Consider the following 72,089-nt stretch of genomic DNA (forward strand, 5'->3'; position numbering starts at 1 on the left):
TTAATTCTCTAAAGCCCTTTTATTCCAGAGAATTAAAGGTTTGTCAGTTTACAGCCCAGGGAGGAGACGACGCTGAGTGGCCTGAAGGTGTTTACTACGAAGGGAAATGTGCTGGTGGTGTGGAAGAGGTGAACCTCTCCATGACCCTTGGGCGTATGCAGCGACAGCAGATCCAGGAGCTGTGCACTAGCTACGCGCCAATGTTCTCAGCCACCCCAGGACTGACTGAACGGGCATACCACTCCATTGACACAGGTAATGCTCACCCAATTAGGGTCCAACCTTACCGGGTGTCTCCTCAAGCTAAAACTGCTATAGAACGGGAGATCCAGGATATGTTACAGATGGGTGTAATCTGCCCCTCTGAAAGTGCATGGGCATCTCCAGTGGTTCTAGTTCCCAAACCAGATGGGGAAATACGTTTTTGCGTGGACTACCGTAAGCTAAATGCTGTAACTCGCCCAGACAACTATCCCATGCCACGCACAGATGAACTATTAGAGAAACTGGGACGGGCCCAGTTCATCTCTACCTTGGACTTAACCAAGGGGTACTGGCAGGTACCGCTAGATGAATCTGCCAAGGAAAGGTCAGCCTTCATCACACATCTCGGGCTGTATGAATTTAATGTACTCCCTTTCGGGCTGCGAAATGCACCCGCCACTTTCCAAAGACTTGTAGATGGTCTCCTAGTGGGATTAGGAGAATATGCAGTCGCCTACCTTGACGATGTGGCCATATTTTCGGATTCCTGGGCAGACCACCTGGAACATCTACAAAAAGTCCTTGAGCGCATAAGGGAGGCAGGACTAACTGTTAAGGCTAAGAAGTGTCAAATAGGCCTAAACAGAGTGACTTACCTTGGACACCAGGTGGGTCAAGGAACTATCAGCCCCCTACAGGCCAAAGTGGATGCTATCCAAAAGTGGCCTGTCCCAAAGTCAAAGAAACAGGTTCAATCCTTCTTAGGCTTGGCCGGTTATTACAGACGATTTGTACCGCACTATAGCCAAATCGCTGCCCCACTGACAGACCTAACCAAAAAGAAACAGCCAAATGCTGTTCAGTGGACCGGAAAGTGTCAGAAGGCCTTTAACAAGCTTAAAGCGACACTCATGTCTGACTCTGTACTAAGGGCCCCAGACTTTGACAAACCGTTCCTAGTAACCACAGATGCATCCGAGCGTGGTGTGGGAGCAGTTTTAATGCAGAAAGGACCTGATCAAGAATTCCACCCTGTAGTGTTTCTCAGCAAAAAACTGTCTGAGAGGGAAAGCAACTGGTCAGTCACTGAAAAAGAATGTTATGCCATTGTCTACGCTCTGGAAAAGCTACGCCCATATGTTTGGGGACGGCGTTTCCACCTGCAAACCGACCATGCTGCACTAAAGTGGCTTCACACCGTCAAAGAAACTAACAAAAAACTTCTTCGGTGGAGTTTAGCTCTCCAAGATTTTGATTTCGACATCCAACACATCTCAGGAGCTTCTAACAAAGTGGCTGATGCACTCTCCCGTGAAAGTTTCCCAGAATCAACTGGTTAAAATCGTCCTTGAGATGTGGAAAATATTGTTAGTCTTTATGTACTTGGTAGTATATTTAGAGATGCATGTGTCTTATTAACTCTGTTTTCCTAGAGCTCCAGGAAGAAATCCCAGCCAGTGTTTCACCCTAGCTGAGATTTGGGGGGCGTGTCATAAATATAAAGGAAAGGGTAAACCCCTTTGAAATCCCTCCTGGCCAGGGGAAAGCTCCTCTCACCTGTAAAGGGTTAAGAAGCTAAAGGTAACCTCGCTGGCACCTGACCAAAATGACCAATGAGGAGACAAGATACTTTCAAAAGCTGGGAGGAGGGAGAGAAACAAAGGGTCTGTGTCTGTCTGTAGTCGTCTTGGCCAGGGACAGAAGAGGAATGGAGCCTTAGAACTTTTAGTAAGTAATCTAGCTAGGTATGTGTTAGATTATGATTTCTTTAAATGGCTGAGAAAAGAATTGTGCTGAATAGAATAACTATTTCTGTCTGTGTATCTTTTTTGTAACTTAAGGTTTTGCCTAGAGGGGTTCTCTATGTTTTTGAATCTAATTACCCTGTAAGATATCTACCATCCTGATTTTACAGGGGGGATTTCTTTATTTCTATTTACTTCTATTTTTTATTAAAAGTCTTCTTGTAAAACACTGAATGCTTTTTCATTGTTCTCAGATCCAAGGGTTTGGGTCTGTGGTCACCTATGCAAATTGGTGAGGCTTTTTATCCAACATTTCCCAGGAAAGGGGGGGTGCAAGTGTTGGGAGGATTGTTCATTGTTCTTAAGATCCAAGGGTCTGGGTCTGTAGTCACCTAGGCAAATTGGTGAGGCTTTTTACCAAACCTTGTCCAGGAAGTGGGGTGCAAGGTTTTGGGAAGTATTTTGGGGGGAAGGACGCGTCCAAACAGCTCTTCCCCAGTAACCAGTATTAGTTTGGTGGTGGTAGCGGCCAGTCCAAGGATAACGGGTGTAATATTTTGTACCTTGGGGAAGTTTTGACCTAAGCTGGTAAAGATAAGCTTAGGAGGTTTTTCATGCAGGTCCCCACATCTGTACCCTAGAGTTCAGAGTGGGGGAGGAACCTTGACATGCCCCTACTCTACTTGCGCTGCATTGATGACATCTTCATCACCTGGACCCATGGAAAAGAAGCCCTTAAGGAATTCCACCATGATTTCAACAATTTCCATCCCAACATCAAGCTCAGCCTGGAGCAGTCCACACAAGAGATCCACTCCCTGCACAGTATGGTACTAATAAGCGATGGTCACATAAACACCGCCCTATACCAGAAACCTACTGACTGCTATTCCTACCTACATGCCTCCAGCTTTCATCCAGACCACACCACATGATCCATTGTCTACAGCCAAGCTGTACAATACAGCCACATTTGCTCCAACCCCTCAGACAGAGACAAAAACTTACAAGATCTCTATCAAGCATTCTTACAACTACAATATCCATCTGCTGAAGTGAAGAAACAGATTAACAGAGCCAGAAGAGTACCCAGAAGTCACCTACTACAGGACAGGCCCAACAAAGAAAATAACAGAACGCCACTAGCCATCACCTTCAGCCCCCAACTAAAACCTCTCCAGTGCACCATCAAGGATCTACAACCTATCCTGGAGGATGACCCATCACTCTCACAGATCTTGGGAGACAGGCCAGTCCTTGCCTACAGACAGCCCCTCAACCTGAAGCAAATACTCACCAGCAACCACACACCACACAACAGAACCACTAACCCAGGAACCTATCCTTGCAACAAAGCCCGTTGCCAACTGTGTCCACATATCTATTCAGGGGATACCGTCATAGGGCCTAATCACATCAGCCACACTATCAGAGGCTCACTCACCTGCACATCTACCAATGTGATATATGCCATCATGTGCCAGCAATGCCCCTCTGCCATGTACATTGGTCAAACTGGACAGTCTCTACGTAAAAGAATAAATGGACACAAATCAGACATCAAGAATTATAACATTCAAAAACCAGTTGGAGAACACTTCAATCTCTTTGGTCACTCCCTTACAGACCTAAAAGTTGCAATTCTTCAACAAAAAAACTTTAAAAACAGACTCCAACAAGAGACTGCTGAATTGGAATTAATTTGCAAACTGGATACAATTAATTTAGGCTTGAGTAGAGACTGGGAGTGGATTGGTCATTACACAAAGTAAAACTATTTCCCCATGTTTATTCCCCCCCTCCAACCCCCACTGTTCCTCAGACGTTCTTGTCAACTGCTGGAAATGGCCTACCTTGATTATCACTACCAAAGGTTCCCTCCCCCCCGGTTGGTAATAGCTCACCTTAAGTGATCACTCTCTTGTTACAGTGTGTATGGTAACACCCATTGTTTCATGTCCTCTATGTATATAAATCTCCCCACTGTATTTTCCACTGAATGCATCCGATGAAGTGAGCTGTAGCTCACGAAAGCTTATGCTCAAATAAATTGGTTAGTCTCTAAGGTGCCACAAGTACTCCTTTTCTTTTTGCGAATACAGACTAACACAGCTGCTACTCTGACACCTGTCATTATGTAGTTAAATGAGTACCCCTATCTGTGTGCTTGTACTTAAAGTTGCTGAGCTGCAGACATTCCCTCAACACTGAGCCACAGCATTCCCAGGGCCAGCCTGATAGCTTGAACTTGGAGGGTGGAATTGCACCAGGAATGTCAGCTGGCAAGTGACCAGGATTTAGTCCTAGAAAGGACTAAATCCAGCCCATGGGTTGGATCATCAGTTTCCCTGATATGAACCAGGTACTCACAGGCTGATCCATTGCAGGCACCAATGCTTTTCAACCTGCATACAAATGAGTTTCTTCTTACTTAGACCTACAAGCTTACATGCATCCAAGCATGATCATTCCCAGAACCTGAAGACACTATGAACACTGACTTGAGTAAGATAGCCAAACACTGAAGTCAGTAAAAAGAAAAGGAGTACTTGTGAATCCGATGAAGTGAGCTGTAGCTCACGAAAGCTTATGCTCAAATAAATTGGTTAGTCTCTACGGTGCCACAAGTACTCCTTTTCTTTTTGCGAATACAGACTAACACGGCTGTTACTCTGATACCTGAAGTTAGTGGCATTTACCACCAAGTGTGACCAAGACAGTTTTGAGTGTGTTTCATCTTTCCAATGGCAGAGCAGCCCAAGAACAGAATCTCTTGCAGTGGACATTACTTGAAACAAATCCCACCTAGTCTACCTCAGAATAACCCCAGATAGCGCTCTTGCGGCTCAACCACCTGAGGAAAGCTGCAGCTAAGGTGAGGCTGCGTAACAACTTTCTAAGCAATTGTCTGGCACTTCATAGGGAGCAATGCTCCAACTCTCCAATCATCCAGTTTAGCCCCGTTGCTCTGACACGGAATACTGTGCTCCAGTCTGGCTCTGTTTGTCTCACTTCACTTGCCCTGCCCAGGTTTCTGTGACATTGATGTGGAGTGAAGAATGGTCTGCAGCTGATGTCAGAAACCAGTCTCCTTTAACGGACTTGACCATGCACGTACCCAGCTTTGATTTACCCTGCTGCTCATGGTCACTTCTGAACTGATTTTGAATGGACCAGGGTCAATCAGCAGCCAACCTTCACACCTGGAGCCAATGAGAGGATCCCAGGTACTGCTGCGACCAAAGACAGACAATGTCTCACATCACTGATGGCTGCCCTCTGACCAGATTTGATGATGGTCTGAGAGCTCTAGTTTGCTGATGAAACTGCCACAAATTGGCTTGGCATCTGATAACTTAAAGGAGACTTAAGGCATCATAATTTTAGGGCATGGGATGTGCGTTATCATGAGATTTCACTAGATATCAACGCAAGCCTAGTCACAATTACAATCACAGTCCAAATTGTGTGTTTTACAGCTACGATCCACCAGGCGGCATAAGGAAGTGAAAAACTGCACCCGAGCCTGAGTTCACTTCAATGTTTAATACATTTTTATTTTTGAATCACAGAAAAAAAAAATCAAGCACAAAAGTCAGTTACAAAGGACAACCAAAGTGTCTAACAGTGTGATTAGTTATGAACAGAACAAGATAAGCTACTAAGTGTTACATATAAAATCAATAATGGTACAAGGGATTAATTGGGAGGATTTTCTGCTTTAATTAGTATTGCGAAATATGATAGGAAGTCAAACAGAAAAATTTGGTTATTTGTCACATATTGGTAAGATATCCTAGGAGAAGAGCCCCATACAGGTATGTGGTGGGGGAGAAGAGGGTAAAGCAGACACAGCACTGCTGCAATACCAAACCAGCTCCCCAGTATAAAAAAAATTGAGTTTTGCTATTGGCCTGTTATCTGTCCAGCAGTGATCAGTAAAAAAGCAGGAGGAGCTCAGTTGTGTCCAATGCCCATTAATATCCAAGAAAAGCAAGACATTATGCTTTTCTGAACGAATCAAAGTCAACATGATGGGTCCTAGTGTTTCTCACAAGAGCTGGAGTGCAATCCTAGCCCCACTAAAGTCAAGGGATATCCCTAGACTCTAGAGAAATCTCCCCATAGGATTAATACCGATTGCACATCCAAGCAATCCTCTTTAGACATTAGATAATAATGTTGTAGCTGAGAGGTACCACCGGTAGTCACATATTTGGGTTTCACTGATTGCAAGTTGTGGACACATGCTGCAGTGCTCCGATATGAGTGCCCATCCCCTACCTCCGATCTTGGTTAGCAATGGGAAAGCAGACTGAACAAGCTAGGATTGGAGCAGGTTTCTGTCAGACAATTACTATAACTTGCCCAATTAGGGTCAGAAATGTACAGTGTTTTGTACACACAGACAGGTGCCAGACAGCCTCTGCCCTGAAGGGCTTATAGTTTAGAAGTAAAGACAGAACAAAACATGTAGAGTGGGGTGTGCCCATGAGAATATGAACAGAACACTTTACAGAAGATGGATAAATTGGAAGCACAGTATGTTAACGGGCAGGTTGTTTCAATTATGTAGGCCAGTGAGAAAGACTATATGGAGACACAAGTTAATGGAAGAGATACTGTACCCCAACAAAAGTAATAAATAAGGGTCCATTCCTATAAGCTGAATGCCTCCTGTGAGGAGGTGAATACTCAACTCCTGCCAAAGCCAGTGGACCCATATTTTGCAAGCTCAGGCCCCACACTCCTCCCCCTTTTATGATATTTAACATGTATACAGCTCAATTTCATCAGAAAAGGGTTTTAGGTGGAGTTATTTCAGATGCTGATTCTACTCAAGACTCAGCACAGAACATAGTTCCTCTATTACTCACAATTCCATTGACTTCAGTACTTGAAATGAGGGCCACATTTTCACATGACTTTAAAACTTATTTGTTCTACAAGTAACTGAACAGTAACAAAAAAGTGTACGTAGATCAAACATGCAAGAGGTCAACTGAACTCACAGCATACATGTCAATGTACCTAAATATACATTTACTTTGTCAATCTGTTGCATTTCATTAACAGGACTAGTGATGACAATAAGCAAAAGTAATTCTAATGACATGGTTCCAGACATAAAGGTTAAATAAATGAAAGTTGATCAGATTTGAGGCTGGAAGGGAGCCATCATGCAAACAGACAAATTTTACTTTATGAATGTAATGGGGTTAAAGTACCCCCAATACCCATAACATCTCCTCTGAGATTAGCAACCAGCCACAAGATACAAAATTTCTCTTGAAAATAAAGTCCTCAGAAATACTGTATAGACACTTAACTTAGTTGTAGCCTGTCTACTCACAGCAGGAATTAGAAATTACACCCTATGGGTTAATTCACCCCACAGTAACTCCAGTGGTGTTGCACTAGAAATGAATTGAGCCTTATAGCTTTAAATGCAAAGGGATCAAACTCCACCTCGAACACAGGAACTAGCAGGCCATGAACATGAGTGGCAGGGAAATCCAAAGATCAGTGGTGAACTGTGACAAGTTACATAGATAAGGAACACTGGACCTGGCTTTCCATTCATTACAGAGACCTGGAAGTAGGTGAACAATTTTTCAATGGGAATGTTAAGAGGCACATGTGCAGGCCTTCTGGGAGAAGTCATGCACAAAAAGTTGAGCAAAAGGTAGGAGGAACTTCTCCCAATATTTCCATTTAATTGGTTGGACCAGTTAAGTGAGTTAGTCATCCTTAGAAAGAAAAATATATCAGACCAGATTTCACCATCACTCTAAGGCCTGGTCTACACTACAGAGTTAGGACTATGTAAGGCAACTTATGCTGACCTAATTATGTAGGTGTCTACACTATAATGCCTACACTCCCACCACTGTAACTCACCTGCTCCACCAACTGAATAAATCCACATCAGCAAGAGGCATAGTGCTTAGGTCAACATAGTTAGGATGACTCAGTGTCAATGTAAACACTACATTGCTTATGTCAGTTTTAGTGGCCTCCAGGAAGCGTCCAACAATGCTCCACCATGACCAGTCTGGTCACCTTTTTGAACTCTGCTGTCCAGTGGCCAGGTACACAGCTGTACACCCCTCCTCTTTTAAAGCCCTGGGAATTTCTGAAATTCTATTTTGTTTGCTCAGCATGGAGAACTAACATAGCAACTGCCCAACTGACCCTGCCAGCTCCATGCAACAAACATGCTCCTGCCTGGAGTACACCAGGTGCTCTCCTGGATCTGTGGGGAAAGGAGGCTGTGCAGTCAGTCATACTTCAATATCTATGGCCAAATTGCTCAAGGCATGGTGGAAAAGGGCTACAACATGGACATCCAGCAGTGCCGCGTGAAAAATCGAGGAGCTGAGGCAGGCATACCAGAAGGCAAGGGAGGCAAACAGTCACTCTGGTGCAGAGCCACAAACATGCTGCTTCTACAAGGAGCTGCATGGCATCCTCGGCAGTGACCTCACCTCCACTGCCAAGCATCCCATGGATACGTCAAGGGTAGGGTTGCCAATTTTGGTTGGATGTTTTCCTGGAGGTTTCATTGTCATGCCATCATCGTCAATTAAAGATTAATCTTTAATTCCTGGAGACTCCAGGACAATCCTCGAGGGTTGGCAACCCTAATCAGGGGAGATGGAGTCACAGGGCACTGCACTGAACCTGGAGGATCTGGTGCAGAATGAGGCGGTGTATATGGAATAGGTGACTGGGGGATCCAGTGGTGTGGTGAGCCAGGACCTGTTTTTGACTCCTTAGCAGTCAAGCCACTCCCAGTAGTTCAGCATCAGCCTCTAATAAGTACTCAGTTTGTTTCAATATAGCAGGGACACATTTTTTTAAAAGGTCAGGCTAGAAAAGGTAGTGAAATAACCTATAGAGGGCACAGTTGCCATCTGCTTCTCATTCCCCTGTTCAGCTAGGCAGAGTGGGCCTGGCAGAACACTTTGTTTAGATGAGCTGGGATGTCCTGTGACTCCTCCATAGAGATCTCTAAGAAACGTTCCTGGAGGTAGTCTGCAATCATCTGCCAGAGGTTTCTGGAGAGGGTTGCCTTACTTCTTCCCCTGTGGTAGGACACTTTCCCATGCCAGTCAGCAATTATTTCCGCAGGCACCATTGCGGCACACAGGCTAGCAGCATATGGAGCAAGTCTGTAGCCGGACGTGTGCAGGAGCTGTTCCCTTTCAGCCTCAGTTATCCTCATGAGTGAGATATCAGCAAAAACCACCACCACCTGTGGAGAATGGTGCCAGTATCCAGTTCCACTGCCCTATCTGCTTGTACTGATGCCAGAGTGCTACCCCCCACTTTATTGTCCCGAATCGTCTCTTCCTGCCGGGCAGACTCACCATGGCTGGGACTGCCACCGTGCTGTATGAATCCCAAGGGGAAGAAAGAATGTTGTGCTTGTAACTTGTGCGGATCAAGGGGAGTGAATGCACTCTCAAAAGTACCTCTGTCCATTGTTTCTTTAGCAGCTGCAAAAGTGACCTTGAGGATCTCTCCATCCACACCGGCGGAGCGTCTCAGCCAGATAAAGAGGAGAAAGAGGAGGACAAGGGAAGACATGTTCCAGGATGTCCTGCTAGCCTCTGGCACTTTGGATTGTGAGCAGAGGGCTTGGAGGGTCATGATCAATGAGAAAATGCAGAAGGATAGTGAGGACAGGAAAAAAGGGCAGCAAGAGGTTATAGTGCTGCTTAGGGAGCAAACAGACATGCTGCAGTCCCTGACTGAACATCAGACTGAACACATGTGCTCACCTCCCCCTGCAGCCCACAGAGAACTGCATTTCAGGACCTCCCAAACTCTCCCCACACACATTCCGCATATCTTCTGGGCCTGCAGCAGTATCCCAGCCACTCCACCTTGCGAGAGAGTATACACAATCACAGATACACATATGCCCAGCTCTAAGAAACTACATTGGTGTATGCATTTGATTGGTTAAGATATAGCTAAGCAGAACTCAACTTTTACTATATAGTCTGCAGTCAATCAGGAAATAAAGAGGGGTAATGGGAACCATGTTTTGCTAAGTGGGGGAAATGGGAACAGGAACATAGGTAAGGCTCTGTGGTAAAGCTCTTCTCAGAGCTGGGAAGGGGGACACTAAGGAAGGAAACTGGAATCATGCTTGCTGGAAGCTCACCCCAATAAACATTGAATTGTTTGCACCTTTGGACTTCGGGTATTGTTGCTCTCTGTTCATGTGAGAAGGAACAGGGAAGTAAGCGGGTGAAGGAATAAGCCCCCTGTTCCTTCCCCTTTAAAGATAAACTTCATACAGTCAGGTAAAAGTATTTCAGCTTTGAATAGTAATATTTGCATGGGTGTGGAATAAAAATCTATTTTTGAAATATGAATCAATCTTTATTCATCTCCAACATATGGTGGCCGCGCCCAACATTCAAAGATACTATAAACAGCAACAGTTGCATTTACATTGTTATATTAGTGCACAAACGCTCATTACGAGGTTCATAGCACAGTGCAAAAAACTATGCCTGGCACAGCACCCTACAGCAACACACATTTCTGTGGCTCATTGTTAAAATGCTCTTTCAAAGTCTCCATGAGCTGAATAGGTCCTTGCTGAGCCCTTCTTATAACCCATATCTGGCTGCTCAAAATCAGACAGACGATCCACCTCCATGCTCCACTCCTGCAGAAACTTCTCCCACTTGGCTTCACACTCACAGATATTATCAAGCAGACAGCAGGAAACTATGACCATGGGGATAATTTTCTTCACTGAGATCTAATCTCTTGAGTAGACAGTGCCAGATGTCCAAGACACATTCAACTGTGATTCTGCATCTGCTGAGCCTGTTAAGTGCTCCTTGATGCTGTTGAGATGGCCTTAGTACAGCTTCATGAGCCACAGAAGTAAGGAGTAGTCTGGGCCTCCCAGGATCACTATTGGCATTTCAAACATTCCCAATGGTAATCCTTTGATCTGGAAAGAAAGTCCCTGCTTGCAGCTTTCTGTACAGATTTGTGTTCCTAAAGATGTGTGCATCATGCATCTTCCCTGACCAGTCCACATTGATGTCAGTGAAGTGACTCCAGTGATCCACCAGCACTTGCAACACCACAGAAAAGTAACCATTTCTGTTAATGTACTCTGTGGCAAGGTGATCTAATGCCAAGATACAGATATGTGTCCCATCTATCACCTACCTCAGTTTGGGAACCCCACTGCTGCAAAACCATCCACTATTTCCCGCACGTTGACCAGAATCAGAGTCCTGCATAAGAGGATGCAATTAATGGCCCTGCACACTTGCATCACAACAGTGGATTTACCAACTCCAAATTGATTCCCGACTGATCGGTAGCAATCTGGTGTTGCCAGCTTCCACAAAGCAATCACTACTCTTTTCTCCACTGTGAGTGCAGCTCTCGTTTTGGTGTCACTGTGCCAGAGGGCTGGGGCGAGTTCCACACACAAGAATGTGGCCTTGCACATCCGAAAGTTATGCAGCCACTGCTCATCATCCTATACCTGCATAATGATGTGATCTCACCACTCAGTGCTTGTATCTCAGACCCAGAACCAGCCATCCATCACGTGCAGCTCCTCTATGAATGCCAACAGCAATCTTGAATTGTTTCTTTCCATGGCGCACAGCAAGACAATCACCAAGGCATTATCAGCAGACTTGCAGCTCATGAAATATTACAGGATCAGGCGCATTGTGTTTGTTGCAGTACTGAAGAGCAGTGTTGGCTCCATGCTTCTCACAGAGATGGTGGGCCTGCAGCCTAGTGGGGCTTTTGAAAAGTGGTGCAAAATGTAACAGACTGTCCATGTAATGATGGGATGGAGAAAATTGTATTATGGAATCCTGAACACATGTTCCCAGCCACCCCTGTGACATTGCAAACCCTTCCCAAAACACACCATGCTTGTTGGTGATAAGTTTCAGAGTAGCAGCCGTGTTAGTCTCTATACACAAAAAGAACAGTACTTGTGGCACCTTAGAGACTAACAAATTTATTAGAGCATAAACTTTCGTGGGCTATAGACCACTTCATCAGATGCATAGAATGGAACAGCGCATCATCAAAGATTTACAATCTTTCCTGAAAAATGATCCCTCACTCTCACAGATCTTGGGAGACAGACCAGTCCTCGCTTACAGACAGCCCCCAACCTGAAGCAAATACTCACCAGCAGCCACACACCACACAAGAAAAACACTAACCCAAGAACCCAGTGCCAACTCTGTCCACATATTTATTCAAGTGACATCATCATAGGACCTAATCACATTAGCCACGCCATCAGGTGCAGGTGAACGAGCCCATCTACCAATGTGATATATGCCATCATGTGCCAGCAATGCCCCTCTGCCACGTACATTGGCCAAACCGGACAGTCTCTATACAAAAGAATAAATGGATACAAATCTGACATCAGGAATCATAACATTCAAAAACCGGTAGGAGAACACTTCAACCTCTCTGGCCACTCAGTAAAAGATTTAAGGGTGGCAATTTTGCAACAGAAAAGCTTCAAAACAGACTCCAGTGAGAAACTGCTGAGCTTGAATTAATATGCAAACTAGATACCATTAACTTGGGCTTGAACAGAGACTGGGAGTGGCTGTGTCATTCCACATATTGAATCTATTTTCTTAAGTTAAGTATCCTCACACCTTCTTGTCAACTGTCTAAATGGGCCATCTTGATTATCACTACAAACGTTTTTTTCTCCTGTTGATAATAGTTCATCTTAACTAATTAGCCTCTCACAGTTTGTATGGTAACTTCCAACTTTATATATATCTTACTATATGTTCCATTCTATGCATCCGATGAAGTGGACTGTAGTGCACGAAAGCTTATGCTCTAATAAATGTGTTAGTCGCTAAGGTGCCACAAGTACTCCTTTTCTTTTTTAGATGGTGGTATGGTGCACAGTAGGATTGCTACCCATGGTGCCCTGCTCTCTGCATTGATGCAAACGCTGCTACGGTGGACACACAGTGGCAACACAAGCAGCGTGGTGTGGACATGCAACAGCAGTTTAATTACTGTTGTGGCTGCACAACAGTGTAACTTAAGTCAGCTTGATTTTGTAAGGTAGACAAGGCCTCAGTGTCTGTGCTTCTCCTGAAGTCAATGGAATTGTGTCCATTTGTACCAGTGAAGATTTAATCCATAGTATCACAAGATTGCCCCCCTATAAATACTTCTTAGTAATACAGCCTATTATTTCAGGTGTTCTAAATCTGGGATGAGAAGGACCTTTATGTATATTTCCACAGATATTTATGGATAACATTGATCACTGACATCTCTTGCCTACAATTTTACTTCAACTGTGTGAAAAGTGTGTATACAAAGCTGTATATATTTCTTGGATAAACTGATGCAGTGGACCAAGTTCTGTCCACTTACATTTAACATCTGAGACATCAGCTCTTCACCTCAGAAGCAGGACATCCACCCATTCTGAGGTTGTGTACCGTTTCTTTCCACTGATAGCAAGAAGGAGGGGACAGGAAAGTCCTAAGCAGGAGCTCAGTGCAGAATAGAAGAGCGAGACACAGTAACTGAAGATAACAGCATTCCTTAGTCTATTAATGTTCCTCATTCAGAGTTAGGTCTTATGTAGACAAGGTGAAAAGCGGTGTTGGAGTGTGTTATTGCATTCTAACTAGCATGTTTGCTGTGTGCACACTAGAGACCAAACCAGGAATCTATGGACCTGGTGCTTTAAGAGGGACAGTTTCACAAAGTTGAACAGTTATGAGTCAAAGCAATTGGGAAAATAATCTAGAGGGGAATTTAGTAGGTAGTGAAGTGGGTGAGTTAAAGCCTAAAGTATACGTTGCTTTGTCTACACTAGACTTTAGAACACCACACCTTTTATCCTACACTAGACAAAATGTTAGAAGAAAGTGACTGTCAGGCGTGGGGGTGCTCTAATTAATATTTTATCTCATCTGTCATTGCCATGGTGTTTCTGCATATACCGTATAATGGAATGCTATTTCTCCATCGGCATCTGACTGGGTAGCAGAGCCTGCCCACCTAGAATGGGTGACTAAGGAATGAATGAGGCCCTAATAGCTTACCCGTAGGGTATGTTTACAATGAAATCAGGGGTGTAATTGCACCACAAGTAGGTGTAGCTGTGCTAGCTTTAATCTAGCTAGAATGCACCCTGGGTAATTTACTCAGGCAGCTAGCCTGCACTGAAGCCTATGCTGCCACAGCTTCACTGCTACTAGTACCCATGCTAAATAGATCAAGCCTAACTCAGGTATCTCTATGCATGCTATAATCACACACCCCAGCTAAAGAGTAGACATATCCTAAGTACTGTTAGCAGTGCTAGCTAGATTACAGCGATCACAGTTTGCTTACCTGTGCTACAATTGCACCTAGCGTAGACATACCTTGTGAAGGTGTCTACACTGCTGTGCTCAGAGGTGCACCCCAAAGCATGGGCTGCACCCCAAAGAATGGGCTACACTCTGGCATGTTTATGCAGCAGCTGGGAGACATTACTGCCAGTGCAGATAGACATACATGCCCTAGCTCCCCTCAAGATGGCACCTAAAAATAGCTGGGTGGCCACAGCTGCACACAGGCAGTTAGCCTAAGCTGCCGTGAGATGGTACCAGAGGGGGAGTCGGGCAGGACTGTACTCTGGCAGTCTGCTTGAATTAGCATGCTAAAAATAGCAGTGTGGCCACAGCAGCATGGCCCGTGGCTCAGGCTCACTGCCAGAATACAATCCCACCCAACCCCCTTGGGTACATAGTCGCAGCAACTGGGGCTAATTGCGGCACATGACCACATTGCTATTTTTAGGCGCTAGCTCAAACACAGCTAGCACATGTATTTCTAGCCATGTTGGGAATTACATCTCCCAGCTGCTGAGTAGAATGGCCACATTAGCCTCTGCTGAAGCCCAACCAGAGTATGAGCCCACAGGGGACTCTAGTTGCTAGTCCATGCTTCTATATCTACACAACTATTGTTACTCATGCTTGCTAGATTGTACCTGGACTAGCTGTACCTACCTATGCTACAGTGTCACCTTCCATTGCAGTGTAGTCGTACCCTGAGGGTCTCACAGATGCTCAGGAACTGGGTGAGACTTTTGGGGCTACCAAAGGTGTCGGGGTGAATTGCTACTACCTGCTCACACCAAGAGAAAGGCCCATCGGCCCCACCCAGAAAAAGCTCCCTAGCTGCTGGCAACACAACCCCCCACTCTAGGCTCCCCAAGCCCCACTCATTCCCTCTGTAGGCTACCAATTTACTTAGCCTACTCTGTCACTCATGTGCCCAAGCTGCTATCTTCTGCATACCTACCATACGCGCCAATCTGCTGTCTCCACAGAAGCAGTGCAGCCCCAGTTCCATCTCAGGTTTCAGAGTTGTAGCTTTGTTAGTCTGTATCAGCAAAAATAATGAGGAGTCCTCGTGGCACCTTCAAGGCTAACAAATTTATTTGGGCATAAGCTTTCATGGGCTAAACCCACTTCATCAGATACATGGAGTGAAAAATACAGTAAGAATATATATTATAGCACATGAAAAGATGGGAGTTGCCTTACCAAGTGGGGGGTCAGTGCTAACGAGCCAATTCAATTAAGGTGGAAGTGCCCTGTTCTCAACAGCGGACAAGAAGGGGTGAATAACAAAGGAGGGGAAAAAAGAAAAGGAGTACTTATGGCACCTTAGAGACTAACAAATTTTTTGTTAGTCTCTAAGGTGCTACAAGTACTCCTTTTCTTTTTGTGAATACAGACTAACACAGCTGCTACTCTGAAACCTGTCATTATGCAAGGGAGGGGAAATTACTTCCGTAGTGTTAACTCAGTTTAACACTACTTAGCACAAGGCATTCAGACATATCCATAGTAAAACCAAATTAAAGTTTAGCAGAGCTTGAGATAGAAATTCAAAATAAAGACAAGTAAAATAATTTGGAAATATAAGTTTCCAGGTAAAATAAAGCTGTAGCCTATACTCTCTTAAGCAGGAGAGTGATTTGTCAATAAGTATCTCACCTAAATCAGTTCTAAACAGCACTTGTCCACTTGAGGAAGCTGGGATCCACCATTCATGAGACAATCCTCACCAGAAGAGTCACTCTTCTGTTACGGATGGCCACCTCAACCTTTTACAGAGAGGGACTATTGTCCTTCAGCCAGGCTTAGGGGGGTTCTTTTGTCTTTATAAATGCCGAAGCCTGCATCTGGCCCAGACTGTCAACAAACTGGCTCAATCAACAGATGTCTGTTCTCACATTGATTGGGTCAGCCCTCAGGTGACAGATTTCACTTCCAGCAGAATATCCTACATAACTTAAATTGCTTCCCATACAACTATGCTTCTCATACACCATGATGATGAGCTAGTTCTTATCTTTTGGCAGAGACCCCATATGACACCTGCCCTTCAGTGAAATATTAAGATGGTCAGACACAGGGGTGATATACCTGTCTGTGTCACACTGAGCTTTTGCTAGGAGACTAAGTTAGTTGAGTTCCGTTCCAGCAATTTAGAGGAAAGACTGTCTAACGTAGCTTGCTGTGAAGCACAAGGTTAGATGAGATTTTGTGTGTGTACACAGTCTGTTTTAAAGCTCTCTAATGCTTTGTTCTAACTGCTAACTACAACCTTTAAGAAGGCTGGTTGTGAGTCTCACTGGGCACCAGTTCCTAAAGCAAAGGAACAGGTGCCTGAAATCTTATTGTCCCTGCAGAATGACAGGCAGTTGGTGTAGCGGGGCAGCATACCAGCACCTGATCCAGGAGTGGAAGAGACCCAGGGTGAAATCTTACAATAAGGGCAAAAGGCCTGGCACCTGAGCTGAGTGCCTAGAAAAGGAACAGAGGTGCAGCTAGCCCCACAACTGATTGGGACTTCGTAATTCTTTACCGTTGTTACATAATCATCCCCACTACCTCAGTGAGTAGGTGCCTTTCCCAATCTGCTCTAAAACAAAGCCCAGAGAGCCAAAAACTCACCACCACCCCCTATCCTTGCTGGGGTTTAGTTTTATTAACTAAGAAATCCACGCTGCGCAGTCATATGAAACTTGCTCTAGGCTTGGTTGATCTTAGGGTTAATTACTTTAGGATAGTTCAGTCCACTGCTTTAATCGTTTCCATAGATAGCCACTCCCACACCTCTGGGTGGGGCAATAAGCCACCTCCAGTGGTGAGTCAGTAACACACTTGCTTCATGATCACCTTCTGCTTACTGAGAACCCCACCTTGTTAGCATAGTCAGAGATACTAGTGTAACCCTTCTGCCCGTCAGAGTTGGCAGCAACAAGGGCCGGGTTCAATATCTAGGGGTTCCATTCCAATAACACAATGCAAACCGGCTCGAGCCCCCACCCAGTGATCTGGGACAAATATATACCACCCCCGCTGGGCGCCTCCAAGAGGCAATACTTCCCCTCTCGCAAGCACATAGTCTGAGTGTAGCAAAAGTCTTTTAATAACAGAGAGAAACAATGTGGCATTATGTTTGGGAAACACCACCAACAGGATTCATAACACAACCCATGAGCAAAAAAACCCACCCCAGGCAAATTGGGGCATGCCCTTTTCCCTTTGGTTCTTGAGTCCAGCAACCCCAAATCACCCAAAGTCCCAAAAGTCCAATGCCCCAAAAGTCTCTGTCCCTGGTCAGGGCAGCCCCAGAGTTCGAAAGTTTATCTGCGGAGCTTTACCTCCCAACCTGGGTGGAAATGGGACGGGGGTAAGAGGCACCTTACGTGATCTGAAGCTGACCGCCCCATAGCGGCGCTCCACTCCGCCAGCCGCCCCACAAACTCCTTCGCTCAGCTGCGCTGCGCTGCGCTCCGCCCCGCTCCGCCAGCCGCCCCACGAACTCCTTCACTCAGCTCCACGGCCCACAAGCAGCTCCTGCCATCCACACACTGCGCCGCGTCGAACTGCTTCACCAGCCGTCCCACAAACTGCTCCACAATATATCTTCAGGCTCCCCCACTACTTAACACAACACTCAGTGATTTCAGCTCTTAGGTGAATTCAGCTTATAATAGGGGAGCCCCAGTGCTGGTGCACTGTCAGCCCAAAGTGAGCTCAGCAGCCTATAACTAGACTTCTAATGAAATCAAAATTAACTCTGATATTCCACAGTGGAGAGAGGAGGAAGTGCAATTAGCATGTAAGGCCCTCACCAAGGGGCCCATGCCACCAAGTATTAATACTTGTCCCCAGCCTCTCTCCATTCACACAGTTTTGGAACCCATGACCCTTGCCTAGTGAGTGCTACTTAGTTGATGGTGAATCCCTCCAGCATAACAAAAAACCATGTACCGTTCCAAGCACAGTTCCCATAATCAGGGTAATAACAATTTATTCTTCCTGCCCCAATAACAGAGACACTGGGGATCCCACAGCAGCCAAAGTGACCATTTGGGCAGCTATGGTCTCATTCTAGGCGTGGTGGGTGTGCCTATGCAAATGAGATCGGCCCCTGAAGTTCTTTTCCACAACTTGCCACACCTCACCACCAGATGTCAGGGTGGAGCTCATCCTGACACTGCTTACATCCTCCCCCAAGCTGAGACTTTGTCGTCCCGACAAATCACACTCCCTTTATACCAACTCATTGGTTTCCTCCAAAGGGCCTGAGGAAGCCCACTTTAGCTTCCACAAGCCAGTGTGCTAAATGTATTGGCTCCTCACTAGTCACCCCAGGTGCATCATAAGTTAACCGTTTCACTGGTCTTATCACCCTGTCTCGTCTATTGAGAATCTCTGTTGCCGAGGTAGGGGGAACATCCTCTTGAGTGACGGATGGAGAGGCTTCCCTGGAGGGTCCCTCGGCTACTGGCGTAGGCCCCTGCACTCCTAGTTCTAATGCTGGAGGGTCCAAGGTGCCCAGGACATCCTCTACCTGTCTGTCCCCATTGTCCAATAACCTGTGTGTGTCATCACAGGGGGGTCTCATCAGCAGCACCGGGGTATCAGAAAGGGGCCTAAATAGTTCCGCCATTGGGTTTAGGGCGGAAGAGGGAAAACTCTCGTTTGGTTCAGCTGATCGAGACTGAAATCTTGTCTCCATCCCAGGATACACCAGGGTTGTGTCTTCCTCCTCAGACTCACTCTCAGATGTGCAGAATAGGGGTAAGTTAGCTGCAGGGGGCCCACTGTCTGTGTTGGATGGCGGCTTTGGTCTAGCACCTCTGTTCTGCCCGGTGGCCCTGCCGTGGCCCATCTCACAAGGGGTGCTTACCAATTCCCCCACAGGGAGCAAAAGGTTTCTATGCACCGTCTTTATTTGCCCTGGACCGTCTTCAGGTTTGATCTTGTAGACCGGCAGATCTCCCAGCTTTTCCATCACCAGGTAAGGTATTGCCTTCCATCTGTCAGCTATCTTGTGTTTGCCAGCAATACCCAAATTTCGCAGCAGGACTCTGTCCCCCGGCTGGAGCTCCTGCGAACGCACTCTAGCATCATATCGATGTTTGTTGCGGTCTGCGTTCTTCCAAGCCGCTGCGGTAGCTAAGCGATAAGCATCCCGCAGCTTTTCTCTTAGTCGGGATACATATTGCTGATGAGTTTCATAGCTATCTCCATCCTCTGATACACCAAAGCACAAGTCTATGGGTAATCTTGATTCTCGCCCAAACATCAAGAGATATGGGGTGACTCCCGTAGCATCGTTCTTTGTGGCATTGTAGGCATGCACCAGAAATGCGACATGCTGGCTCCAGGTTGCCTTCTGCTCTGGTCGCAAAGTTCCCAACATATCTAATAGGGTTCGATTGAACCTCTCTGGCTGAGGATCACCTTGGGGGTGATAAGGCGTTGTCCTAGACTTTTTAATTCCTGCTATCTTCAGCACCTCCTTCAGAAGATGACTCTCAAAATCCCGCCCCTGATCAGAGTGTATCCGAGCCGGGAATCCATAGACTGAGAAATATTTGTCCCACAATACTCGAGCAACGGTGGTGGCCCTCTGATCACGTGTGGGATATGCTTGTGCATACCGTGTAAAATGGTCAGTCACTACTAGAATGTTTCCAACATTCCTCTTGTCTACCTCTACAGACAAGAAATCAATGCACACCAACTCCAAAGGTTTGTTGCTGGTGATGTTCTTGAGATATGCAGCCCTCGTGGGCAGAGTTTTCCTTTGAACACATCGAGCGCAAGTCTCACATTTCCTGCGAACATCTTCAGCCATTCGGGGCCAATAGAACCTACTACGAATAAGTTCCAGGGTCCTCTCCATCCCTAAATGCCCAAAGTCATCATGCAGGGCCCTCATGGCCAGGGCTCTGTACTTTTTTGGCAGTACTAGTTGTGCTCGTTGTTTTTGTAAAGGGTCAGTGGTCATTCGGTGTAGCACTCCCTGAATCAGTTTTAGTTTGGTCCATTCTCTCAATAGTAGTTTACCCTCCGGGTTAGGTGGGACAACCGCAGCTAGGCTTCGCCCCTCCCTTTTGGCAAGTAGTGTATCACGAATGTCAATATCTTGCCGCTGGGCTTCTTGCCAGTCAGCCGCATTGAGCATGGGCAAAGGAGATTGGTCTAATGCAATATAGTTCACCGAAGCAGAAGGCATGCATTCAGGGGGCAGGCCCAAAGCTTCTGCAACACATCCCTGAAAGCCCTCACGGGCCTCTGGCTCTCGGCGACTCACACTGCAAATAGCTCTCACTCCATCTGTGGGTATCACAGCAACTTCTGGAGCCTGCGGACGCCTGGACAATGCATCTGCATCTACATTGCTTCTCCCTAATCGGTACTGAATGCTGAACTCATAGCTAGCCAAGGCGGCCACCCATCTCTGCCCTGTAGCATCCAGCTTAGCACTTGTTAACACATAAGTCAGTGGATTGTTGTCTGTCCACACCTGGAACTGAGCACCATACAAGTAGTCTCGAAATTTCTCAGTGATGGCCCATTTCAAGGCCAAAAATTCCAGCTTGTGTGTGGGATAGCGAGTTTCACTATCAGACAATCCTCGGCTGGCAAAGGCTACAGGTTTACATTTGCCTTCCACTTCCTGGTACAGGACTGCTCCCAGACCCTCCAAACTGGCATCAGTATGCAGGATAAATGGTTTGCTTGGGTCAGCAAAAACTAGGACTGGAGCATGAGTTAGGCAAGTAATGATTTCTCGAAAAGCCCTTTCACATCTCTCATCCCACCGTGGCCCAAATGGTGCAAAGGGGCCATTGTGCCTCTGCACAGGAGGCTTTGGGAACCTCCCCTTATTCTTGGACTTAGATTTGTTCTTGCTGGACTGATGTCCCCTGGTAAGATCATTCAGAGGCTTTACAATCATAGCATAGTTTTTCACAAATCTGCGGTAGTAGCCACTAAATCCAAGGAAGGTCTTGAGTTCTCTGTAGTTACTTGGACGTGGCCATGTAGTGAGTGCTTCTATTTTATCAGTACTCACACCTTCTTGGGACACAATGTGACCCACATACTTCACTGAGGTTCTGCAGAACTGGCATTTGTCAATTGAAAGCTTCAGACCATAATCCTCTAACCTATCAAGCACTTTAAGAAGTCTTTCTTCATGCTCCTCTAAGGTTCTTCCAAACACAATCAGGTCATCCAAATAAACTAACACTTGCAGTAAATTCATGTCTCCCACAACTTTCTCCATGAGACGTTGAAAGGTGGCAGGTGCTCCAGAAATCCCTTGGGGCATGCGTTCGAACTGATAAAACCCTAATGGGCAGATGAAGGCTGTCTTCTCCTTATCTTCTTCTCCCAGAGGGATCTGGTAGTATCCACTTCGAAGATCCAACACAGAGAACCACTGGCTTCCCAGCAAACAGTCTAAGGCGTCTTGCACTCGAGGCATAGTGTACTGGTCGACCACAGTACGGCTGTTTAGGGTGCGGTAGTCAATACACATCCGGATTTTCCCATTCTTTTTGCGGACTACCACAATGGGTGAGGCGTATGGGCTGTGGGACTCTGTAATTATGCCATTCGCAGCCAGCTCCTGAAGATGATGTCGCACATCTTCCATCTCAGAGAGAGCAATCTTCCTAGATCTCTCCCTGAAAGGTCGAGAGTCATGTAGTCTGATATTGTGCTCTACTCCTTTTGCACATCCCACATCCCACTCATGCAGTGAGAACACCTTGGATCTTTCACAAAGTTTCTTCCTCAGGCGATCTTTCCAGTCCTCGGACACTGGTGAATCTCCAAAGTCAAACTTTGCTGGGTCTATTGTCGGAACTTGAGTTTCACACTGGGGTTTTACAATCGACTCAGGCTCAAAGAGGTCTGCTATCTTTTGTCCTTGCTTCACAAAAATATCACGACTCGTTTCATTAGCAATCAGTATAGTCACCCTTTCCTGGGCTTCAGCACGTAGGGTTATGACTCCACTGGGGACCAGCACTCCTTCAGGGAGCTCTCCTCCCATCGGCTGCTCTATCATTGCTAACGTCCCTTTACTGCCTTTCAGACAGGTACTCATGACAAGCACTTCTTGCTCCGTCCTTGCAGGCACTACTAAGGGGGTTGTGCCCACGTACTTCAGTGCCCCAAGCGGTAGCTCAGATGTGTCCCTTTTAGCGCTCTCAATTTTCCTATAGGCTTCAGCACAAAGCGTATGGATCATCAGGGTATTCAGGTATTGGTCCCCAGCCCGCCTTCTGCAGTAATCCACGAGTACCTTGAAGAGACTGGAGTTGGTCCCTATCAGCACAGACACATCAGAAGTCCCTTTAGGGTCAGGGCATATTAAGGCAGCTGTGTCTACCTCTTCTCTTACCCCAGCAACCTCCTCTGGGAATTCCAGGTGCACTATGACATACCCTTGATAGGGGTATTCATCCATGCTGAGGCCACACAGGCCAAGGCCAGTCAGTGGCTGTATAGGCAGGTGCCTAAGCATCTGTTGGTAGAATGACTGAAATATAATAGTCACTTGAGATCCAGTGTCAAGCACTGCTTTACACTCCACCCCTTCGATCCTCACCATGACCTCTGCTCGAGGCCCTATCAGTCCTGCAGGGATCCCAGCTGGACAGTCTTTTCTGAGGGAATCTTCAAATCCTGCAGACCTGGGGGGTCCCCGTCCCCAGACCCTCTGGCAGCTACCGGATCTCTCCCAACTGATCCTCAGCTTTCCATACACTAAGGAGGGGTTTTCTTCATTACGGCACTTGGCAGCACTGTGTCCATCCTGACCACATCGGTAGCAGAAGAATTGACCTTTCCCCCTTCGCCTGGGGGGGGGATGGTGGCTCTAAGTGCGGGCTTCTCAATCGCCACAGTTTGAGGCTTCTTATTCCTGGAAGTCTTAACTCGGTCAACGGTACTTTGCAGCTCAGCTATCCGTTCCGTCAGGACCTGCATTTGTTGGGCAAGTTCCTCTCTGGTGCTCACCATCAGTACACTGGCCGTTTGCAGTGGTGTTGTGCTGGCTGGCTCCGATGTTTGGGCTTCTCAAAACTCACTGGCAGCCTGCCTTTCTTCCTCCTCTCGGACCTCTTTTATCAGCTGGGAGTAACTTGGGGGATGTTCCCGTTGTTCTCTTAGCTGGAGATGAAGTAGAATCGGGTTCTGATACTGAGTTCCTCTTACAATTTGAGCCAGTCTGGTCTGATCCATCTGCTCAGCAGTCACTGCTCCCCTCATGACAGCTCTCTGAAGCAGTCTCTCCAGTCTCTGTATGTAGGCTGAAGCCTTCTCGCCCTTTTGTTGTCGGGAATTAAGGAACTTACAGTAGCTGTCTTCAGGGCCCTCTACGCTCCCAAAGGTGTGTTCAAGGGCCTCTAGGGAGTCCTTCACACTGACCCCAGGGTCAATGAGCTTCAGGGTGCGAATCACATCTAATGCTGGGCCGCCAAGGCTCTCTATAAGGCATCTTCGCTTTTCTGCATCTGGTACGGCCCACTCTTGCAGCATTTCAGTGGTATGCTCTAACCAGGGTTCAAACTCCTCCTCCCCAGCAAATAATCTTAACTTACGACAAGAGTCTGACTCAGCATGGGGCAGCACAACCTTTTCCAATATTTGCCCCAGAGCTTTTGTCCAATCATCAGCCGAGGCTGCAGCCTCTGAGCTAGAAGCTGCTGAGCCAGGGCCCAACAAACCTGACATATTAGCCATTATACAAACAGTAATTTCCTCAAAATATAAGCACAAACAAAAAAAAATATAAATTGTTTCCCAATGTAGTGGATCACTCAACAGGTGCTTGCGAGGGGTACTGACCCAGGCGATCCCGGACGAGCCCCCAAAAATGTAACCCTTCTGCCCGTCAGAGTTGGCAGCAACAAGGGCCGGGTTCAATATCTAGGGGTTCCATTCCAATAACACAATGCAAACCGGCTCGAGCCCCCACCCAGTGACCTGGGACAAATATATACCACCCCCGCTGGGCGCCTCCAAGAGGCAATACTTCCCCTCTCGCAAGCACATAGTCTGAGTGTAGCAAAAGTCTTTTAATAAAAGAGAGAAACAATGTGGCATTATGTTTGGGAAACACCACCAACAGGATTCATAACACAACCCATGAGCAAAAAAACCCACCCCAGGCAAATTGGGGCATGCCCTTTTCCCTTTGGTTCTTGAGTCCAGCAACCCCAAATCACCCAAAGTCCCAAAAGTCCAATGCCCCAAAAGTCTCTGTCCCTGGTCAGGGCAGCCCCAGAGTTCGAAAGTTTATCTGCGGAGCTTTACCTCCCAACCTGGGTGGAAATGGGACGGGGGTAAGAGGCACCTTACGTGATCTGAAGCTGACCGCCCCATAGCTCCATAGCGGCGCTCCACTCCGCCAGCCGCCCCACAAACTCCTTCGCTCAGCTGCGCTCCGCTAGCCGCCCCACGAACTCCTTCACTCAGCTCCAAGGCCCACAAGCAGCTCCTGTCATCCACACACTGCGCCACGTCGAACTGCTCCACAATATATCTTCAGGCTCCCCCACTACTTAACACAACACTCAGTGATTTCAGCTCTTAGGTGAATTCAGCTTATAATAGGGGAGCCCCAGTGCTGGTGCACTGTCAGCCCAAAGTGAGCTCAGCAGCCTATAACTAGACTTCTAATGAAATCAAAATTAACTCTGATATTCCACAGTGGAGAGAGGAGGAAGTGCAATTAGCATGTAAGGCCCTCACCAAGGGGCCCATACCACCAAGTATTAATACTTGTCCCCAGCCTCTCTCCATTCACACAGTTTTGGAACCCATGACCCTTGCCTAGCGAGTGCTACCTAGTTGATGGTGAATCCCTCCATCATAACAAAAGGCCACGTACAGTTCCAAGCACAGTTCCCATAATCAGGGTAATAACAATTTATTCTTCCTGCCCCAATAACAGAGACACTGGGGATCCCACAGCAGCCAAAGTGACCATTTGGGCAGCTATGGTCTCATTCTAGGCGTGGTGGGTGTGCCTATGCAAATGAGATCGGCCCCTGAAGTTCTTTTCCACAACTTGCCACACCTCACCACCAGATGTCAGGGTGGAGCTCATCCTGACACTGCTTACACTAGCATAATAGGACTTTGGGGCTCCAAGTTCATGAACTGCAGTGCAAAGGTGGGCTCCTATAGAGCCCTAATTAAGTGAAACCGAACAGCAGCAGAACCTGAAGAGAGTGGTTGAAATTTCCAGTTATGATGTTCAGTGCCTAGACACTAAGTAATGAGTACACCCGTGATAATTACATAATGTTTGGAGTGTTGCCATGGTATAGTGTTTTGGTGTTGCCACTTTTGACGAAAGTAATCAGTCAAAACCAAGCATGTTAGACTGGAGATGCCTTTTGCTGATGACATACCTTATGTTCTGCCGTCAGGGATGTTGTTGCATCCAGGCCCCAGTTCTACTTAAACACTTGTTAAGTATGAGAAGTACGCCACAAGGCTCCCCTACAACTGCTGAGCCTGTCACACTTGAGGAGCCCCATTAAAACTAGCAGCTACAAGAACATACACTGAAATGTTCATAAGCTTTCAGCTCAGAAAGGACCATTATGATCATCTAGCATGACCCCCTGCATAATGCCAGCCATAGAACTATCCCCAGTAGTTTCTACATCAAGCCCAATATTTGCATGGCTTAGGGTTGCCAACTTTCTAATCACACAGAACCGAACACCCTTCTCCAAGACCCTGACCCTGCCCTACCCCCGTCGCTCGTTCTCCCCCATCCTCACTCATTCGTTCATTTTCACTGGGCTGGGGCAAGGTGTTGGGGTACGGCAGGGGGTGAGGGCTCCAGGGTAGGCCAGAAATGAGGGGTTCAGGGTGCAGGGGGTTGGGGTACAAGAGAGGGTACAGGTTCTGGGCTGGGGGTGCAGGTTCCAGGGTGGGGCCAGGGATGAGCGGTTTGGGGTGCAGGAGGGGGCTCTAGGCTGGGCGGTGGAGCCAAGGGGTTCGGACTGTGGGAAGGGGCTCCAGACTGGGGCAGGAGGTTGCGGTGTGGGAGGGGGTATGGGCTCTGGGCTGAGAGTGCAGGTTCCAAGGTGTAGCCAGAAATGAGGGGTTCAGGGTGTGGGAGGGGGCTCTGGCTCGGGCACAGGGTTGGGGTGTGGGGTGCAGGCTCTGGGAGGGAGTTTGGGTGTGGGAAGGGACTGGGGCAGGGGTGCAGGCTCTGGGATGGAGTTTGGGTGCAGGAGGGAAGTCAAGGCTGGGGCAGGGGATTGGGGTGTGGGAGGAGGTGCAGGGAGCAGGCTCCAGGCAGGGCTTATCTCAGGCAGCTCCCGGAAGTAGCAACATGTTCTTTGGCTCTGGGCGGAGGCAGGCCAGGCAGCTCTGCACTGCGTGCACTGTCTCCACCCGCATGCACCTCCCCGGTAGCTCCCACTGGCCGTGGTTCCCAGCCTCCACATTTATTTGACAAATAAAACTTGCAGAATTTTAAAATATCACGTGCATAATTTTTAATTGTTTTGGCACGGGATGCCCTCAGGAGTGTTTATCTGTGTTTGTACAGTGGTAGCACAGTGGAGCCCTAATCCATACTGGAGTCTGAGCACTATAATTTATGGCACCTTAGAAACCAACCAATTTATCTGAGCATAAGCTTTCGTGAGCTGTTGAGTATAAGCTGTTTCGTGAGAGTTAGCTGTAGCTCAGGAAAGCTTATGCTCAGATAAATTGGTTAGTCTCTAAGGTGCCACAAGTCCTCCTTTTCTTTTTGCGAATACAGACTAACAGGGCTGTTACTCTGAAACTATAATTTATGGCTCTTCTGCTTTGTCAGAGTCTCCGGGCAACTCTGGTTTCATTCGCAATTGACTGACTGGTTTGGGAGGGGCTATTAGCGAGACAGGCACTAGGTGAAAGGGGTAGCTTAATCCTTGAGTCCCAATGTCTTTGCGCCTGTCTCAGTTTACCGGCAGCGCACAATAGACCACGGCACCAGTGCCTTTCAAACCAGCACTAGTGGAGCTGCGGAGATTTCCCTCAAATCCTTAATGTAGATGCAGCCAGGATGTCCTGATGGGGAAATGAAGTGGCCTCTATTTAAAGCGCTGCTAAGGGTGGTTTGAGCTCAACAATCTGCACGTGGACAGCTGACAAAGGGGACGGAGGATATGGTAGCGCAGCAGGAGCGGGAACAGGGACTCGCGTTAGGAGGGTTCCCATGCTCAGCAATTCCCTTCCCTGTGTCCCGTTCTCACCGCGGATTATGGGGGGGGGGTTAGTCGGTGGTTGAAAGTTTAGGGCCGGGGAGCCGACCCCCGACTCCGTCCCCACGTGACTCGGCAGAGGGCTCTCCCCTCACTCCCTCAAACACCCGACGGGAGGCCAGGCCCCGACGCCCCCATTTTCTCAATGAACGCCCAGAGGGGCGGGATTGTCAGGCCCACTCCCCGCACGCCCAGGCGGGGCGCTCTGCGGCCCTGCCCGCCCGTCAGCGGGGGGATTTCTCCCCACGCCCACGGTGAGCCAATGGGGGAATGGGCAGAGGCAGATGGCCCCGGCTCCTCCCGGGGGCGGAAGGCTGCCGCATCCGGGCACCGCGGGAGGTTCTGCGGCGCCGCCCCCTGTTCCTGTGGAGGCCCCACTCCCTTCCCTGCGTTATGTAAGAGGGCGGCGCCGCCATTGGCCGGCGGGATCGGGGCGGCCGGGACCTGCCGGCGTGGGGGAGAGGAGGAGGAGGTGGCGGCGGCGGCGGCGCGCGTGCGCAGTTGGCGGGGCGCTGACTCCTCCATCCTCCTCTTGGGCAGGCGGCGGCCGCGGCTGCTGCGGGGCCGCACGGAGCCTTCTCCACCCGCCTGCTCGCTCGCTCGCGCACGGCTGGCTAGTCCGGGTAAGCGGGGACCTGGCTGGGCAGGGCGCTGCTGTCGGTGGGAGCCGGACCCTTCCCCCGGGCACGAGGGCCGGGGAGGCCCGCAGGCGGCGAGCGGGCCGGGGCGGGCGCTGGCCCCGGCCCTGGGGTGAGGGCGTCTCCTCGGGCCGGGGCCTGAGCCGGGCGGGGGCGGGTGGCCGCGGTCGCTCTCTGCCGGGAGGCCGAGGCCTGAGGTGGTGCCCGGGGGGTATTCCCCGGGCGGGGCCAGGCCTGGCCGGGCCCTGAGGGCTGGGGGAGGCGGCGGCGGCCCTTGGCCTGTTTGGGGAACGGGGGGGGAGCCTCTCCCGGGAGAGGAAAGCGGCGGAGCCCGCACGCTGCGTTCACGGTGGCTGGACGGTGTCGAAACCTGGCCCTGCAGGTGGACTCCGCGCTCCCGGTCCCTGCCCGCCTGGGCCCCGCGGTCAGGGAGCGCGGCCGAGCGCAGCGTGGTCCCTGTGCCCACGGGCTCCCCTCCCGGCTTGTCCCTTGCAGTCCCGTCCCGGGGGGCTGCGCTCGCTGCTTGGAGCCCGGCAGCCGCTGGCTTCTCCCCGGCCCTCGACCCTTCAGGGTCACCCGGAAGGGGTTGAGGTGCTTGTACGCTGTGCTCCGAGCCGGACTGAATTCTCCGTCTCCAACCAGGCTGCTGCCTGAGGTTGGTTCTGCTTCATCGCAAAGGGTTTGAGCCTAGGGCCCTTGGCGATCTTGCTGGAAACGAAACTGGACAATTTTAACCTATTTGTAGCTTCTGAAAGTTTCAGAGGAAGCAGCTGCTCCTGTCCACTCTCAGGATATGAACATTCTGCTTCTGGTTTGACTTTTCGGTTTTGGTGACTTGTAATCCTTGTTGTTTTACACGAAAACAACTTCGTATGAGGTGTATTGCAATACCATGGGTGTCAACTGAGTTGTGCTATTTAGCATTTGTATCTTCTAACTTAACTGGGAAGGCTTTAATGTTAAGAATCTCTAACAAGCTTTTTAAAGTTTCTTGTATGTCCTGTCATGCAAGTCTGTATTAAATCAAGGTTTTGGGTCAGTTTGCTAGGTTCTTGAAGGGTGTTTCTGTGCTTAAGAAAAAAAGGAAAGTTATCACAGTATGTTACTTTAACTCTGACATGTGGAATTGGATTTGTTGTGGCTGAATGTAATTGTTTTAAGCAAACTCTGAAAGTGACAGCATTGTAGTATTCCAAGAGAGTTAGAAATATTTAGCTTGCCACTACACTTAATGTTCAAATTCCGCATATTGGAATTACATTGTGTAATTTACAGTACTTTAAAACTAAGTCTGGCTGGGCGAAATCTGAAAGCCCCATAATTTTCAAAAAAATGCTTTTTTTAGTTAACTAGACAAAAGTAACATCTCCATACTTATGGGCAACCTCAATATAATGAGTCAGTGTGTGCTTGTCTAGTGGCTTTTTTAGCAAACTAATATCAAGGCACTAACTAAAACATATTGTAACACTTTATAATTGGGGTGCAGCTGTTAGGAGAAATAACTGAGATTACTAAAACGCACTGTTTCCCACATCTGGATGTTTTTGTCTAAAAGGAATTTTAGTCTCTTCCTATCCTTTGTTTTAAAACAATCTTGACACTAGTATAGAGCAGAATTTAGATTAGTGAAGTCTTCTATAATTTCCTAGTTAATTTAAAAGATTTTTATAGTTAACTGAATGTTTAATCTCTCTTGCTTTTGAAACAGGAAGTGCACATTCTTCAGTGTTCTCTACATAAATAGTCTGAGGTCCTTGCTGGGATTACTCCTGAGGGAATTCTGCACCAAAACATTTAAAATTTCTCACACACTATTTTAAAATTCTTAATTTTATTTGTCAATAAATGTGGAGGTTCCATCATGGCAGTGGGGGGCACAGGCCACTGGCTGCATGGAGGTGGGAGATCACCCTTCACTTGGCAGTGGGGCTGCAGCCCAACCCTGACACAGTGCAAGGGCTGGATCTGTCCCAGAAACACCCTTGGGCCCTGTCCTTCTACACCAGGTATGGGCAGGCAGGCTCTGTCCAGTAGGTTCCAAGTGTGGAGGGACTTGGTGTGGGGTGAGAGGGTTCTAGGTGGGACAGTCTGCGTGTGGGAGGGTCTGGGTGCAGGGGTGGGTCTCAGCGAGGGGAACCTCAGGATGCAGGGGGTAGGAGGTGCGGGAGAGGGTTCAGGTGCCAGAGGTTCTGGGTGTGTGGGGGGATGCATGGGGGGAGGGAGGGTATGGGGGCTCTGGGCAGATGGGGGAGCAGGGGAAGGGCAGTGCGGAGCTTCCTGCAGCCATGGGGAGGTTTCTGAGGGTGGGTCTGACCTGGCCCCGTCCGCTCCTTGCAGGGAAAGAGAAAATCCAGTCCTTGCCCAGTCGGGACTAGCAGCTGAGCCCAGCATAGGGTAGGAGCCACTGGCCAGGGTGTCCCTAGCTCCCCCACCCCATACACATGCTGTGGTGATTTACTTCACTGCTGGCTGCTCTGGGCACCCAAAATGACATGCCCACAGTTCTGGGGAGGGGTGCATGACTGCTCTTGGGGCTTCCCTTTGCTTCACTGTCAATCTTTTTTTCTGCAGGGGACATGAGTGGCACAGAATTCCCCCAGGAGCATAGCATGTATGGGTGTAATGTTAGCTTCAATTGAAACCATTAATAGTGAAACTGTGACAGGTATTTCTAACATCCTGAAAACTCATTGCTAATATAGTGTTTGTTTGTTGCAATAAAATCACTGTAGCTTTTCTTTAAATAGTTTTGGTACAGAAATAGTTAAAAATCTAAGGAGCTTGTTTTAAACAAAAATCTGTTTCATGGAAGTTGTTGAACATAAACCTATTGCATTTCTGTATCTTCTTTGTAAGAAAACTTGCATGGAATTTTCACTTCATGCTTTTTTCGTTCACCTTCTGACTTCATAATCCTTTTTTACAGTTGGTAGCTATAGAATAACATGGACTGTAAAAACTTTAGGGCAGGGACTGTCTTTTTATATTCATATAGTAACTAGCACTATGGGAGTGGGTTTCCAGGTACCTCTGCAATACAAATAACCGTCAGATTTAAAAACAAAACTTTAGATGAGGAATTAGCAGCTAGAGTAGAAATTTGGAAGCAAGTTTTCCATGAAACATTCCCTGCTCCACTACACAGACTGTCCATGAATCCTATTCCCATGTCTCATAGACATCCTTTCCCTGCTGGTGGATGACTTCAGTCCCTGAGGGCAGCTCCTGTCTCCTCCTCTTGTTGTTCTATATGTAGTAGTGGCTTCTGATGGAGGCAGCTAGCCTGGCTCCCTTGGATCTGATTTTTATAGTCCTGTGCTCCTTGTAAGGAAGAGCCTGGACACCTGTAAAACAGCTTGCATTAGGGAGAGGCAGCACCATTTACCCAGCTTTCCACAGACCCCTAGCAAGTGCTCCATAGAAACCAGTGATCCATGGACAACAGCTCAGTAATCACTGTCTTGACACCTATGGCCCAATTCAGGTTTCATTTGGAAATGTTTAGGGCTTTATTGCTTAGAAAATCAATTGATTAAACCAAAGTGAGATCTTTAAACCAGAATTTCTTTACCTGGGCGGGAATTAGAAAATAAATGCATATAAAAGGAAACAAATTGGTTTTACTGTTTATCCACTGAAAATACCTCTCTAAAAGATGGGCTTTGAAGTGTCATTTAGGAGGAAGCTTTAGAATGGAACCTACTAACCACTTTTCATTTAAAAAGTACAGAGGTATCTATGCAAGGAACCTGAACAGAGATGTCCACTTGTCTGCCTCATGTGAATTGAGTAGGCCATATGGAGAGAGCATATGACTCCCTGCTCATAAGGATACCTTCTGAGTTGGTAGCCACATCAGTCTCTTTCTCACTTAGACTAAACATCCTTCTTTGTTTGTAGATATGGCTCGTGGACAGCAGAAGATTCAGTCGCAGCAGAAAAATGCCAAAAAGCAAGCTGGACAGAAAAAGAAACAAGGACATGATCAGAAGGCTGCAGCCAAGGCTGCCTTAATATATACCTGCACTGTCTGTAGGGTAAGGGGGAGCAGACACAAAGCATTACAGTGGGCAACTCTTCCAGCCTAGAGTAGGACTTTTATAGGAAGAAGTTGTGGAAACCACAACATAAATATTTCAGTGGTAATAGTGGGTTAACTGACTAGTTGCTCCAGGCATATTTGTAGTTTATGTGCATATAATATGAAACCCTATTACTTTGGGCTGTAGATATAACCTTAGCTACATAGACAGCTTAGAAAGAGGGAAGATGGCTTCCTGTGGCTACATGAAAGATCAGCACCTTGTAGACCAGTGGTTCCAGACTGCTTAATTGCAAGTTTTCATGTTTGCAGTTGGTATATAGTACAAGGCTTCTCTAGAGGTCTGAGATCACTTTTCTGTTGTGTATTTTACTTCATCTTTAAATGAAAAGATGATGCTCCTGCCTTGCCATCATTGGTAGCTGATACTGTTGAGCATGATACTAAGAGCTGTAGCCAGGGTTTAATAAATAGTTATATATTTCTGCCAGAGTAATTGTCTTGACAAGAGAACCGAAATTTAAGCACCTAATCAGATTCTGACTTTCCTCCTGACTGACTCTCCTGAAGCCTGCCTTTCCTCTTATAGAGTGCATTCATTTAAAGGGCCAGTCCTAGAACAGACCTGTCACTTGTAATAAACTGTAATGGAAAGCTTCCCAATGGAGGACTGCTCACTCAAATGCATGCACCCCCATTCTTTTCTGCAAAATAAGCCAGCTTTCCTACTAATGCAATCAGAAGTTGCAGTCTACACATTTCTAGAAACAATGGGTTGAGAGACTACAAATAACTCTTTGGGCCTCTGTACCAGTGAGGCTATAATAAAAATGAATTGGCTTCGTAGTTCTATACAAAATAGATATTTATCCTTTGGCTGAGTTTTGAAGGGAGTAGGCTTCCTACCTAATTTATTTGTAAAATCCTAGATTGAATAAACTTGACTTCTGCAAGGAGGTTTCTAATAAAAATGAGCACATATCTTTCAGTGCATTTTTGGCAGGTGGCATAAAACAAAGCATTATCACATATGTGCTGAAAACAGGAGTTAAAAAGCAGAGGATTGTAGTAAATATAGAGCCAGAGATTCTCTAAAACTAGCATAGTAATGCACAATAGCATCTTGGTAGCCTGTCTGCTGGAAGTACTATGGCACTAAGATTGGTGATATAAACATATGTTGCATTCATCAATGAGAAAAGTCAAGCCCTGTGTTGACCTTGGTGAAGAAAATTAAGGTTTGAAATGGGGAGAACAGTTCAGTGTAAAGATTTTACCTAACACTCTTCTGCCATGCATAAGGATGATTTTTTTTTTTTTTAAATCAGACACAAATGCCGGACCCCAAGACCTTCAAACAGCACTTTGAGAGCAAGCATCCTAAGACTCCACTTCCTCCAGAATTGGCTGATGTTCAGGGATAAAATTGTTTACAGGTCATTACATATACTTCTTTAAAACTAAATCTGAGTTGTACTGTTTATCATCATAATGAATTAGCCTTGTTCACTGGCTATCTGAGAATTACTTCATTTTCTCCAAAGTGAAAGTTAGCTTGAAACTAAAAACACATCCTCGGATCACTAAGCATGAGAAGCAATTTAATCATTACTACTGCAGCAGCAGGAGGCCTGGCCCTTGATTGGACCACTGATACTAACTTAAAGGAAAAAATACAACCCTAGGTGAAAAGAAAAGGAGTACTTGTGGCACCTTAGAGACTAACCAATTTATTAGAGCATAAGCTTTCGTGAGCTACAGCTCACTTCATCAGATACATCTGATGAAGTGAGCTGTAGCTCACGAAAGCTTATGCTCTAATAAATTGGTTAGTCTCTAAGGTGCCACAAGTACTCCTTTTCTTTTTGCGAATACAGACTAACACGGCTGTTACTCTGAACCCTAGGTGAGAGGCTTGCCCATGGGGTTGATACAAACTAATGAATGCAAAGTATTATTCAGGTATTTAGCTTAGAAGCATAAATTATTATAAATACTTTTTCAAAGGATACTTTATTTGCTTCTTGCCATAGACTTAATGAAGTTTAGAGATGTTTAGCACATGACCAAATATTTAGGCTTTGTTACACAACATACAAAAATATACTGTTTGGCATGGGTAGAGAAATTATTTATGAAGACACTAATCTTTTGAGAATATTTGCAGGGTAGCTAAACCAATGCCAGAAAAACCCTATAATCAAAAAGCCTTTGGTTCGTAATTCAGTATAATTTTTCATTGATTGGAAGCTAAGCAGTAGTTAGAGCAGTGTTGTGCAACAGTTCAGTTTAACTGAATTCTTGTTTTTTTTTATAGGTGAATTCATGGCACCTATTGACTCGTCTACAGTCAGACCTTACATAACAAATCTGCAGCTGCTTTTCTAACAAACTGTTGATCAGCAAAAATGAAGGGGTTACAGAAACATTCATATTTTTATGCTGTTCCCTCTTGAGCTTCATGCAAAGACAATTCTGTGTAAATGTACAGTTGTGCCCTATTTGGAAATCCTGAAAACCAGTCCATACTTGTTATAAACATTTTTTACAATTGTAATTATACTGATGTTCATATTGTGTAAAATAACTCATTTAATAAAGTAGTATTTTGATTTTTACAATATCACAGGTTAAATGCTTGTAGAAGTTCTGTTTCAACTTTCCACATTATCTGCCTTATAAAATCCTAATGAGGACAAAGTGGAATTCTCTCCATCCTGCCAGAAACTTGAGCAGTTTCATTCCACTGAAAGTAATGTGCATTACAATAAGCTGAGCTAAAGCTAACCTAAGAGGGAAACTGCTTATGTTTACCTTCCAATGTTCTGCCTACTTGAGGTCAGTTACTAAAATTTAATTTCTTGACTCAAGAGGCATAGCAAACTTTTTAGAAGCTGCATTAGAATCATGGGACTTCCTCCTTTTTTGTTCTGTTTATTAGGGAGCGTCAGTACTACAAGCCATTTAAAACAGGTCTCCTTTGCTGTAAGGGAACTTCTTCCTTCTATTCATGCACTGGAGAGACTCTTGTTAGACAAGTGAACCTTAAAGTTTGGGAGATGGCTGGCAAAGATGAGACACAATAGCATTTAATATTTCTGGACATACTTATCTGAATAATGTTCACAAATGCTATATCCAGTTAAAGTAACTCTGCTCTTCATTGTAAAATTCAATTGGAAAGATTGTAAATGCACATGCAGTCAACCACATGTCTCACCCACCCCCACCCCCCCGCCCTTCAAAGTCTATGGCTATCTTAGTAGCAACTTTTTTCAAGAAGTGTGTAAAGTAATCAAACTCTAATGATCTACTTATTTGACAACTAACTTAAAATAAGCCTGTTGGAGCCAAATGACTAACTGGAAGTGATGTAGCTAGTTAAACTTAAATCAGTCCTGACTTACCAACATTATCAGGGAAAATTTTAAGCTTTACCTAAAACCCCTAGATGAAAGCACTTGAGGATAGATTTAACCTTCATAAAGTGTATCATGGACTGGATTCTAATCTCAGAGCACAAAGGGGGGGGGGGGGGGGGATGAAATCTAAAACTGGTATATTTGAATTGTGCTGGAGGGTCTGTAATATAGTAGGCATCCGAAATATATTTGAGGTGGTACTGCCAAAGAACAAAATTTCTGAAATTGGTTAGACATAGGGGAAATGCTATGAATTGCTGAGAAATTGGTTACAACAAACTGCAGCCATGATAACTAATATCTTATTTCTGACAGACCAAGTAACCCTTGGTACATGTTGAACACGTTCTTTGATTTATTGAAATTCACTCGAAATAAGTAGTATTTTTGGAATATCAAGTCAAATACAGCCTTTTTCTGTGTCCACTTTCTCTTTTAATGAATTACTTGTGTCAGGCTAGCCTCCCACACTCTTTACTGTGACATTAAGTTGTATCTCTGTAAATGTTCACTTTGGCCTAAAGTTTCATTGTAATATACCCACTCTGACATCTGTATACCACTGAACTTTTATAGGTACCCTGTTTGCCTGCTGAAAATAATCTAGTACTGCACTAGTACTTTAGAATGTAGCCCTTCATTTTTCTTAATATTAGAAGTTAATTCAATAACTGCATTCTGACAGCCTGACTCCCACAAGACAAGAAATCTGCCTTTCAACTTGGTGCTGAGGGGTACCTAAATGTTCTGATACTGTAATTTCATCAAAAATAAGATTGATTATACCCTGAGCAAACTGTTCCTTACATTGATTGATTGATATTTGGTAGTCTGGTCTTACTCAGGAGAAGGCTCTGAGATGCATCCTTACCCTCCCCTCCTCCTCTTCACCTCCCCTCCCCCACCCCCCCCAAAAAAGCCCTAAGCTGAAAGATATGTTTTGTTACTTTAATTTACAGATTGTGTAGCAAACATAGTTAATGAGCAAATAAGGTGACTGGAAAGCGGCATCATACTGGTAAGACAAATTAACATACTTTCATAAGAATTTTGTTGCATTTTGAAAACTGTATGATAACTACATAACCATCAGTTGAAATCGGTAAAGGCCAGGGTGATCTTCAGTTTTATACACTAATAAACTCCCTATGTACAGCTGAAATACTGTAACATTTTCTAATAAATTGAACCCAAAAGTATGGGGGGAACGCAGGACTAGTGGGGGAATTGTCCTCATTTAGTACTGTCTGCAAATACTCAAATGTATGGATTTAAAGAGTTGTGCGGGAGGGTAAGGAATAGGGGAGTTTCCTCTCCTCATGTCTAAACTTGTGGATGGCACCCTGTTAACTCTGGCTAAAAAGACACAATTGTGCATTGTTCTGTGTCTGATTAAAGAGCAAGTTAAAAAACCTAAAGTGTAAAATGTGATTTTCCTGCCTATTAAAAGCAAGTGTTCCTGCATTTTTATTAAATGAATTTGATGCTGGCTGGACAGCTCTAAATCTTGAAGCTATCCAGCTACAAAAAGTAGGTGTGGCAGGGCAAACTTCCCACCTTCATCCTGCAAGTCTGACTTGTCTATGCACGGACTGCTATCTCTTTCTCCCCTTTAGAGACCTACCTCTAAGGATGTTGAAGAATCTCTGCAACAAAAAAAATCAAGGACGTGTAAAATCATGTAAAAATCAAGGATCTGTAACCTTAACAAAGCAATATTTGTTTTTTGTGCAATGTTCTGGCAATCTCTCTTTGGAGACTTCCCCATCTCTTAATTCTCCTGTGAAGCAGAATGCTCTTCACTGCAAGATTGACCAAGAGAGTTAGTTATATTTGAAAGTTACATAGTGATGAAGATCTGGGTTCCTCCAAATTTTACTTTTGTTAAAACATAATGCAGTATCACTAAAATCATGTTTAAATAAGATATGTAAATTCTATTTACTACATGAGTCAAATTCTAATGCAGATTGACAAGTTGCGATGTGTTTATCAATTAAAAGTCAAAGTAAAGGGTTGAATGCTGACACCATTTAAAGCAGAAAGTTCTGACCAGCAAGCTGACTACTTTGTTAAAGAATACAGAGTAAAGGGTCAACTTGCTTTGTCTACTCAGTTCACTACTGCAAAGTGTTTTTGTACTAGAGCCTCCTGGCTAGTTTACCCATTTAGAACCTTTAAGGCATTCTTGCAATGGCTGTACCTTCAACCAAGTGTTGTAGGCTTCTAATTTCAGGTTTACACATTTACACACATTACAATATGTAATAATTACATATTCAGTGGCATCTCCAGAGAGGTCCCATAATTCAGAAAGAATGTTAAAGGCCCTGTCTATGCAGTAGCTGAAGTTTTGTTAGCAACAACTGTTTTAAAGTGATCTTGATATGTCTACCTGCATTAATAGATAGCTGTGGGGGTTTTGTATTTTAAAAAAAAAAAACAACCTTGGTGCCCAAAATCATCTTTTAAAACTTTTCGATGGGGTTAAAAGCCCACACACAGCTTTTCAAAAGTGATCAGTGATTTTTTTTTGGATGCCTCCATTTTATGGGGTTGAACCTGAGACATCTTAAATATGGGGTCTGATTTTCAAAAGTGTTGAGCACCTATCCTCTAAAAATAAACCTTTCTTTAAAGATATTTCAAAATCATTAGTCCTTGAAAAACTTGGCTAGTGTGAACATGGCTGAAGTGTCTTCCATGTGCTTAGCTGTCAGTGGTGAGCATGTAAATTATCAAGAATTTTGCTTATGCAGAAGATGATCCTAACTATATTGACTTCTAAATTGGCTAAATGTTAGTTATTGTGCCATATTTCCTAATTTGGTCTTCCAGTCTGGACAGACACACACTCTGCTTAAATCATATTAAAAGCAGGCTCTGACCATGCCTTTTAAAAATGTTTCTAACGTAGCTTGGCCCTGTGCAAGGCAGGGAGCCAACGTATGTTTGATACAGATTTAGCTAGAACAATGTTCAGTTCTCTAAAGGTGGATCTCCGAGCCAGTGTTGAGAGGGCTCTAGCGTCAACACACTGCCCTTGAGGTGGTATTGGGTCTAATAAATCAAGCAGCAGAGCAGTTTACGTGACTGCCCTGCCTCTTTCTCCTTGAATGTTTTTTCCACTGTAAGAGGTATTAAAGCCATAAACACTTTACTATGATAAAAATCTATGGCAAATAAAAAAAAAGTCAAAGCTGCAAACTTTCTCACAAAGGTTTAAGATGTGCTAAGCATTTACTCTACATGCTGGATATGGCTAAATTTCAACATACGAGGGAGTGTGGCGTTTGAGAGCATTTGCAGGGCAAGAGAATGCATCCTAGACAAGACTGTTCTAATAAATTTGTTGTGCGTTTAGTAACGGTTATGTACTCCCCAACACTGTATAACACTGATTTGTTCAGAATCTGAATTAAACGTCGTTCTAATTTCATTCTCAGCGTATGTCATTGTGACCATATTTCCTTAAATCCCTCCTCTGGCTTTCAAAGCCCTGCATAGCCTTACCTCTTCCTACTTATCCATCCTTCTTTCTTTTCACTTGACACCAGTTCCTTCCACACTAGTGACACCAGCTTCAATATATCACTTGTCTGTCTCCCCACAGTCATCTGTATGCTTTCATCTATGCCACTCCTTTGGCATGAAATGTCTTTCCTAATTGGTCTCCAGGGCTACTACCTTCTTATGCTGAATCTGCCCCATCACTCCGAGAAAGGTCTAGTTCAACCAGGATGCTTATAGCAAATTAACCAAGTAATAATGTTACGGTTGAGTGGAAGTGAGGGTGTAATTTATATAATAAATGCTAATATCAAGATATGGCTAATCATTACCTTTCCCATTTCGTTTCTGTGTTTGTCTCTCTCCTCTACCCTTTGTCTGAATTGGGCACAAACCAAGCCTTCCTAAGTGTTTTGTTCAGTGCCTAGTACACGGGGAGAACTACTGGAATATAAATTAATGTTAATTATATACCAACTTATTCTCTGCTTGAAAAGAGTAGGGTTTTCTTTTTTTAAATCTCTTTAATTCCCAGTGTATCTTAAAATACCAGTTGCTGTTATGTCTCTCTCTCACACTCACACACGGTGTAATAGTCATTTTATGTTTTTGAATAAAATTTTGAAAAGCATGTTTTACTTTGAGGTATTTATGGATCTTAAGGATGAAAAAAAATTGGGTATCAGTCTTTAACCAAAAGAATAGTTAATTTGTCTACTGGAGAAAGTTTTAAAATGTTTACTAATATTGTGTTGGCTTGTGGAGTTCTGTATGCAATTATGATAAATTACTATCTGTATTGTGATAACACTTTAGAGACAAAGGTGCCATTGTGCTCTGTGTTGTAACTTGGATCAGATATCTGGGAATGGGTGCCGTGGGAATGGGTGAATAGAATAACTTCCTTATGAATGGAAGTGTGTTTTCTCTCCGTACAGGATTTGAGGATGGCAAAACTCCTCAACTTAGTTGAGGAAGTTTTTATATTATTAAACTAAGAGTGGTTTTGGTTTGCTGAGTTTCTTTAACTATTTTATAGTATTGTAATACTTAGAGTATAAGTATTTATGGTTTGGTTTCTTTTGTAAATGGATTCTGTTGTACTTGTGTTGGCTCTTGTAAATCAGCCATAAAGAGGGTTTCTTTTGAAGAGAGCTAAGAAATATTTTATCTAATGACATGCCTCCATTGAAGAAATACCATGGTTGTTTTTCACTTAAACAATAGCAATATATAGCTCGCTCTTATATCAAATATAAGGTAAATCCTTGTAGGGTCACCTGAAAGACTGTGAACACAGCTTTTCAGTTCTGTATTGGGGAAAACCCTTTAACTTCAGCTAGGGTGTCTCCTAACCTGGCTTATGCTGTTTGCTTACGGTTCTTCCCAAGTAAGAGTTTGATCCTGCACCACTGAAATCAGTGAGTTTTGTCATTGACTTCAGTAGGCGCAGAGTCAGACTTTAATAATACAGAATTCTCTAAACTCTGTGTTGAAGAGAGAATAACTTTTTGAACCATACATCGAGCAACCAGAATTACTGCATGTATTTAAATGGTTCAGCATTTGATAAACACAGACAGGCAATAGCTCTGATACCCTTGTAAAATTTCCATTCCACCTCTCCCCCAACTACTTTGTCAGATTTCTACGAATTAGATGTAATGTCCTCTGTATTACAAAGATTAATTCAAGCAAGCTCCTTACCCTGAAGAAGACATGAACTGTCATGTTCATGGTACATAAGAGATAAATAGTTGTACTAATCCCTAGTTTAATATTTACACAATATTGTATGAAACATGTCTTGGGAAACTGACCTGAGGACACCCATTCTAAATGAACAGGGCACATCTGGTATATTTCAGAAGCCATAACTCAAAAGATGAAATAAAGGCTTAGACAATTCCTAAATTTGATTTAACTTAATATTCTCTCACGGACTCACTACATGATTTCACAGGGCCCAAGTGTCATGTGTCCTCCCCTAAACCAGTGAGATCCGATTTGAAATTGGGGATGGTAAGAGTCATGGGAGACAGTGAAATTGTCAAATGCAAAATGGTTAATTGCTAAAAGTGATTTGGTTTAAATTTCTATTTTGAGTTATTGTTAGCCTAACAATGTTTAGTGAGTTTAAAGAGATGCACACAGTCATATATTTAAACGCCTACTAATGGGTTATATTAACTTATTGTTGATTTATTTAAGTTCTGAAATGGAAATAGAACAAGGATGAAGGAATTCCTTTTGGACTTTGTTGCTAGTATGTTTTGCTTGTTTAAAAGTGCCATGCACATATCCTCCCTTAAAACCTCTGTCCTTGCGAACACTAATAAGAAAATACATTTGAAAATCTTGGTCAAAGATTTGTGACCAAAATGACTAGTGATTTTGGATATTCCAGTTCTTGAGCATCCAACCTGAGATACTTCAGAAAGTGGGCATTCAGTACCTTTTTGAAATTCTAGTTCCTTTAACATGTCCTAAGTTGGTCACCCATAATTGCTGATCCCTCTTGATGATCTTGGCTTTGTGTTTTCATCATTTTAAACAAACCTACAGCTGTTCCATTTAGCTTATGCTCTGCTCTGCAAATACTTTATATTTGTATTATGAAAGAAAAATATTTAGTTTCTTTTTGCGGGGTGTCTAGCACAATGGGGCCCTGATTCCTGACTGGGGCCCCTAAGCACTACTGCAATACTAATAAGTATGTGTATTTCCTTATGTAAAATGTTTGCTTTTAAGCTCTTGTAAGAACTCAGGATTGATCAATAATGATGGCCATGATCTAGTCAAGAGACACAATAAGTGTCTCTCCAAGAATTTGTGTGTTTTGTGGCACCCACAAAAGAGATTTTTCTTAAGGACAGACGCAACAAACACCCCGTAAAATTTAATCTTAAGGGAGGCAATCAGAAATGCCAACCAAAGAAACAGTAAAACTGCTATTACCTGGCTAACTCTCTGATATCTTAAGTCATAAAACAAAGTAATAAATATTTGAGCCTGCTTCTCTCTCTCTCCCTACCTCCTCCCGCCCTCTAAAGACAAGCTTCTGTTTTTAAACTTGCACTCACAGTTCTCTTTTTCGGGTACAAATCTAAAATGAATAAACAAATTAAATGGCATGCACCAACCAAACATAGCCAAAGCTTATAAGTGATTTTAATAACTGCTGCGGCAAGCCTAGAGGTGCAGGGGCTATAAACTGCCAAGCCTAGAGGTGCTGGGGCTCAGCCCTGGCCTAAATTAAGTACTGCACTGGTGGCATGGAATTGATATTTCAGAAAACAGACTGAAGAGACAAAGTACAAAATTCAAATTGATGCAAAGAGCCATTATTGTCAGTAAAGAAACTTTCAAATATGGTTTGACAAGAATTTGGTTCTAAGTGCATATCCATGAATTGAATAACTTACTGGGAGCAGCCTAGAAAGAAATGTGCCAGTAGAGAACAAACACTGTTCTTGTGAATCCAGTCAAACCCCTAAGGATATGGCTACATTGCAATACACCTCCCTCAGCTAACTTGAGCTTGCAGGGTTTGGGTTGCAGGGCTATAAAATTGCAGTGTAGATGTTTGGGCTCCAGCTAAAGTCCAGGATCTTGGACTACATGAGAGAGGAGGGTCCCAAGGCCTAGACTCCAGCCTGAGCATCTACATTGCAATCTTATAGCCCTGCAGCCCAAGCCTCCTGAGCCTGAGTCAGCTGACACAGGCCAGCTGCAGGTGTTTGACTACGGTGTAGACATACCCTAAGGGGAGAGTACTCCATCTTCAATGAACTATGAGGAAGAAAATGAATAAAAAATGCTCATTGAAACAGATTTAAGTTCAGAGGAGAGTACAAAAGGACAGGAAGGTGAACCAAAAATGTAAACTCAGCCAAAGCAAAGACCAGCAACGGGCACAGGAGCCAGAAAGAATCCTTCCCCAGAACATCTCTACAAGGTGTTACTGATTTCAGACCTCAAGCAGGTTACAGAGTCCTGCTTAGTCACTACAATAAAATAGGTTGCCTTTATTCAGTGCTTAATTTATAATGAAAGAGGTGCTGGGGCCCACACTGGGCAGCTGAGCACCAAGCTCTGAAGGAAGCAGCAGCTCAGAAGTAAGGATGGAATGGCATAGGGTGTTGCTGCTCTTACTTCTGTGCTGCTGCTGGTGGCAGCGCTGCCTTCACAGCGGGGTGGCCAGAGTGTTGGCTGCTAACCGGGAGCTTAGAGGTGCCAGGGCTAAGTCCTGGCACAAAGTAAGCACTGCCTTTATTGGTGAAAATTGACTTGAAATTGTGCTCCCTGCAGCATTGATGTGGTAAGCCCTTGTCCGGCTTTCCAGAGGAAAAGGTGTTCTTGCCTTCTTTAAGGGAGCCTTTCCCTTACCGTGGGCAGTAGGGGGGGATGGGGAGATGTTTACAGAGTGGAGCAGGAAGGAGCTGGAACAGGTCAGGAGCAGGGCACTGTCCTTCCTGCTAACCAGACGAGTATATGGGGGTTTTTATACCTCTTACCTGGATCGGGCTAGCAGCTGTCACCTATGAAATCTGTAAAAGGACCAGGTATCCTCATGACTCACTGTGGGTGTTATGCTAGTTGCCCTTTTCTTTGGGAGATGGGAAAGAATTTTTTCCTCACTGCTAGGTTGACTGAGGTGGGGTGGGTTTTTTCCCTTTTCCCACAGCAGGTCTGGGACCTGGAGAGGTGTAGCAGGCAGGTTAGTATGTAAAACCCATGGCAGATGTCCAGTGCAGGAACTTGTTGGGAAGAGATATGGTTATCGGATCAAATTAATTGGAAAAGGATTTCAAGGAAAGCATTCCTTCAGGGGTCTCCTATCTCTGATCCAGTTAGTGAAAGAGATGAGCTTACACAGAGCTGTTCTTCAATGTACTCGGAGCATCACAGGTAAATAAGAACATAAGAATGGCCGTACAGGGTCAGACCAAAGGTCCATCCAGCCCAGTATCCTGTCTACCAACTGTGACCAATGCCAGGTGCCCCAGAGGGAGTGAACCTAACAGGTAATGATCTAGTGATCTCTCTCCTGCCATCCATCTCCACTCTCTGACAAACAGAGTCTAGGGACACCATTCCTTACCCATCCTGGCTAATAGCTATTAATGGACTTAACCTCCATGAATTTATCCAGTTCTCTTTTAAACCCTGTTATAGTCCTAGCCTTCACAACTTCCTCAGGCAAGGAGTTCCACAGGTTGACTGTGCGCTGAGTGAAGAAGAACTTCCTATTATTTGTTTTAAACCTGTTACCCATTAATTTCATTTGGTGGCCCCTAGTTCTTATGGGAACAAGTAAATAACTTTTCCTTATTCACTTTCTCCACACCACTCATGATTTTATATTTCTCTATCATATCCCCTGTCTCCTCTTTTCCAAGCTGAAAAGTCCTAGCCTTTTTAATTTCTCCTCATATGGGACCCGTTCCAAACCCCTAATCATTTTAGTTGCCCTTTTCTGAACCTTTTCTAATGCCTGTATATCTTTCTTGAGATGAGGGGACCACATCTGTACACAGCATTCAAGATGTGGGTGTATGATTGATTTATATAAGGGCAATAAGATATTCTCCGTCTTATTCTCTATCCCTTCTTTAATAATTCCTAACATCCCGTTTGCTTTTTTGACTGCGCTGTACACTGCATGGACGTCTTCAGAGAACTATCCAAGATGACTCCAAGATCTTTCTCCTGATTAGTTGTAGCTAAATTAGCCCCCACCATATTGTATGTATAGTTGGGGTTATTTTTTCCAGTGTGTACTACTTTACATTTATGCAAATTAAATTTCATTTGCCATTTTGTTGCCCAATCACTTAGTTTTGTGAGATCTTTTTGAAGTTCTTCACAGTCTGCTTTGGTCTTAACTATCTTGAGCAGTTTAGTATCATCTGCAAACTTGCCACCTCGCTGTTTAACCCTTTTTCCAGATCATTTATGAATAGGTTGAATACGATAGGTCCTAGGACTGACCCTTGGGGAACACCACTAACTACCCCTCTCCATTCTAGAAATTTACCATTTATTCCTACCCTTTGTTCCCTGTCTTTTAACCAGTTCTCAATCCATGAAAGGATCTTCCCTCTTATCCCATGACAATTTAATTTACGTAAGAGCTTGGTGAGGGACCTTGTCAAAGGCTTTCTGGAAATCTAAGTACACTATGTCCACTGGATCCCCCTTGTCCACATGTTTGTTGACCCCCTCAAAGAACTCTAATAGATTAGTAAAACATGATCTCCCTTTACAGAAACCATGTTGACTTTTGCGCAACAATTTATGTTCTTCTATGTGTCTGACAATTTTATTCTTTACTGTTTTTTCAACTAATTTGCCAGGTACTGATGTTAGACTTACCGTCTGTAATTGCCAGGATCACCTCTAGAGCCCTTTTTAAATATTGGCATTACATTAGCTATCTTCCAGTCATTGGGCACAGAAGCTGATTTAAAGGACAGGTTAAAAACCATAGTTAATAGTTCCGCAATTTCACATTTGAGTTCTTTCAGAACTCTTGGGTGAATGCCATCTGGTCCCGGGGACTTGTTACTGTTAAGTTTCTCAATTCCAAAACCACCTCTACTGTCACTTGAATCTGTGACAATTCCTCAGGTGTCCTCAGACAATTCCTACAATAGATGGTTCAGGTTTGGGAATCTCCCTAACATCCTCAGCCATGAAGACTGAAGCAAAGAATTCATTTAGTTTCTCCAAGATGACTTTATCGTTTTTAAGTGCTCCTTTTGTATCTCGATCGTCCAGGGGCCCCACTGGTGGTTTAGCAGGCTTCCTGCTTCTGATGTACTTAAAAAACATTTTGTTATTACCTTTTGAGTTTTTTGCTAGCTGTTGTTCAAACTCCTTTTTGGCTTTTCTTATTACGTTTTTACATTTAATTTGGCAGTGTTTATGCTCCTTTCTATTTACCTCACTAGGATTTGACTTCCACCTTTAAAAAGATGCCTTTTTATCTCTCACTGCTTCTTTTAAATGGTTGTTAAGCCACGGTGGCTCTTTTTTAGTTCTTTTACTGTGTTTTTTAATTTGGGGTATACATTTAAGTTGAGCCTCTATTATGGTGTCTTTGAAAAGTGTCCATGCAGCTTGCAGGGATTTCACTCGAATCATTGTACCTTTTAATTTCTGTTTAACTAACCTCCTCATTTTTGCATAGTTCCCCTTTCTGAAATTAAATGCCAGTGTTGGGCTGTTGAGGTGTTCTTCGCACCACAGGACTGTTAAATGTTATTATATTATGGTCGCTATTTCCAAGTGGTCCTGTTTATAGTTACCTCTTGGACCAGATCCTGTGCTCCACTCAGGACTAGATCGAGAGTTGCCTCTCCCCTTGTGAATTCCTGTACCAGCTGCTCTAAGAAGCAGTCATTTAAAGTATAGAGAAATTTTGTCTCTGCATTTTGTCCTGAGGTGACATGTACCCAGTCAATATTGGGATAACTGAAATCCCCCACTATTATTGAGTTTTTTATTTTGATAGGTTCTCTAATCTCCCTTAGCATTTCATCGTCACTATCACTGTCCTGGTCAGGTGGTCGATAATAGATCCCTACTGTTAAATTCTTATTAGAGCATGGAATTACAATCCATAGAGATTATATGGAACATGTGGATTCATTTAAGATTTTTATTTAATTTGATTCTACATTTTCTTTTACATATAGTGCCTCCCCCCCCACCCCACCCCCACACAACCTGTCCTGTCCTCCTGATATATTTTGTACCCCGGAATGATTGTGTCCCATTGATTGTCCTCACTCCACCAGGTTTCTGTGATGTCTATTATATCAATATCCTTTAACACGAGGCACTCTAGTTCACCCATCTTATTATTTAGACTTCTAGCATTTGTGTATAAGCACTTTAAAAACTTGTCACTGTTTATTTGTCCTTTTCTGATGTGTCAGATTCTTTATGTGAATGTTTCTTGTCTGATCTGGCCCATACTTTGTCCTCTTTCATCCCCTCCTCCTGACTAAAACCTAGAGAATATCAATCAATAGACTCTCCTCTAAGAGAAGTCTCTGTCCGATCCACGTGCGCCTCTGCAGCAATTGGCTTTCCCCCATCTCTTAGTTTAAAAACTGTTCTGCAACCTTTTTAATGTTAAGTGCCAGCAGTTGGGATCCACTTTGGTTTAGATGGAACCCATCCTTCCTGTGTAGGCTCCCCCTATCCCAAAAGTCTCCCCAGTTCCTAATAAATCTAAACCCCTCCTCTCTACACCATTGTCTCATCCACGCATTGAGACTCTGAAGCTCTGCCTGCCTACTTGGCTCTGCACATGGAACTGGTAGCATTTCTGAGAATGCCACCATAGAGGTCCTGGATTTCAGTCTTTTTCCTAGCAGCCTAAATTTGGCCTCCATGACGTCTCTCCTACCCTTCCCTACGTCATTGGTACCTACGTGTACCACGACCACCGGCTCCTCCCCAGCACTACACATAAGTCTATCTAGATGCCTCCAGAGATTCGCAACCTTTGCACCAGGCAGGCAAGTGGTGGAACAGATTGTTTAGCATAAGTAGTTAGCACATATTTCAAGGGACCATTCAAGGTGAACTGGCCCATTAACATCCCTCTAGTCACAGGGGGGAAAGGAAGGGAGAGGATTACAAGAGGCAGCTGGGGCATGGGGTTGTTAGGACTAGCCTACACTGGCAACGCTAAAGTGCTGCCATGGCAGCCTTTTAACGTGCCTTTTGTGGTCGCGGTGCAGCTCTCCCAGCACTCCAAAGAAACAACCTCAACGAGGGGTGTAGCTTCCAGGGCTGAGAGCACGGCTCCCAGCTCTGGGGCACTGTTTACACTGGTGCTTTACAGTGCTGCAACTTGCTGCACTCAGGGGTGTTTTTTCACACCCCTGAGCAAGAAAGTTGCAGCGCTTTTAATTGCCCGTGTAGACAAGCCCTTAATGGGTTATAGATTGTCAGCATTGCTATTCAGTCCATGAGTTTTAGCATCTAGCGAAGCTATGAATTTAAGCTTCAAGGCTCGTCTTTTGAAAGTGTTGCGCAGGTTGCCTTTGAGGATAAGGACTGAGAGGTCACATACAGAGTGATTGTTTTGTGAAAAGTGTTCACCCATGGGTGATATGGTATATTTGTCTTCTATCATTTTTGTGTGTGAGAGAGTTCATTCAAGAGCACGGTGATTGTCTGGTTTCACCCACATAATTATTATTAGGGCATGTAGTGTACTGGATGAGGTACACCACATGATGTGATCGGCATGGATGGGACCCAGGGATCCTGAAAGGTGTGTTGTGGTGGGTGTTGATCATCATAGCATTGGAGCTATGTCTGCAGGTTTTGCATCTGTTGTTCTGGCAGGATCTGGTGCCACTTTGAGTTGGTGTATCCTGGTCTATTGGAAGCTTGCTTCTGATGATGAACTTGGAGAGGCTGGGGCAGTGGCAGATTAAGCTTTCCTGGGGCCCTGGGCCAGAGCAAGTGGAGGACCCTTCCCCATCCCTTCTGCCTGCAGTCCCACCCCCGCTCCCCCCTTTCCACCTGCGGCCCCACCCACAACCCCACCCCTTTCTACCTCTTCCCTGGGGCCTTCCCCTGTTCCACCCAGGGGCCACCCCCCCACACTCTGACACCCCACAACCTGTTTGCTCCTTTCTGCCCCACCCCCAAGACAGAAGACGCACAGCCTCGGGGCGCAGGGGCGAGTGAGAGCTCCTCCAGTCTCAGGGCTGCAGTGGGGGACTAGGGTCAGGGCTCTCCCCCCCCCCCCACTGCCCTGTGGCTTCTGACAGGGTTGGGGGGGTGCAGGACGCGTCCCCCACCGCCCCGCGGCTTCTGCCAGGGACGGGGTCAGAGGCCCCTGGGGCTTCCCCTGTCCCGCCCACCCAGCGGCCGTTGCGCCAAGCTTCCACCACCCGGTGGCAGATTTTTTCCTGAGCCCCTCAGTTGGCGGGAGGCCCTGGGTATGGGCCCCATCATCCCAGTGGCTAATATGCCACTGGGCTGGGGGGTTGTTTGAAGCCAGAAGAGGGGTTTCAGGAAAGATTTCTTTCAGGATGTGGTCCCCATCCAGCATGGGTTATAATTGTTTAATAAAACCCCATGTGGGTTCCAGTATGGGGTGGTAGGTGACAACCAGGGGTTTTATTTCCACATTGGTCAGAGGGATTTTATTTCCATATTGAAGCAGATTCTCTCAGGGTAGATGAGTGGCCCATTCCATGATGCAATCTACTTCTCTGGTGGAGTGTACTTGTTTGGTGAAGGAGGTTTTAAGTGTGTTAAGGTGCATATCCGACTTTCTGTCTGGAGCATATTCTGTGGTATCTGAGTGCCTGGCTGTAGATAACAGATTTCTTGGTGTGTTTAGGGTGGTTACTGGACCTGTAGAGGTAGGTCTGGTGATCTGTGGGTTTCTTGTATGTAGTTGTCTGTAGGGTTCCATTGCGGAAACTGATTGTGGTATCCAGGAAGTTGATGCTAGGGTGGGAGTATTATAGAGAGATTTTAATAGATGGATGGTGGATGTTGACGTAGTGGTGGAAAGGGTGAGGGTGTTTAGGTCATCTGCCCAGAAGATGAAAATATCATCAATGGTTTTATGATGCTGCCTTCCCCCCACCTCCTTCCACTCCTCACTATGACTGGGGGGGGTGGGTGTTAATGGGCCACTTCACCTTGACTGGTCCCTTGAAATATGGGATAACTCCTTACACCAAACAATTTGCTCCATCTGGTATTTAACTGTGACACCCTGAGTACACTTCCCAGACCTGTAGAAGAGCTTGGTGTAAGCTCGAAAGCTCGTCTCTATCACTAACAGAAGTTGGTCCAATACAATATATTACCTACCCACCTTGTGTCTCTAATATTCTGGGCCAACACGGCTACAACAACGCTGCATAAAATCATTTTTGTGCATTCATAAACTGTTTTAGTTCAACTAAAATAAAGCAGGACTCACTTACTTTTAAACAACTCCTTTTCCCATCAGTCAACTGTATGGAGTATTCCACTTATTAATTTTGGGAATAATTCATTTCTTTGTCACGATTCACCTCGAAAAGTGTCCTATACAGAAAATATGTTTTGCTCCAATAGAAGTTATCATCTCTGCTGAACTCACACACTCTTACTTATATTTGTAGAATAAATTATTAATAGCTGCAAGTGTCCTCGCTTGTCTAAATCCTGATGTTCCCTAAGGCAAAGTGAGAACTTTTGTGGGACCAGTAGTGGGGTCACATCCCTGAATTTCTATCACAAGAAACAATTATTAATAATCTGGCCCAGCAGATGTTTGCTTCTCTGGACTATAATTTTAGTAATCTGGGAATATTTTTTGGCCCTCCACACCCTAGCTCACGCAGAAACACTCCATTCATGCCCACCATTCCCTCTCTGGTACCTTTCCTCCCTGGCTGGACCATACAGAAAATCTTTTTTAGGGACAGAGATCCCCTGGGGAAGGCGTGTGAGGGAAGGACTTGGGACAGAACCAGTGGTGGGTGTATGTCTTGTCCCCATGCCATTCTGCCCTTAAGCTTACTGCAGAATGCTTGGGAAAGGTAAGGCTATATAACTGTTTCTGCAATGCACCCCCCAGCCATGGCTGTGAAAGCACCAGCCCTTGAAGGGAGTCCCAGAAGCAGCAATTGGCACACTATCTCCATGCTTAAAACATTCACCATATTGAGCTTTATTGTTTTATAACTGATGACACAACCAACCAACCAAAAACATGGGCCTGGTTCCCTGCTGCATTTATTTAAAATAATTGGCTCTAGGATGAAAGCTTTCATCTCACATTTCAGCTACTAGCCCCTTCAGACTGTGTTTTGCTAAATGTCTAATACAAGTTTAATTGCAGAAAATCAGTACTGCAAACTCCACCTTCTAGCCAACCCATATTTGTTTCTCCACCCTCACAATGCCTCATCTCATTTATTCTCCACTTAATGCTTTCTTTCGGGAGGAGATAAGTATTGTACATAAAAGGAAATGAATATGAAAAAACACACAGGCATGAAGCAAAACAAGAACTGGCAATGCACAGTCTGTAAGCGTGACCCAGATTAGTCAGCGTGATCATTTAGGGCTTGACTCTGCAAAGCTTTACACATGAGACTAATTACATGAGTAAAGGTTGCAGGATTTGACCCTTAGTTTTTATCCACCTTGGCAGTAAGCTGAGCTCTTTATTGCAGCCATTGAATTTATTTCTAAAGAACATTTTCTACCCCTCTCTTAGAACCATCTACTGACCATTAGTTCTCCAAACCCTTATAAACAGTTATAAATGTCAGAAGAAATTCTAAGATGAGTCTTCAAATCCCATTTCTAGTTGTATTATTTATTTTCTATAGTGCGGCTACTTTTTAGCCACTAAGAACCTGATCCTGCAGTCCCTCAAATAAGTGAGAGCTTTGCCATGATTTAATTAATATATTCCTTTGTACAGGGCCCAAAAGTTGTCAAAAATGTGTACTAGATGCCTAGATAAGTGTAATGGGAGCAGGATTGGGTTCAACATTCCAAACTACTTGTACAGATGGCTACTTTTGATGTATGTTTGTTCTCCCATTGAGTGTATTACAGATTTTAACTATCTTTAATCATGACCTTATTTGATAAAGTGATATATTAAATATTAACAAAAAGAAAAGGAGTACTTGTGGCACCTTAGAGACGAACCAATTTATCTGAGCATGAGCTTTCATGAGCTACAGCTCACTGTAGCTCACGAAAGCTCATGCTCAAATAAATTGGTTCGTCTCTAAGGTGCCACAGGTACTCCTTTTCTTTTTGCGAATATAGACTAACACGGCTGTTACTCTGAAACCTATTAAATATTAGTTTCTCTTCATTTCCAGAGAGAGCTAAGGGGAAATACTCCCTTAAGCAACTATCAAAATATTACCCCCTCCTTGCTTTTTTAAACTAACCAGCCAATAATCAATTAAATAATTATCACAGCTACAAAAAAGTTAGAACGACAAAGCTTCCAATACTTTAAAAATGTAAATCTGAGTTAAACTGACTCATAAGAATCACATAATTAAACCTAGGAGCCAAAACCTGCTCTCCTGTCTCATCTAAGCAGTGCCTTTGATTGAAATGGGATGAATAAGGATAGAATTTGGTTCTGTATTAAGAGTCCACATTTGCAGTGAAATGGAACATGCCGACAGCACAAATGAAAGCTCCCTGGGGTAACAGGAAAAGAGCCTAAGCTTGATGCTACAAACTGCACAGGCATAAAAGTACATTTTGTCCCACTATTAAACAAGGAGATTTGGGATCTAATAGTGTCTCTTCCTGTAGCCCTTCTATTTTCTATTCATGAAAAAATTGTCCACAGTTGTAATTGTTCTGTCCAGCCCTCACAAGCCAAGGAGAATTAATCAAGGTCTACAAAATCTACTCCTCTTAGTTTCAAAGAAACATTCTTTTGTACTCTAAATATCTATTGACATTTGAATCAAAGCACACAAAAGACTCCTGTCCCTGCTATTGTGCAAGCAGTTTTTCAGAAGTTGACAATATAATGAATGGTGCATTTCTCTGTAGACACCCAGAGCCCTCTTATTTTTACCTAACGTTTTTGATTTTTTTTTTGAAAATTAACTCATTTGAGAATGGAAATACTGATCTATGCACTGAAAAGCTGAAACAATTATATTTAAATTGCCTTGACAAGAATGACTGATGGCTTATTAGAATATGATCCTGGCCAGTTAGGGCCATATTGTCTACTGCCCTCAGCTCAGGTGTACAATGCCTAGCTACATCAATATGGTTGTATAAGGCCCTGGATGCCCATTGCCAATATGTGACTGACTGTCAAATCTTTTAGATCACAAATGGATACCAGCTCCCACCAAAGGCACACTGGGACCTCATCACCGAAATATCCTGTAAAACTTGACAAATCTCATCTACAGTATGTGTAATGTATTTTCTATCTTAAACTTGATTTGAACTTACTGTTTTCACATGTAGCCAGGTGTGCTTGCATGGGCTGATAAGTAAATAGTGTGGATTTTGCTTATTTTTAAATTAGCGAAAATAGCAAGTCTAATCAACAATAAATACTTCAAATTTTGCACTATGTAATACTTAGCACTTATACTACCTTTTCATCCATATATTTGAAAGAACTTTACAATGCAAATGAAATAATTATGTCCTTGTCTAGCTTGTTCCTTGCCACCTCCTCCTGATGTTGCCTTATATATTAAAAATGTATAATACACTTAGACTGAGGTTGAGATGAAAATAGGAGACAGACTTGTTGAACGTCTCTAGGTAAGCATAAAAGGGGTAAAAAACAAGGGTGATATCATGGTAGGGGTCTACTACAGATCACCTAACCAGGAAGAAGAGGTGGATGAGGCTTTTTTAAACAATGAACAAAATCATCCAAATCACAGGACTTGGTGGTGATGGGGAACTTCAACTACCCGGACAAAAAGTGTGTTTTACCTAGACATCTGTTGGTAAAATAACACAGCAGGGCACAGATTATCCAATAAATTCTTGGAATGTATTGGAGACAATTTTTTTATTTCGGAAGGTGGAGAAAGCTACTAGAGGAGAGGCTGTTCTAGATTTTATTTTGACAGATAGGGAGGAACTGGTTGAGAATTTGAAAGTGAAAGGCAGCTTGGATGAAAGTGATCATGAAATGATAGAGTTCATGATTCTAAGGCAGGGGTGGGCAAACTACAGCCCAGGGGCCACATCCAGCCCTCCAGACATTTTAATCCGGCCCTCAAGCTCCCGCCAGGCAGTGGGGTCCAGGGCTTGTCCCGCTTCAGCTGGGGAGTAGGGTCGGGGTCTTGCCCCACTCCGCATGGCTCCCAGAAGCAGTGGAATGTCCCCCTCCGGCTCCTCACATAGGGACAGCCAGGGGGCTCTGTACGCTGCTCCTGCCCGCAGCTCCCATTGGCTGGGAACTGCAGCCAATGAAAGCTTCAGGGGTGGCACCTGCGGACAAGGCAGCACGCAGAGCTGTCTGGCCTCACTTCCATGTAGGAGCCGCAGGAGGACATGCTGCTGTTTCTGGGAGCTGCTTGAGGTAAGCGCTGCCCAGAGCCTGCCCCCCTAACTCTCTCCCGTCCCTGCCAGCCTTGATCCTCTTCCTGCCCTCTGAACTCCTCAGTCCCAGCCCGGAGCACCCTCCTGCATTCCCAATGATCTCTCGCAGTCCACACTGTTATTGGGCACCGATAAACACCTCAGAGCTATTACGGCCAGACTTGGAAAGCGATCTTTTAAGTTGCACCAAAATTCCAGAATGGACTTTACCCAACTGGCAAGATCGGCCAAATCATTGGCCACCTTATGTGATCTGATTTTTGTTTTTTCATAAGCTATGAGAGTTGCCATTATTCTCGGTGCAAATGCTTCAATTGGTGCAATATTTCCGATGATTTACTTAAAGTGACCACATCTGCAACAGATGACCTACAGCTTCGCTCACACGCCTCAGAAAAAATCCACATATCATAGAATATCAGGGTTGGAAGGGACCTGAGGAGGTCATCTATTCCAACCACCTGCTCAAAGCAGGACCAATCCCCAACTAAATCATCCCAGCCAGGGCTTTGTCAAGCCTGACCTTAAAAATATCTAAGGAAGGAGATTCCACCACCTCCCTAGGTAACACATTCCAGTGCTTCACCACCCTCCTAATGAAAAAGTTTTTCCTAATATCCAACCTAAACCTCCCCCACTGCAACTTGAGACCATTACTCCTTGTTCTGTCATCAGCTACCACTGAGAACAGTCTAGATCCATCCTCTTTGGAACCCCCTTTCAGGTAGTTGAAAGCAGCTATCAAATTCCCCCCTCATTCTTCTCTTCTGCAGACTAAACAATCCCAGTTCCCTCAGCCTCTCCTCATAAGTCATGTGTTCCAGTCCCCTAATCATTTTTGTTGCCCTCCACTGGACTCTTTCCAATTTTTCCACATCCTTCTTGTAGTGTGGGGCCCAAAACTGGACACAGTACTCCAGATGAGGCCTCACCAATGTCGAATAGAGGGGAACGATCACGTCCCTTGATCTGCTGGCAATGCCCCTACATATACATCCCAAAATGCCACTGGCCTTCTTGGCAACAAGGGCACACTGTTGACTCATATCCAGCTTCTCATCCACTGTCACCCCTAGCTCCTTTTCTGCAGAACTGCTGCCGAGCCATTTGGTCCCTAGTCTGTAGCAGTGCATGGGATTCTTCCGTCCTAAGTGCAGGACTCTGCACTTGTCCTTGTTGAACCTCATCAGATTTCTTTTGGCCCAATCCTCCAATTTGTCTAGGGCCCTCTGTATCCTATCCCTACCCTCCAGCGTATCTACCTCTCCTCCCAGTTTAGTGTCATCTGCAAACTTGCTGAGGGTGCAATCAACACTGTCCTCCAGATCATTTATGAAGATATTGAACAAAACTGGCCCGATAATCCTGCAGGTGGCTGGTTTGAAAATGTACAGCTTCAAACCAGTTCCACCATGTGATTACTGGGATAGCTGGAATTGCAGGCACTTCTCCTTTCCCCCCGCAACAATTGATGGAACCGTGCTTTGCGGCAGGGCAGGCAGCGAATGCACATTTTACATCAATGAAAAGTTCATTTACTTTTCCAAATGTTTTTCTCCAGGTATCGCCCACTGGATGGTGCATGGTGCATGCACTGCAGTCAGAAAAAGCGCTTTGAGGCTTCGTTCCCAGCTTTTGTTCATATATGCAGCATTGTCAGTGACAAAGACAATTATTTTATCAAAAGGAATTCCATATTTCTGAATTGTTTCCACCACTTCATGACTCACAATTTATAGTGAACAGCCTCTAAACATATACACTCTATTAGCAAAGACTTAAATTCCAAACTACCTTCCCCTTGTCGGCTTGAAATGTCTGTAAAAGACAAACAGGGCACTGCCAGGATATTCAATATGTAGCGCCCTTCAGCATCAGTTGTTTCATCTGCTACAGGACTAATTCCAAAACATTGATTCAGCAGTTCGTTCAGGTCACTGACATGTCTTTCAAATTTTTTGGCAAGTATGCTCTTCGAAGATGATCCAAAGTAGGTATAACACCAATGTTTTTCAGGGATCTTTCCAGATAGCTTTTCATAGCAGTGTTGTCTAGGACATGTAGTGGAATGTTAGCGGTATAGAAAACCTCTGTAAGTCAGTAAACTTCTGTCCTATGATGCTGCTGTTCTTCGGTCTTTACAGGAAATAGCTCACTCACTGTTCTTTGTAGTTCAGCTTTCTTGCTTGTGCCTGCTTCAAGCTCTTGTGCCTCACGTTTATGCAAAGCACTTTCTGTATGTTTCTCACAGCTTCCTTTTTGTGTGTAATCTGCAGAAACATTACATACTGAAAAAAACATCAACCTGCCAATTTCATGAAATGTTCTCTTTGAGTATTGACTGCTTCTCCACTTATCAGTGGTTTTTGCCACTTTGCTCTTCAGTGTACTTGGCGTCGCCATTTTTTTTCTCTCAGCCTGCTAAACCTTATGCACATGCTCCTCGTGCTTCAATAAGTTTTTTTGTAATTAAACAGCGGCTAAGCCACAACCAGTACCTAGACTGGCCTGGGCTCAGGGCAGAAACTAAGGTGTGGGACCAACTCTGCCTCCTGCCACCAGGGGCTGAAGCGGAAGCCCAGCGGCCACTTTTCACCATGGGCCTAGTCTCCTGCCCATTCTGTTCCCCTGAGGCCCCACCCCCTAGCCAGAATGGAAGCTGGATCCCAGCTAGGATTGCCAACTATCTACTCACACAAAACCGAACACCCTTGCCCAGCCCCTCCTCCAAGGCCCCACCCCCACTCACTCCATCCCCCCTCCCTCTGTCGCTTGCTCTCCCCACTCTCACTCACTTTCATGGAGCTGACTCAGGGGGTTGGCATGTGGGAGGGGGTGAGGGCTCCGGCTGGGGGTGTGGGCTCCAGGGTGGGACCAGAAATGAATAGTTCAGGGTGCAAGGGGCTCTAGGCTGAGGGAGTGGGTTGGGGTGTGGGATGGGGCACTGGCTCTGAGCTGGGGGTGAGGGTTATAGGGTGGGGCCAGAAATGAGGGGTTCAGGATGCAGGAGGGGGCTCTGGGTTGGGGCAGGGGGTTGGGATGCTGGGGTGTGTGTGTGTGAGGGCTCCATCTGGGGGTGCAGGCTCCGGAGTGGGTCCAGGGATGAGAGATTTGGAGTGCAGGAGGGGGCTCTGGGCTGGGGCTGAGAGGTTCAGAGTGAGGGAGGGAGCTCCGGGCTGGGGCAGGGGGTCAGGTGTGGGGGGTGCAAGGGCTCCGGCTGGGGGTGCAGGTTCTGGGGTGGGGCTGGAGATTAGGGGTTTGGTGTGTAGGAAGGTGCTCCAGGCTGGGACTGAGGGGTTCAGATGGGATCAGGGCTGGGGCAGGGACTTGGAGCACGGAAGGGGTGCAGGCTCTGGGGGGCACTTACCTCAGGCGCCTTCCGGAAGCAGCGGCATGTCCCCCCTCTGGCTCCTCCGCGGAGTCGCAGCCGGGTGGCTCTACACCCTGCCCCATCCACAGGTGCTGCCTCCACAACTCTCATTGGCTATGGTTCCCAGCCAATGGGAGCTTTGGAGCTGGCACTTGAGGCAGGGACAGTGTGTGGAGCCCCTTGGCTGCCCCTATGCCTGGGAGCTGGAAAGGGAACATGCCGCTGCTTCCAGAGCTGCACAGAGCCACAGCAGGCAGGGAGCCTGCCTTCGCCCTGCTGCATCGCCGACCGGACTTTTAACGGCCTGGTCAGTGGGTGTTCTGGTCGAAAACTGGACACCTGGTAACATTAAGCCCAGCCCCGGGAGCCTGGGCAGCTGTGGGGAGCCACAGACTCTCCATGTGCCCTGGGCAGAGTGCCCGGGCTCCCTGGGCCACTTTTACCTGGGCCAGGCTCCAGCTTCTGGCTTGGCCGGGGAGCAGACCCTTGGAGGAAGAGGAGGAGCAGGGGTGGAGCCAGAGAGGGGGTGTGGCCTTGTGCACCCTCCCCCTTTTAGGAAGACTCTGTTGCCACTGGCTCCCCCCATGCTCTCCAGCACCATCCTTCTCCAGCAGCAGCCACAGCAGCAACTGGAAGACCTATCCACAGAGCCACAGGTAGACAGGGAGGGAGGGGGTTGCAGAAGGAGAAAGGATTGTGTCTTGGTTAAGGGGTCTTGAATGTGGCCCAGGAGACCAGGATTCTATCCCTGCCCTGATAAGAGGGCTGGGGGCCGGAAGCTAGAGAAGTCTCTCTCTAGCTCTGGAGAGAGAAGGACCTGGCTGCATGGGAGAGAAGGTACCTGAGATAGAGTAGTGCTGGGGAAAGGCAAGAGGAGCTGGGGGGCTTCAGCCTGGGAACTCCCCAGGCTGTAGGCCTTGTGCAAGGCCTAAAAAAGGATACTGGGGCTACAGAGGTGCAGCCTGGGAATAGGCAGAGGCAGCAGGTCCTAACCCCTTGCCAGTGATAAGTGGCCATTACACTGCAGTCTGCCCCAGCGAATGGGGGCTAGATGATGACTGGCAGTAGCCACTGAGGCAAGGTGGGGATAGAGGGTTGGGGGTTCCCCTGGGACGGGAGACCCAGACCATGGATACTGCTGGGGCAGAACCCCGAGGTACAGAGCACCAGAGTCTGGGAGGGACACAGGGCCAGCGGCAGGCGAGACAGCGGCCTGCAGAGGGCATTCCGAAGCTGGAGTTGAGCTAATTCCCTGGACGACAGGAGGTGCCATGGCGGTGAGTCTTGCTTCACTAGGGTGGTACAGCTGTGCTGGAGGAGCTGCCGGTGTGGGGCCGTCCAACGTTCTGCTCCTTTCACCGCTGCAGTTCCGGAGAGCCCTGCAGTTCAGAAGTCTCTGGTGCAGCAGCAGGAGGACAGAGTCCACCCCCACCAGGTAACATGGGATGAAACATGGGGGGGAGTGTGGGGTCCCAGGCTGGGGGCGGGGCAGGGTCACGTGAGGAGTCACGTGGCGGAGGGGTCCCCTCCTTTAGCTGGTGCAGCATACCGGTAAGAAATGAATTCTACTTGCACTGCCTAGAGCCACACATTGAACAATGAAGAGAAAACAATATTGAACAGCTGCACATTAAGTGGGCACCTTTCATTCTGTGCACTGATTGAGGCAGGGGTCCTATGGAAAAGATAGTATGTGATCATGTAGCTGGACTGTATCATAATTCATACAAACAAGGAGGCTGAATTAAGGTTACAAAGTAGCCTTAATTATGGCATTTCCCATTTTGAAGGCTTAACTTTGCAGCCCTAATAATGTTGTTTCAATGTAATTTCTGTGGGTATGTAGTTTATATAGTAATTAATTGGTCCTCACATGGTCCCAACAGTGCTTCAGGCTTATGTGCAAAGTTGTGCTCTGTACCTGTCCTCTGGATTAGATTTACTTCTTTGCAAAGGGCTAATAGCTGGTCTTTGCACCACTTATATTACTGCAGATAGGGTGAAATTCACCCCTGTTGCAGATGGACACAGCAAGGAGTGAATTTCACTGTCTATGCAGTATAAACTCCTACCCTCTGCCACCTGCAGTTTGATGGCAGTTTTGTATTGTGAACACATGCCCTCTAGGAAGTGGCCTGCGGCAGCCTTTGCATTCAAAAATTTTGATATAAAATGCTAGTATATTGAAAGGACACTGTCCGATAGCTGACAGTCTTTGTGAGAATAGACTTTCTAGTGGGTTTTCCTGTCCTGTCCGGTTCTGGTTGGGCCATAAATACAAGCCATTGCAGCCTTTCTCCTGGTATTTTTGCACTTGAAATTCCAGCTGGAACTGGCAGGTCAAAGGCATGCTATGTAACAGGTACTACAATATTTGGATGGAGGATCAGATTTAACCAAACATATAATGTTTGGTTAGCAGGCAGGAGACAAGTTGGTTGGAGGGAATGTGCAGCAGATTTATTAACTGAATGAGCAATCAGTTAAGAGTAAGTCCACTCAGGGTTCTCAAAACATCTAGCTCACACTGGGCATGCTTGTACTTTGATTAGTTTCCTCATATATCCATGTTTTCTTTCTAAACAGCAAGAAAAATACTGCTTTGGGACTGTAAACATGTATGGCAAGTTTCAGCCTCCCAAAATGTGGAGTGTCATAGAGACACTGACATATCCTTATGTAGAGGAGTGCTGCATGGTAATGTAATAAATAATATGCAGCTTACTGAGCTTGACATGACAGATTCCCATTACCACAATGTTGTTGCACTGTGGACAAAATACAGTAGACACTCCCTGTTTGAGTGTATAATTAAGGTTTGAATTGAAATTGCTCAGAGATATTGTTTTGGGTGATAAGATGTCAATCTCTTTTTAAGAGATTAATGTAATGGCAATGCCTTTCCCACACAAGGAGCCTGATTCTGATCTCATTTACACCAGTGTAATGCAGAAGAAACTCCACTGAGTTACAGTGGTGCAAAAGAGAGGAGAATCAGATCATAGATCCCTCACACTGCTCAACATTTGTGAAGGGAAAACAGTAATGGTTGTACCTGTAATGTAAGAATTTGCAATCCTTTGTCAGTCTTATTCCACTGTTGCTTTTCAAGTCAAAGCAGTCCCTGCGGACCTTTCCTTCCTTTCAGCTCTTGTCAAGCTATGATTCTTATACTTGGGAAAAGGTTGGACTGGTCCACAGGGTTGCAGGAAAGTGTCCCAGGTCTCTCTCTACTGCCTTGCCCTCCATCAAGCTTGTGAGAAATGAGGCTGCCACCTGCTATAACAGCCTTATCTGTCAGGTAGCAGCAACACCAGCCATCTCCAGCTCTTCTTCCTCCTCCGCTGCTGCTCCCCTCTAGCTCTGCAGTGTGGGGGAGGCAGAAAGAGGGAAGCAGAGTAGAGTGGTGGGAGGAGCAGACAGAGGAATGCTGTGGAGGTGGGACTGCAGAATGTGCAGGGTAGGTGGAAAGAGAGTGAGAGATGAGGAAACAGGAGACAAAAAGAAGAGCTTCAGTGGGAGGAAGGATAGATCCAAAAAGAATCTGGAGGAAGGAGGCAGAGAATAAAGGAGGCACACAGAGAAGAGGCAGGGAAAAGAGAAGTTATTTAACAGGGATTAGCACAGTTGCCATTTTTGACCTTTCAGTGGCAGCAATGCTTCTGCAGTGCCTAGAAAGAGAAGTTAGGTGAAGAGAGTGAATGGAGTAAGTGCCCATTGCCTGTCAGAGCTTCATTGACAGGACCAGTGCTGTTCTGGATATCCTGCCCTCTCTTTTATATGAGAAGAAAGCCATGTACAGCAGGGAAACAAGGGCGGAAGGACAAGGGCTCAACTACCCTTGGAAGTCCCCTTCTCTACTTGTTTGGGAGTCCCAGTCTGACACTTTTAGAACTTGGGTATTTAGTCCTTTCTGATGAGATCAAGGAAGCTCTTTGGGGCTCTTCACTAGAATGTGCTATGCTCCAACTACACACAGTTCTGGTAATTGGGTCCCGATCCTATATTTTGTCTATTGACCATAGTTCTGAGGTTCCTCTTGTCCATGACTTCAAATTGCCCTTAACAACTGTCAGAGTGTTTGATTGCAGTCTCTTCCCACCATGTTCCTGCAAAGGGAGCAATACCACTCCCTTGTCCTCTGGTGACAGGGCTTTGGAGCGGAACGGAGCCCGGAGCTAGAGCGCGGAGCAGGTGCAGGTTTTTGCCTGGAGCTGGAGCAGAGCTAGAGCACAGCTCCAAAGCCCTGTCTGATGAAACAATTTCTGAAACAAATTCTTAAAATTTTTATCCTCCCATTTGTGAGCCAATTCAGCTGGGCAGGTTTGGGGGGTTGGCTAGGTTTATGGAAGGACCCTGGGACCAGTTGATAACTTGCTCTTCCACTGCTTGGTGGTGGTTATTTCATCTGGGCAGGTCTCAAAATTGCAGGCATTAATAGCAAATCCACCATACACCGTCTTTTATAAGGACAAGGTGGTACACAGGCCTTATCCTAGATTTCTAACAAAGATCATGGGTCTGCTTCTGATCACACTAACACTGGTGTAAATCAGAAGTAACTCCAGTGAAGTTATTTGTGCTACTATGGCTTAAAAACAGATGTGAGACCAGAATCAGGCTCAGTATCAGATCTTCATTTCAAATGAATCAATCTTTGCCTGTATTTTTTCAAAACCCGGTAGTCCTCCAAAGGAAGCCATGTTGTGCACTCCTGATGTTAAGAGAGCTCACTAGCCCATCATGGCTGCCACACTGTGGCTGGGAAGGTTATTGGTCTTTGATCACACGCAAAGACAAAAGCTTTGCATTAAGAGTGTAAGGCCTAGTCTACACTACAGAGCTTATGTTGACCTAATTATGTAAATGTCTACATTAAAATGTTGCTCCCGCTGATGTAACTGCCCTGCTATGCTGACTTAATAACTCCACCTCCACAATGTCAATGTAGGTAGGCTGACGCAGTGTTAGTGTAGACATTGAGTTGCTTACATCTGTTGTTACAGTCGGTACAAGTTCTCCTGCTGAAGCCACACACCACCAATACAAGGGGTATAGTGCACACACACAAGTGATTTAATTACTGCTGCGGCTGTATGTCGACGTAACTTAGGTCAACATAATTTTGTAGCGTAGCCAGGCCCTTCTCAGCAATACTAATCCATCCTCTCTCCTTTAATACAGAATTCAAGTTCTAAAAGACTTCTGGAAATAGAGAGGAACTTAGGGGTGGTTAGAAGGTCTCAGTCAGTAGGATGTTGGGCATGAGAGAAATACACATGCTCCTTAGTGGTCAGTACTGCTCTGTATTTACATGGCCAGCACTATGTTCCTAATGTGTGGCTCTGTGTTGTCAATGCATTTGGAGAACAAGTGTTACTCTGGGATGCTGCCTCATTTTTTCAATATTCCGGTTAGTTTTCCTCTGTTAATTTGATGTTTTCTTCTTTAATATTCTTTTGCTGCCAAGAACCCTGTCTGTGGTTATTTGAAGAGTTGCACAAAACATTTGCCTTTACCCATTTTACAAGGAGAGGCTGCTCAGCATCACAAATGACAAAATTCCCCTCTGAGAGAGAGATGGCAGAACTCAGTTTTGATATTCTGCTCTCAACTAACTTTCCATTGACATCAGTGAGCATTCTGTGCATGAAAGGGGCGAGGTTTCAGAACTGAAGTCTGCCATCCAACTCTGAAAAATGATTTTGCCCTTACTATACTATTGGCAAATATTGTGTTTGGAGTTTTTAATACTGACATTGTGCATTACTAGACTGGTAGTTGCTCTCTCTCTTTCCCCCCCCCCCCCCCCCCGCACCCCACTGTGGCTGCCTCCCCTGTTCTAGCAAGAAAGCCTTTGAGGGACTCTGATGTAGTGTGATGTATTTAATGATTTACCCTCTTCTCCAAACTCTGCATCAAAAGGCCACAGTCACTGAGTCTCCAGGGTTGTTCTTCACCTTGAAACGTGCCAACGTCTAGAATCCTGAAACCTGTATGGATCTCATGTCTTCTTGCTGTAGTACTCTTAAGCATGACCCAATATTCAGTCTGATAAATTAGGACTTGCTCAAGTTCTTATGGGGCCCCTTCAAGCATCAGAACAGTGACTCTTTCACCCTCCACATTATAATGAAAGCCCCTTCTATATTAAGCCTTCCTTTTTCTGAGGAGTCTCTGGAAATCAGAGGCTTCCTAAGGTTGTACTGTTATGAGAGAACTGGATTTAACATAACCTGAACTTGATACAACCGTAGCCATTTTGTGTACCCAACCATCATTAGTTGAAAACAAGAACACCACGTAGTTAGAAAGAAGTTGGCCTTTGTCTGAGTAAAGCAGACAAATAGCTGCACAGCTGCAGCTTTGTACAGATTTATTAGAATAAAAGAGTGTGGATAACTGACATTGGATCTGTGTGTCTTATTGTTATGACTAGGAGTTGCTTTGCTGCTAAGTAGCATTATGAGGGGTTTTTTTGCTGTTGCTAGGGAAATTGGTTGCCCATTAGAGGTTACTAGAAGTTATGACTATGTGCTTCGTTTTGAGTAATTTATAAAAGATTAGTTGAGAGTGTGCAATTTGGAGCAGTTCAAGGAGGATTTCTAAAAGCTACCAGACTGACATTTTACTCCCCAGAAGCTGGAAGGATGGCTGATCACTGGAAACCTGCTGTTGAACACGTGTCACTACCTCAGACTTCGGGTAACTATATCTGGGGTGCTCTAGATTATTGCTGTTGCACATGCACATATCTTGAGACTTAATAAAGAAGGAGCTTTGAGTGAAAGCACTCTTGTTTGTGCCAATCATTTATCAGAGGAGCTGTGTCCCCTGCTGACTTAATACCTGACATCACCGGAAGACAGAGATTAGTTCTTAGAGTGTTGGGTTCAGATAACCCCGGGTAACAGAGTGTGCACAGGACTTGATCCTATGCTCTTTGACATCAATGGCAAATCTCCCATTTACTTTAATGGTACAGGATTGGCACCCTAAAGCAACCACATCCCAATGTGCAAGTTTACATTTTGGTTAAATGACCAGAGAGGAGTTCCATTAAAATGTTTATCAACTTAGTTTCCATGTTTAAAGATCAGCTGGGGCTATTTGAGCATGAATAGAAAATAGCAAACACTCATTCTACAACCGTGTGGATAACTGATCAGAGCAATGCTCATGGGAAGATGGCATGTGTGAGGCAAAACATTTTTTCCAGCAAAATAATTTTGTTGATTTGTCATAGGTTATTTGCATGTTGTTCCACAAAATAGGAGTAACCACTTGGTATGTATAATATGTATGTTTTTGTCAAATTACAAACTTCTGTAGATGTTTGAGATACTAGGAGGTGATGCATTTTATAATCGTAACTTAAATGCATTTGAAATTCAGCATTTGTCTTAAATTCCCACATTAACTAACACATTCTCTGTGGCTCGCCCAGTTTATATGCTCTATTTAACAATTAGTGATCGCAAACAGCTGTAGCTCCCACCCTGCTCTTTGTGACCCAGGTTATTGGAGCTCCTTTAGTCACAGCACCAAACACAAAAATGTTCATCCTGGGTGCCTAAAGTTTGGCTCCAACATCCATGTTTCGGCACCGATAAAAAAGTGGCCCCATTGTCAGAAGTGCTGAGCTCCTGCCTTCAGTGAAATTTTGCTGGTGCTGAGCACCTTTGCTAATATGGCTTCTTTTATTTAGGTGCCTAAATACGTATGTAGGACCCAGACTTTAGGCACCCACGTTTGAACATTTTAGCCTGTGCCTTTATATTAAGATAATATAATGGCTTTATATTTAATAGAATTATATTAAGATAGTGGCTTTTTGGATCAAGCATGGGTAACTCTGCTCAGTACTGACTGGGCTCCTAGAGCCAGATTCTCAGCTGATAAATGGACATTGCTCCACCATGTAGCTCTGCTGAAGTCAATGGAGCTATGTTAGTCCATACCCTCTGAACACCTAGCTAAATCCTTAAAGGTATTTAGGCATCTAGCCACCATTTAGGCACCACTGTCATTTTCAAAGCTATTGCTAAGCTGCCACCTAACCCTGGAGGTACCTAAGTTCCCATGGCACGAAAGCACTGATGCTGCCCCACAGCAGATGAGCTACTCAGAGCCCTAGCTCAAGCTAAGGCCCCAAAACAAGATCCTCAAACGAGGCAGGGGATGGGGCGGGGGGTTGATCCTTTAGGCATGCTCTGAGCCCACATAATGACCGATAACTAACAGAGCCTGCAGCAAGAGGGCTGAAGCAAGCCACAAATAGGTGTGGGGAGAAGGGCAGTATAGCATCCTCCCAAAAGATAGCCAGGGGTATAGGGAACCGTAGGGCAAGCATGAGAGAGGTATTGAGTGTGAGTAGGAGAAAGAGACAGTTTCGGCTGTTAGTGCATGGGCTGACTAGGTGGCTGGCCTGGCTTAAGTGTCTGATTCCAGGAGAAGATTTACAGCCGAGGATCCCAAGTGGAGGGAGGTGTCTGTCTCTGGCCAGTCATCCAGGTGCACCAAGTCAACTGCTTAGGCCCTTAAACCGCTCTCCATTTTCTGCCCTGCTCCTCAGCATTTCACTCCTGGCTAGTTTAGGTGGCTCCCCCATCCACTGGCTGACAATCCCTTCCTTTGGTGTGTAACCCTTCTGCCCATCAGAGTTGGCAGCAACAAGGGCCGCATTCAGTATCTAGGGGTTCCATTCCAATAACACAATGCAAAACCGGCTCGAGCCCCCACCCAGTGGCCTGGGACAAATATATACCACCCCCACTGGGTGCCTCCAAGAGGCAATACTTCCCCTCTTGCAAGCACAGAGTCTGAGTGTAGCAAAAAGCCTTTTAATAACAGAGAGAAACAATGTGGCATTATGTTGGGGAAACACCACCAACAGGATTCATAACACCACCCATGAGCAAAAAAACCCACCCCAAGCAAATTGGGGCATGTCCTTTCCCTTTGGTTCTTGAGTCCAGCAACCCCAAATCACCCAAAGTCCCAGAAGTCCAATGTCCCAAAAGTCTCTGTCCCTGGTCAGGGCAGCCCCAGAGTTCGAAAGTTTGTCTGCAGAGTTTTACCTCCCAACCTGGGTGGAAGTGGGGGGTGGGAAAGAGGTAAGGGGCACCTTACATGATCTGAAGCTGACTGCCCCGCAGCTCCATAGGGCTTCACTCCAATCTGCTCCACGAGCCGCTCCACGTCCCACAAGCGGCTCCCGCCGTCCCATGAACTGCTCCACAATATATCTTCAAGCTCCCCCACTACTTAACACTCAGTGATTTTAGCTCTTAATCAGTTTAGCTCTTTTGTGATTTCAGCTTGTAGTAGGGGAGCCTCAGTGCTGGTGCACCATTAGCCCAAAGTGAATTCAGCTCAGCAGCCTGTAACTAGACTCCTAATAGAATCAAAATTAGCTCTGATATTCCACAGTGGAGAGAGGAGGAAGTGCAATTAGCATATAATGCCCTCACCAGGGGGCCCATACCACCAAGTATTAATACCTGTCCCCAACCTCTCTCTCTCTATTCACTGGGTTTTGGAACCCATGATCCTTGCCTATCGAGTGCTGCTTAGTTGATGGTGAGTCCCTCCATCATAACTGTCCTGGATTCCCATAATCAGGGGAATAACAATTTATTCTTCCTGCCCCAATAACAGAGACACTGGGGATCCCACATCAGCCAAAGTGACCATTTGGGCAGCTATGGCCTCATTCTAGGCGGGGTGGGTGTGCCTATGCAAATGAGATCAGACCCTAAAGTTCTTCTCCACAACTTGCCACACCTCACCACCAGATCATAGAATATCAGGGTTGGAAGGGACCTCAGGAGGTCATCTAGTCCAACCCCCTGCTCAAAAGCAGGACCAATCCCCAATTAAATCATCCCAGCCAGGGCTTTGTCAAGCCTGACCTTAAAAACTTCTAAGGAAGGAGATTCCACCACCTCCCTAGGCAACGCATTCCAGTGTTTCACCACCCTCCTAGTGAAAAAGTTTCCACATATCCAACCTAAACCTCCCCCACTGCAACTTGAGACCATTACTCCTTGTCCTGTCCTCTTCTACCACTGAGAATAGTCTAGAACCATCCTCTCTGGAACCACCTCAGGTAGTTGAAAGCAGCTATCAAATCCCCCCTCATTCTTCTCTTCTGCAGACTAAACAATCCCAGTTCCCTCAGCCTCTCCTCATAACTCATGTGTTCCAGACCACTAATCATTTTTGTTGCCCTTCGCTGGACTCTCTCCAATTTATCCACATCCTTCTTGTAGTGTGGGGCCCAAAACTGGACACACTACTCCAGATGAGGCCTCACCAATGTCGAATAGAGGGGGACGATCACGTCCCTCGATCTGCTTGCTATGATCCTACTTATACATCCCAAAATGCCATTGGCCTTCTTGGCAACAAGGGCACACTGCTGACTCATATCCAGCTTCTCGTCCACTGTCACCCCTAGGTCCTTTTCTGCAGAGCTGCTGCCTAGCCATTCGGTCCCTAGTCTGTAGCTGTGCATTGGGTTCTTCCATCCTAAGTGCAGGACCCTGCACTTATCCTTATTGAACCTCATCAGATTTCTTTTGGCCCAATCCTCCAATTTGTCTAGGGCCCTCTGTATCCTATCCCTCCCCTCCAGTGTATCTACCATTCCTCCCAGTTTAGTATCATCCGCAAATTTGCTGAGAGTGCAATCCACACCATCCTCCAGATCATTTATGAAGATATTGAACAAAACCGGCCCCAGGACCGACCCCTGGGGCGCTCCACTTGACACCAGCTGCCAACTAGACATGGAGCCATTGATCAGTACCCGTTGAGCCCGACAATCTAGCCAGCTTTCTACCCACCTTATAGTGCATTCATCCAGCCCATACTTCTTTAACTTGCTGACAAGAATATTGTGGGAGACCGTGTCAAAAGCTTTGCTAAAGTCAAGAAACAATACATCTACTGCTTTCCCTTCATCCACAGAACCAGTAATCTCATCATAGAAGGCGATTAGATTAGTCAGGCATGACCTTCCCTTGGTGAATCCATGCTGACTGTTCCTGATCACTTTCCTCTCATGTAAGTAATTCTTCTCAGATGTCAGGGTGGAGCTCATCCTGACTCTGCTTACAGGTGCCAGCTCTCCCTATGCATTGTATAGGGAGCCTGGGCTCCTACCTTGGGGATGAACATTCACTGGGTTGCAGGGCACTTAAGGGATAGGCATTGCAATGCTAAGCAAAGCAATGCCTAAATACTTCTGTGGATCTGGGCCCTGCTCCCTGCAGTCATGTCTCAGTCAGACAGGGACTCAGAGAAAACACTGGGCTGGACTTTTTCAGGTGGCTCCAGAATCCTGCTCAAGGATCTGAAGCACATCTTCCCAGCATTTTATATACACATTTTACACACACACACACCTGCCAACACTGAGAAAGTGAACATTTCAGCTACATCACATGCTGCTCTGTCAGATTATGTGCAGTCATGTGACAGAACCAGGCTGCCTGACATATTTGTACCACAACTGTTTTCTCAGATGGATACAAGTAGGCCAGTAATTCCTAAAAGGCAGGTATTTTTATATCATTCATGTAGGCCATTTTTCTAACTCATAAAGGAAAATTTTGTAACATAAATGCCTCTACTTAAAACACATTATTATTTATAAGGCCAACTTTGCAAAGTAAGAGATTCTTTTCCCTTCTTGACTGAATAAGATTTATGAGAACTATATGTGCGCACAGAGGAAGAAATCAGATGCAAAGACAGATGATAATGATTTGCTTTGACTTATTCACACTTTGTGCTGTACAATAGAGATTCTTGGGGCAAATTCTGCAGTAATTTACATTCCCATCTAATAGTGGAGCTGAACAGGTGTAAGTCAGCACAGAATTTTGGCCTATTTTGACCGATGACAAAAAAAAAAAAATCAAAAAGTGGAATATCATGCAGCTTTGCAAATGAGGCTATGACTATTAACCCTATTGGGAACATGGGACCTCTCCAGGATAAGGATTCATAATCTGAGGCACTTCACATCCCCCTGACATTAAGGCACTGTACAAGCAAAAATTGCATAGCCAGTTCATTAAAGGAGTAACTGATTTTCTGGCAAGTCACAGTGAGCGATTGCTCCACCCACTCGGAACGGAGCAAGATCTTCAGACCTTTGCACATGCATGCCTCCACCTGTATCACTGTTCTATAGAACCTCCAATTCTATAGTTTCTGTAGGCTTCTAAGAAGTGGGAAATTTGCCACAGAGCTGCTGAGTTCCCCCCAGATCTCATGTTTCCTGTTCCACTTGTAACAATTTTGCTACCTTCCACCCTTGTGAAGGTGAGCATCTAGCCCTCTATACTTTTCCTTATGATCTAGCTTTACCTGCACAAATACATACACAGTTTCTCCTGAGTTCCTCCTCTCTGCCCTGGAAGAGAAGCAAATTTCAAGCGCCTCACAGAATCTACCTTTTTACCTTTTATTTTCCAGAAAAGGAATCTTTGCTTAATTCCTATAACTCAAAACACTTAAACTAGTGTCTAGTTGAGATTAGGGCACAGATGACGGTGAGCGGCTGAAGAGCTATCTGAAGTTTAGCCCAGACGAGAGTGAGGTGATGGTAGGTTGGGATGAGGAAGCAGCCAGGGGAAATGCTGGAGGTAATATTGATCCTTTTGATGGAAGGAGTACATCTGCCACTATTTACCAGTGGTGCTGTTGAATAATAATATTGCAGCATTAACCCAGAGTCTTTTACTGGGTCTGTCCTTCCAGGAGGTTGCAACCTTTCCTTTTGGATGCATACCTTGCCACTGTTATCCATGCTTTTGTTATCTCACTATTGCATTGGGCTCTGTAACAGCCCATGCTGACCTTTCGGACGTGCTGCAGAAGCAATTTATGTCATAGGACTTCTGGAGAAGGTTAAGGGTATGTTCAAGACAATAGAAGGGAAAGGAGCTTTTTTGTAGCTGATTCATTGGCTGCCAGAGCTGAGTTAATTTGTTCCTGTATTACTGTTTGTTTTTAATTATGCTGTGTGTATTATGCTGTTGGAAGATTAAGTGTCAGAGTACCTATGTACAGCTCTGGTACTATTAGTTAAATCTAAATAAATATAGTCCATTATCTGAACTCTCCAATTTAGAATTTGGCCAAATTCATCCCAGTGTAATTCTGCTGCAGTCAATGGAGTTACACTAGCAATTGGCTTCACTGGATTCTTTGTCTCCTTTGCACACTGCTGACTTCATCCTTTTTCCACACTGCCTCTATGCTGGGGAAAAAACCCTCAATTAATATATGCTAAGATTCCTCTCTTCCTTCTAAAAATTGCCAACAAACCCACCTATTCTAGGAAGCATTGAGCCAAGCCCCTTTGGCAAACCATTTACGTGAGGTGGCATGCTATATAAAGTTAAAGCAGAGTTTCTCCCATGCTTCCTGTTCCTCTTTCCTTAATGCTTCCTTTGTCTCCTAGTCGTGATTCCATGCCCACTCTCCCAGGCATCAGTTCATGCCTTTTTATGCTGCCCTGTGCCCCATCAAGCTACTGCCTTCTCCTTCATATCTCGTCTCACTTCTCAACAGCATTCTTCCTTTCATCCCCACTCCAGGCCTGTCTGCCTACTCTCGTCCCTGTCTGTATTGAAAATGATGAAACAAATGACCTTATTTGTAACTTATGCTCTCCGAAGAGCAATTTCCTGTTGTGTCCCCTCCTTTCTCGTCTCCCACTCCAATCGGTTTAAGAGCTTGTCTACATGGGAAAGTTATGCCAGCATAAGCTAAACCATAAATTTAAAGCAAAGGAGAGGTTATGCTTTAAGGTTTTTTTGCATTGTGTTGGTCTGTTAGTTCTGCAATATTCACATGCAGATACTTTATTCTTTATTTCTTTGGATAATGCCTGGCCACCACACTGACCGTTTGGTCCATTCACAGCATTTAGTTAATCCTTGATGTCTTTTATGAATGCAATTTAGGATTTCTCCTTTCATTTCATTTGGAATTATGATGCAATTGCCTTTAATCATGAGTCAGTTAGACTTGCTTAATTGTGTACATACTACAAAGTAGTCTCTTAACTTCCTCAGTGTCCTTTAGATACTTGGGCCAGCCAGCCGTAATGTAGCTTAGAACTTCTTTAAGATGTGTGTCTGTGTCAAGGTTACTTGTAGTTGGTGTAGTCTCTTTTCTGACATTGGTCTGTATGCATCCACACACACACCTTTATGTCCTCTTTGAGCTCATGGATAGTTCCATGCAATGCTAGGCTCCATGACAGGATTTTTCCCAGGAACATATTTAGCAATTGGGTTAAATCACATGAACCTTATCAATAGACGTTGGCATCTCAGTGGTTCTTGATCCAGATC

The 72,089-nt window shown here is 45.3% G+C and overlaps 1 protein-coding gene across 4 annotated transcripts; it reads left to right on the top strand.

The window, feature by feature from the left end:
* The first annotated feature begins 28,019 nt into the window (after positions 1–28,019).
* On the top strand, positions 28,020–53,287 carry ZNF706 (zinc finger protein 706). 4 transcript variants are annotated; one of them, XR_012157115.2, is made up of 5 exons: positions 28,020–28,238; positions 32,157–32,293; positions 33,627–33,734; positions 36,680–36,738; positions 53,098–53,287. XR_012157115.2 is itself a non-coding variant. In XM_073330424.2 (4 exons), exons 2-3 carry the CDS (start codon positions 32,159–32,161, stop codon positions 33,720–33,722), a joined length of 231 nt encoding a protein of 76 aa, XP_073186525.1. In that variant the 5' UTR covers positions 28,020–28,238; positions 32,157–32,158; the 3' UTR covers positions 33,723–33,734; positions 36,680–37,184. The 4 variants fall into 4 exon arrangements, 2 of the variants coding, with proteins under 2 accessions (XP_073186525.1, XP_073186524.1); XR_012157116.2 differs by lacking the exon at positions 53,098–53,287 and adding an exon at positions 37,337–40,236; XM_073330424.2 differs by lacking the exon at positions 53,098–53,287 and having other exon boundaries at positions 36,680–37,184.
* Positions 53,288–72,089: the final 18,802 nt, after the last annotated feature.

Source organism: Lepidochelys kempii, chromosome 2 (genome assembly GCF_965140285.1).
Source record: "Lepidochelys kempii isolate rLepKem1 chromosome 2, rLepKem1.hap1, whole genome shotgun sequence".
Taxonomy (NCBI): Eukaryota; Metazoa; Chordata; order Testudines; family Cheloniidae; genus Lepidochelys; species Lepidochelys kempii.

Bases quoted from the DNA above. Each gene is read 5' to 3' on its own strand.
- ZNF706 (XM_073330424.2), top strand. From the start codon at position 32,159: ATGGCTCGTGGACAGCAGAAGATTCAGTCGCAGCAGAAAAATGCCAAA. The intron at 32,294-33,626 runs GTAAGGGGGAGC...TTTTTAAATCAG, and splicing joins ATACCTGCACTGTCTGTAGG to ACACAAATGCCGGACCCCAA.